Consider the following 56,019-nt stretch of genomic DNA (forward strand, 5'->3'; position numbering starts at 1 on the left):
ATAAGAATAAGAATAAGAATAAGAATAAGAATAAGAATAAGAATAAGAATAAGAATAAATGAGACCATGAGTTTCCTCTTCCATTTCAGCTGAATGAATTGGTAAAGAGCACATGTAAGAGCACATGTTTGCCTCTAAAATTTTCTGATCGTATTACCACGATGTTCTATTTTGTTGACAAGAGAAGATTTTTGCGTCTGTAGGAAAGATTCCTGAATGTGGTAATTTGCTGATTTAAAGAACTGGGAGGTCGATCCTTCAATGGTGTATGGCTTTAGAAGGGAGGAGACCTTGGTCACAGCTCTGGGATATTTACGGCTTCAGTTTCCCCGTCGTTAAGCTGCGGGTGATAATAGATCATTACCTCCTGTAGAGCGGAGACTCGGTTCCTCACTGAAGAAGGCTCTCAAGTTAAGAAAAGTATTTTTTTGCTCTCATACAGCCACGTGGAACTCCGTCATCGCACTAATGTGACAGAGTGACACGTGGCCTTGCAGTACACGGTGGTTCGAGAGTTGTTCTTGAAGTGCATCCTGAGCTTTCTGTCAAAAAAATACAAAACTCTACCGGACAGTTAAATAACTTAGGTATTTTCACTATGTAAGGAAACAGGAAAGCGGCATGGTGAAGGCTTTGTGGTCCGTATATTATTTCTCCCACATAAAATAGTTGCTCTAATAAAGGTATTATCATTACAAATAAGTCTAATAAAGGTATTATCGTGACCAAGAAATCTTGTCTCGCTGACCAACGGACATTTGCTCCCTTGTGGCTTAGAATGAAGCACTGGACAGAAGTGGCCGTTTCAAACCCCAAGTGCTGCTACTCAAAATATCAAAACGGCTAAAAAAAATTTACATTTCTTTTCTGATTTTGACTCTGCGTATGATTGAAGAATTACACACGTATTCACCGTTTTCATTCAATACTGAAAGCAGAGCATTTTTATTTAGCGTGCCACAAGCCTCACAGGTGAGTTTTTATGAATACGCTATTTTCCTTGCAGTGAATCAGTATTTCCCACACCACGTCCAACATCTGGCATCAGAATGGCACATTTCCTTCTGACATATGATAACACAGGTAACAATTTAGATTGCCAGAACTAATGCTGTAATGAGTCAGGCCAGTGCAGACAGGAGCATGAAGATTCCACACCCTCTAAGGAATCTTTACTATTTCATTATTTTCCAGATTTCCTTTTTGTTTCCTCATCCTTCTTTCTCTTCCGTTTGGTCTGGACTTGTCCAGCTGCTTTCCCCTTTGGATCAGTTTTTCTCATTCATCTCCTCTTCCGCTCTTCTAAGAAACTATTCGTATCAGCCTCTTATGTGGAACCTGTATTAGTTGAGCTGGGAAGTAACGTGTAGCTGGGAAGTAGAGCACCCTAGAATTAGAGGCCTCACGTGAAGCCTGTGGAAGGAGGTAAGAGAAGGCTACAAATTAACTTTGTTGAGGTTTTGATCTAAAGACTTATGCAAGGGCTTTTAACGCAGAGTTATTGGTGCTTCCATTCTCATTTCAGAATGCTGACCCGATTCCTTCACAGATGATAACTCACAACCTCTGCGGTGACCACGCTAAGCCTTTTGAATGCAGAAGTCTTCTAGTGACCACTTCTGTTTTTCATGGAACAATTTCTCATGTAATTCTCTGAGAAAGACTCCGAAAGCACATTTCAGCTGGTCCGGCCTGAATGTGATCTCACCCTGGTGCTATGCGCTCGTTGGCACGCTCCCGCAGCAGCGCTTAGTGTGGTGGCCAGTCTTACGTAAACTTGGCATTAGGAACGAGAAGAAGAATGTTGGGACAAGGAGTGGAGAACTCAGACTCTGCGGCTACCTTCCCGTGAAAAAGGGTGGCAGTACATGAACGAGGCTATTTTTCAGGCTCCTAAATAGCCCCGTTGGCAGTGTGGTGTAATCTGCGTTTTCACGTTGTCACCATTTAGTGTCTGTGCGAGCAAGCGTGCGAGGAGCTGTGGCTAATTGTTTTCATTCGCCACACCGATTTACTCAACACCAATATTATCTCATAACTTGGCCTTGGATTTTGGTGGTTTCAGCTCAGTGACAACATCATTACATTCCTCAGAACGTGCGGATGGAAAAGATGCACTGAGATGGTGACTGTCTGAATGAGGACAATTTGTTTCATATTTGTCATTGGCTTTTTATAACCCTGGATCAAGGAAATGCTTCACGAGAGGTTAAAATAATTGTGCAGACACTCGTGTCAAGACGGGCAAAGCTTCCCAGGAAAGACTGACTATAGCAGTGCTATACCATGTTGGAATTCATAACGATGGGCAATTTTTTACTGCAATTGCCAATGGATCACTTTGGGAAATCACAGTGAGGAAGAATTCTCTTTGTTCGATTTGAAAATTCTCATTTGCTGTTATTGAAGAAAACAAACACTCCAAAACAAAACAAAATACGACCAGACACTGTGTTCTGCTTGAAAAGATTTGTCCTTAGGAAAGATTTTTATGTCCCCCCCACCCAAGACGGAGAAGACTGTTTTTAAACATCAGTGAAAATATTGCATACAGGGACAAAACTATTTTTTCAAATCACTTCAAAATGGACTAAAAAGAGAGGAAAGTCTACCTGTGATGCTTTTAACACCTGAACTTTTTTGTGTTTAAAGGGGCTGACCTTTAATTAGGTATCTCCTGTCTGCTGCTACTGCAAGCACGGTATAACTGCCCGGGGAAAGCCCTCTTCACTGATGCCCAGGAACAGAGGACAAAGCAACAGGCCATCACATGCCGAGTCCTCATTCACTGATAAATTAACACTGATAAATGCGCATATTAATCAGATAAATCGTATTAAATTGGGTGGTGGTTCCAGGAACAAGGAAACCCAATTCCAATCAGTGGAAGAAGTTTCTGAAAGCCTATGTTTTCTGCAGTTTACTGGACATGATTAATTCAAGCAGAATTTATGCACCAGTTCTAACATGGTTCTGATAAGCAGAAATGGTGTAATATTTCAAGACGATAGTTACTCTTCCTCGTCACGCTGTGAAGTTTCTAAATCATCCTTCCACAGTGGAAATTATAGTTGCTTTTTTTTCGTGCTGACATTGCTATTCCTGTGGCCAATCTAGGATATGAAATCAGCAGCGTGAGGATCGGAAGATTGACTCAGCATATTTTGTGAAACAAACCGCTCTGTTTTATTGCCTCCTTCGTTTCATTTGGTGTATAGGGGAGATTTCTCCAGCGGCTCGCAAAACGCAAGCCGACAGAGGCCTTATTTTGTATCGTGGAAACGCCGTGACTTTTCAGGGCCTTAGGACAAAAGAGCAGAACAACAGCTGCGTCACGTCTCAGTACAGGTCCATCTGGAACAGTATCCTGACACTCGGAGTGACCAATAATGCTTGTGAAAGCATATGGAAGACACATAAAGATACTTTACACTATTACTTTTCCTCTGTGTTTTTCCAGATGCCAGGAATTTCAAGTTCAGGAGCTTCTTGAGCCAAAGACAGCATCTTTGTGTTGAACTGGCCTTACGGGATTTTCCCTCATTAATTTCGCTACTCACTGCCTGAACCCCTGGAAGCCTTTAATATCCACCGATGGGTGTAGCAAAGAATCCCACAGCTTAAGGATTTGTTGTAAGAAGAATACATTCCTTTAGTTTCTGCTGAACATGCCACCTGCCACTTTCCTTTTTGGCCCTGTTTTTCTTTTAGATTGGAAGCGGTGATCGATCATTCCTTGTTCTTAAGCGTGCCATTTACGGCATTACAGAGTTTTCTCATGTTCCCTCTGTCATCTCTTTTCCAGGCTAAAAAGACCTATTCTGCTTACTTGTTTCTCACCCTATAGCTCTTCTTATCTTTGTTGTTTTCCTCTGAACATTAATCTTGTTCTACTGTACAGATGTCCTTCCCCCTCCCATAGTTACCCCGATAACCTCCCATGTCCTTTGAAACTTGGATACTTCAGAACTATTCGGGTGGTTCGGCTTGCGTGTTTTCTCATGTGTAATACCATACCTGCCTGATGATAAAAGGTACTGCCTCTGCTGAAATCCACTCTTATGTGGGGACAACCGTCTATGGGGCAACTGAACTGCCACGCAAGTCACCGCAACAATCCGTGGTTCTGAAATGAGGTATCACCGTTTCATGATAAGATCAATATTTTGCCTGAAAGATTATTATTTATGTTTGAGAAAGATTAGCTTGAATCAAAGAAGAGAACGACTATGTCAGTGATTAGGAGACTGAAGTATTTATATTCTCCAAAGAGATAAAGGGTTTACGCTGTCAAAGAAGAACCGTAGGGGCTTTTTACAGAGACGTTATTGGGGAAGGAAGAAAAGACCTATTTATGCAGAGTGGCTGCAGTGCAAAAACATCGAGAGAGTTGAATTAATTCTGGGCGAAAGTAGATCGGAAGTTAGAAGAACTTTTGAAGTAATTCAGGAGTAATGTTCCTGCAAAAATTTTTGCAATGGCAGATGTGAGGGCAGGAAGCTTTTAAGACGATGCCCCACCGAGGGGCAGTGACGTTCGGCTAGCAGGGGCATTTTTCTTTCCGAGAGGCTCGGAAGGAGATTCATTTGCTGTTTCTCTGCACCGTATTTATGTTGTATTAATCCTCTGTATCAGTGCAGCCACTGGCTGTTTGCAGAGACAAAAACTGGAATCCGAGATAGCGATTTTGGGTTTAGCATAGAGAGCAAAACTGCGTTTGTCAGACATTTTTCATTATCAGCTCCTACTGTAATGTGCATATGCGCTCCTGGTACCGACTTGGTAGGAGTGTGCTCTTGGCAAAGTAAACGGATCAAAAAGCTACCTTATTTCACTTAAAACTGAAGGAAAGCTTCTTGTAATCCAAACACTGATAAAAAGATCAACAACAGTTTTGTTTCTAATTAATTGACTAGATCAACATCTTTTTCAATATATTTGGAAGAAAAGTCTTCTTGCAGACAATACTTACTCTTTCAGTTATCTGTGAGTGTAAGGTCTTAATGGCAAACCTGGTTTGGTTCGTTCTTTCATTTATTGAGTAGTCAGGTAGTCCTTAAGTAGCCTCTCATGCTACACAGCTGAGACATCATCTCTCAAATGTGTTTGGAGACCTACGGTGTTAGTATTCAGTGGTGATGTCGTGATCACTTGCATACATAAGAACCAAAAATGCGCCTGTGTTCAGATGACGAACGGGCGCTTTTAATTTTGAAAACACCGTAGTATTCAAGTATACTATTTCAAGGGAGAAGGCAATGTATTTTAGCAAAACCGTCGTTACTGAAAATAAATTTAAAATCTAGTTTATTTTCTTGTAAAAACAGACATAGCAATTCAGAATATTACCTACAGTCTTGTTGTACTTCTTGTAAATTTTTATTTACTTTTCAGCCCCTGGTGCACTAAGAATAAACCCTAACAATGGTTTGCAGGTGGCAAACCTCTGAGCATGTTTGAAAACATTAGAGATATTTCGCACGCCTTTTCTTCACGTTTCATTTATGAATAGTTGAACTGATGGCTTCTAAAAACCTTTTTTATGGAAGAGTCCTTGTGACATTGATAGGCATTACTATGACTCGGCTGTTTTAAGGTTAGAGGTGTATTTAATAGGCATAAGACCAAAAAAACCAGTTTTTAAACACAGAAATCTTACAGCATTTGCTTCACTTCCTTGACCGTATTGCCTCTAAGCAAGGTTTTTACCGATATCAAGAAATTCCTTTCTTCCCTTTCTTTTCCTTTTTAATTTTTTTTTCTTTCAGTAAGAATCTCCTTTGGTTAGTATTTCTGTACTTTGAAAACTACAGCCCTCTTAAACGAGACAAAACTGTACTTCATAGTCCCTCGGACGGAAGCTTGGAGATGATTTGGTACAACTACCGGTTCAGCGAATGCCGAATCCTTGGTGTTGCTGAACCCGCGCAGGTGTTTCCAGCTGACCAGCGCGAGACTAGGGTTTGGTTAGGACGCTGCTTTAAATGCCTCTGCAGCTAAGCACCACGTAACATTTTGCCATGCAATACAAGAGCCTGCTAGTGTTGCGACAGCCTGGTGAGCCCAGCCGTTTCCTTTCGCAGATGAACAGTCTGCGCACGGAGAGCAGTGAGGACAGAAAAAGCTAGAGTGAAATTATGAATACCCTGACCCTGGAGACACCTAAAGGCTAATGGCATTTCTACGCAGTTTTATCTTGCTTGCAGAGATGCCTCAGTTTCCTTTACTGACGCCGTTTCTTGGATGAACTGTAAAACAGATATTGTAATGAATTACAGCAGGCACAAAACAGTGAGATTAATTTGCAAACGTCGAAACCAGACAAAACCAGATTCACTTGCAGTGGAAAATAAAAGAATTATTTTCTTTTTTGTTTCTTTTTAGTTGAATGTTCGTTTAATTTGCACTAGAGGGAAGTCACTTGAAACTATTCGAAAATATGTTTGCCCGGATAGCTATTGTGAGTAATTTATCTCCGAGGAGGTGCACCCACCCACAGACACAAGAGAGTAACCCAAACGTTGCCCTTGGCAATGTGGAGCTGAACACAACCCCGAGGAACCCGGGATCAATATCCTTGTTTGAAAAGTACCACACGTAACTGTTTGTTTTAAATTCCTGAGATATGTCAGGTAGGCCTTGTTTCTGCCTTGTCCAAAGATCAACTAAATCTAGTCCTCCTGTATTCCTAGCTCTGCACTACTCAGTGGGTCTCAGAGAAAGAGCGGTGAAGTTTGCACACACGCTGACGTTTATACTGGAGAAAATATGCCCTTTGGTGGAATAATTCCAGTTGCCAGGTAATCCTGGCAGTTACCTGTGTAGAATCCTGTTAATTATCATCTTCACCCATTTGGCCTGGGGATCTAAGCAGATTTGCTGGCTGTTCTTCAGTGTTGCTCTGCAGTGGAAGGAACATTTCACTCTAGTTAATATTGGCACCCGCGGAGGTCAGAGGAGGACGCAGGCAAGGCTGAGGATTATAAGCTTAAGGGCTGCCAACTCTTCAGCGTTCCTAAGCCATAACTTCTCTTGCCTGCTGACTTTACTCACATGATTTCCACAGCGTTGCAGTGCGGGCCCTTAGGAATGATTTCTACGTTGGCCAGGTGCTTCGGCAGCATTAATCCTGTGACAGTCCGGATGCAGTGACACCGCAGCTCCGCGGCCAGCATCATCTCTGTGAGGAAAGGAAGGGGAAGCTTATAATGTCTGCAACTGAATGAAACTGACAGGGAAAATATTAATTAGAGAAAGAGAAGGGATAAAAAGTTCGTGCTTCAAGGTGTAAATGGATTGCAGTTCATGGGTGTAAGGCAGTACCTTCACTGAGCAAGAACAGGGCATTTGAGACCTGCAGACTTTGTACAGGTAACAATGTAGGAGTTCCCATTACTACTACAATTATTTTGGCATCCCGCGACATCAAGTGCAACGAAAGGATACTCAAAGTGTGGGGCTCCTATCTTACGAGAGGAAGCAAAAGCTAGCTGAAGAGGCAGACGGCTGCTCCCCATAAATACAGCCTGGAGGTGAAACCTGTTTGGCCTAAAATTCTGCACTGGAACCTGGTATGAAAAAGCCACGAAAATATTCAGCTTAGAAGCTCAATCACGATGCTAGGAAAGGTGTGGGGGCCTCTGAGGAAGCAACTCTGGCTAAGTCCTAGGAGCAAGAAACCCAGCGAGCTTTGGGATGGAGGTTGATTGACTTATGCCACGCAATGTGCAGCACCCGAGTCCATGGACTGAATTTGCTGTTGCCTGACAGTCCTTCCAGACCCACGTTGCCCTAGTGAAGCAAAAAAAATGTTATCCCAGCTTTAGGGATGGAGCACAGAGCACCGGAGAGGTGACAGAAGTTATCCAAGATCACAAGCTGTGAAGCCCAGGGCTTTCCCAGCTCCACTCACTGCAGACACTGGGTTATCTTCCTGTTTTCAAGTCAGGTATCACAGGTTAAAATGCGCAATCGCAGCTCCCGCATTTGTCCATTTTTCCTACTAAGGCAAGCTGCATCTTCGGCTTGAGGTTCCTGACAGTTGAACTGTGGAATATATTTGAAAGAGGAGATTCAGTACTTCGAGGGCAGCATCGACAAGAAGCAAAGACAAGCTCCGGAGAAATGGATGTGGGGCATGTGGACGCTCTTACTGAGATGCGCAGGGCTGCAGGAGCCGAAATCCCAGTCAGTTCATCAGTCCTCTCTTACTGTGGGTAGTCTCGACATCCCTTAAGGCCAAACGGGAAACCCCTTTACCTCACCCTGCGCTACTTTCCTGTACCTCGACACGATCATCCACCTATTTCCCCTCTTCGCTTATCTTCTGCCCCGCTGGATCTGCCGGCGCTTCTTTTGGCTGACCGACATCTCCCTACCTACCTGACAGAAAGCAGAAACAAACACACCTGAAAGTCGAGCATTGGGAAGCACAGAGCATCGCAGCAGAGCAGCGACATCCCATCCGCAGGCTCGGGAGAAGAAAATGAGGTTCCCAAAGGCTGTGCCAGTGCTTCGCAGCTGTATGTAATGGTACAGGCGTCCTGTTAGCCAGTTGTCCAGCCTGGAGGTTGGCCGCACAGCTCTCTTCTGGCTCAGGAGAGACTGAAGATGTGTGTCATCCCAACGTGAAGCCAGGACGCAGTAAGAGCGAGCATCCAAATGCTGCTGAGGCTTGGAAGTATTCCAGACCCCTGATCTTGGCATACTTTCTGCCCACAAAATACTTTTCGGAGTTTCCCAGCAGAGTCTGGGTTTTTTTTTTACCCTCATGCTTCTCAGGAAAGAGCTCTAGCAGATAGCTGTTGATTAGAAATGGATTGATTCAAACTAAGTTGAATATTGCAAGCTTTCATCTCAGGGCCTGTTATCATAAAAGCAGCATGAAAAGTGATAGCGATGCAATATACCACACAGTTATTGCAGGCTATCACTTCTGAGGCCCTGGTTGTAATCTCATTTTTCTCAGAATATTTAAGGGACAAGTTCACCAATGTCAGTGAATCTCCGCTAGCAGAAGAAGAAGAATAGGAGACAAGAAATAGGCCCACTGTGGCAGTCAGTCTGTGAATATGGTTTTCTTGACCTGCTCCCTCAAAGACAGTGTGAGTATGGAGGTCCTACACACCCTGAAAACATTCTGTTTAGCTAAACCATATTGCAGGAGAATCGTAATACAACAGAAAATAAATGGAATTTTCTTACCAGGAAAGTTGCCCATAAAAGAGAGAATCAGGAGGGAGATTACAGTCTTGCTATCCATGACTGCTCTCTGTGCCTTCTTATGGTGAACTGAAAACAAACTCCGCTGCGTCTTCAGACCCACACGGGACTGCTGACGCTGTTGTACTCCAGGATTTGCTTCTCATGCACGTGGCCATACAAATGGAATTACTCTCGCTCTTGCCTTTTGCCACAAGCAGAACAAGCAGTGGGAAAACCTGAGATGAAACAGCTCGTGCTAGCACAACTGAAACTGAGCCGTAAGTTGGAGCCACTCTGCTTGCTGCGATTCCTTCTTAATTCCAAGAAAACAGTAAAATACTAAGAGAAAATAACATGCTGGTTAAAGCAGCAAGAGAGGTATTAAGCTTCATCGGTTGTCATCATTTATAGCTCAGCACTTGCTTCATTTTCTCTCATGGTTGGCTTGCAGTCAACTTACATGCCATAGAAAAGGTATGCAGGAGACTCCTTTCATTGTTCCTTGATAAATGAGTCTCGGAAAAGCCACCTGCTATTCATGTGTCAGTCGCATGATGGATGTTCCAAGCTCATACGCATCGATGCTCGCTGTGTCGCTCTGCTCCTCTGTGGGTTTTCAGAGAACGGACTGAAACGAGAGGAGTTCATGGCCTGGCCACAGCTCAGGCCTTTGCCTCTTCCGGAGCCTGCGCCAAACCACCGCCAGCCTGGTCGAGGGGTCGAGCGCATCCGTCACAAGGACGCGCTTGTCTATAGGAAGAGACTATAGCTGTATGGGCGAGACGTGCCGTGCCACGTGCTCCGATGTCCAGACAACAGCTCCTGACCTCTTGCATTTATTCATACTGTATAATAATTTAAAAAAAAAAAAAAATTAAGAAGGTTTTTAAGAAGGTTTGAGTCTCTGAATATTAGGCGGTGGTTTAGAAAGCACTTAAAGCGATGCTTTAACTTTGTCATTCCGCCTCCCATTCTTTTAAAAGGGAACTAATAATGCGTGGTTCATGATTTTGTTCAATGAGGATTTGAGTTACTTGTGCAACACCACACACAAAAAAAAAAACAGCTGTGGAAATGCTGGGAACAGCCACCACCACTTCATGCTCCCTGCTGTGCCCTTAGCCCTCTTTGGTTTTACTCTGTTCTTCTCAGTCAAGGACAATTTCATTCCTTCTTGCAAGTCCCTGCAGATTTGCAAGCACAAAGAGGCTGCCTCTTACTACACTCTTGCATTTAACCCTATTGAATAAGTCTCTTTTTTCAGATTTCTTCTTCCCACTTCTTTCTAGCTGTCTCTCCTGAGAGGAAAATTCAGGTCTATACTAGAAAAAATGCATGCATTTGCCACACTGCTGGTCACTGTCTCCCGGCCTGTGACCAGACACGCACGCTGCACACTGCTTTCAGTCCCAGTCCAGCCCTGCCTTCTCTTGTAGTGAATTGCTGATGATTTTGATATACCTAAAATACTGTATGCGGAAAGGATTCCTGAAACCGAGGCACTCAATTCTATCCAGTCGATGACACGGAGCCGCTTTGCGTTGTTATGCAAGTGAGCGGTAGCTCACAAAATGAACAGGTATTTGTGGGTTTGTGTCTGTATTTGCGTATTGTGAAACTGGTCATTTCATGAAATGACTAAAATGTTGGTAATTTTAGAAAATGACTGAAAAAATAGGTTAAAATGTTAAGAAATACCTAATTACAATATTTTGGATTGTTAACTCAAAAGTACAAGTAAGAATGTTTTTTCTAAAGTCTGTATTTGGGAAAGCATTTGCTTTCAAAAACAGTAAAGCTTGCCACTCTACAGGTCTAAGATTATTTTCATAGCTGAGGTTATTTCGTAAAACAATGGAAAACTTTAGGGGTTTTGTGAATAGTTCACAGTGGAAAAGTACCAGCAGTTACTGCAAGGACCGGGATAAAAGACTTGTTCTATGTGTATCTGTATCTATGTCTTTCTGAGAAGTTTCTAACGTTTCCTGCAAAATAACCTTTCAGCTTTGGTCCGTATGTCCGTTTGCATTAGAGTTTGACTTCGGTCCTTCGTAAATAACGTGGAGGCACGTGGTTTTGCATTCTCAGCAGGTGTCACCTGCAGAGCTGCTCTGCTACATCTGAACACTTCTGTGACATTGTAATACTTGCATTTTTGTAATCGCTAGAGGAACCTGCACCTCCTGGTCCGGTATCCGCAGCCCAATGGGCTTGTCACCACCGCCGGAAAATTTATAATCTCAAGCTTGTCCTTAAAGGAGAACAACTAGGGTGCAAGGCAAGGCATAAATTCTGGGACTGGCAAGGGACTTGTGCTCCGAGACCAGCGGAGGAGTATCTTGTGGAATTCCTCAATGAACAGGAAAAGCCTCTGCAAAACCAACAAGGTTGGGCTCTAGGCATAGAGTGACAAACAGCCCAAATGGGATGGGCAGGAGGGTAGACTTGTGGTTTCAGCATAACAATGGGGTCCACTGGAAATGTGGTCCTGTCTTGGAAAGAGGCATCCGCTTCTGTGGTAGAGTCAGGATGACTGAAAAAGAGCTGGCTGCAGGGGTAGGAGGGAAGGGGGAGGGAAGGAGAGCTCAGCCCTGGTTCTGCAGCCCAACACGGCGAGACCAGAGGTGAGACTGAAGAGGGCTGAGGTCCTTTTTGTCATTGTGCTTCCTTTTGGGGAACTTTTTGCTCTGTTCGGAGCAGTGGGAAATCCAGTAGACTTGCTTCAGTGTCTGGATGAGCCTCATCAGAAACTGCCTAGAGCAGTGCGGTCTCATTGTATGGTGGTCTAACAGGTGAGACTGTTCTTCTGCGTGTCTGCAGTAGAGCTGACGTCGCCTGGGTGGAAGAAGTGAGTTGGCTAGCACAGGTCCAGCCACAGAGCTTTGGTAGCCAGCCGCGTTGCGTATGCCCGGGTTTGAAAATGAACTCCTTGAATTCCTGACGGGTGTTTTGAACCGGAGGCGCTAGTCCGTAGAAGGCCAGGAAAAAAGGCAGTCAGGCTCCTGTTTTTCTCTGTCCAGTGTTGCCTAAAATGCCATTTATTAGAGCTATCACTATGTGGAAGAAGAGGGTAATAAAGATAGTCTTCCGTGCCTTCAGCTGCTGGTAACCCTAACTTGCGTGGTATGGGACGGGGCTCCAGTCAGGGCACAGCTTTCTGCGCAGATCCTGACTGCGGAAAGGTTACCCCACTGAGAGTCATTAAAGCTCTTCTGAGGATTTTCTAAAAAGAAAACAGCTCTATTTATCATTTCTACTGTCAGATAAGAATGTTCACATGAGAAGTTGTTGCTGCAGGTTTAGATAAGGGCAAGGACACGTAGCTCATCACCAGCATTGAGTGGGAGCTCCCTGCAGACCCCTCCGTTACAGCGAGCGGGCTAAATTTATCCTGCAGCCGAGGGGTCTGCGCAGCGTGGCGCAGGCCCGACGGCCAAGCCGTACGTGCCGCACGGCGCAGCACAGGCCTGGGCCTACGCCGGTTAACCGAGGTAGGTGGATCACTGACTGCTCCCTGCACAGGATCCTGCGAGGGGACCGCTGGCTTAGGGGCCAAATGGCATGGGGACCTAAACCCATATGAAACAGAACTCCCACAGAGAGGAAGAAGAGCAAAGTTTCTCTTTTTCTCACTAAAAAAATGGGAAATATAGTCTAAAAGAGGGCAAAATGTTGAAAAATGCAAAGAGGAAACAGTCTATTAGCATAAATTTCGAGAAGGAAAATGTTCTCGGGGAAGACAGTAAATAATCACTCCACCTCACTTAGCAGTGTGGACGGTAGGGGAAAACTCTGAATATTTTTGCCTGACAAACAGTACCGCAGTCATTTGGAAGCTGCTGCTTTTCCTTACAGCCAGTTCTCACCCCAAGACTGAACCAGTAATACCTTCAGCTCCCAGGTAGTTCACGTTATGACCCCGTGCAACAGCCAGTTGGGTACAGAGTATCTATCATTTGAGACATTTTGTGACTTCATAATATGCAGGTGGTCCAAGTAGATGTGTGTGTGTGTGTGTGTATACACACACACACATAGTTGTCACATTGTAAAATCCACCCTTTGACAGACATTTTAGTTATTTAATTATATACATATATGTAAGTAACCCCTCCCATTCTCTGTTGCTTTTTGGCACGTAGCTTTGTCCAGCTGACGCTCTCCCCTAATTTCTTCTCTCTTTAATGTTTGCGAAGTTGCATAATTGGATTCGTTGTTTTTCTCAGGTGCAGGACATCTTTATAGCCCTTTGCTACTCTAAATTTCTGCATTTATCTGATGGATAAGTCCGGCAAAATAAACCCTTTTCCCTAGAAAGGTTTTTAATGTAGTAAGACTTTTTCCCTTCAAGAGCAACAGTAGGAAGATGGTATCACTAAAAAAAAATAGTTTCTCCTTTTCTGAGTGATATAACAATTTCTCCCAAGCACAACAGCCTAAATATTGGACTTCAAAATTCTGGCATTACAGAGAGAAAAGCTGTTTTATACATCAAGGAGTTTTCAAAATTCAGTAAGATTTTTCTCTGTGTCCGCAACTCAGAAAAGTAACATCCAGTTACTTGCTAGGTCAAGAGGAAGAAATTCCTTATTTCTTATAACAAGGCCCATCCTTGTTCGTGTGAATTGGCTTTCCAAAGATTTCGCTCAGAGAAAAGCCAGACTGTGTCAGGAGGATGAGCCAGCTTTCTTCAGGTGTGCCAGGAGAACACTATGACTCAGTCGTGTCAACAAGGCCGGGATATGGTTATTCCTTCAGATAAGGTGCTATTGAAGTTCATGAGCAAACAGCGATCGATTTTTCTATCACTAAATAAGTACTATGTACCGAGTGATTGAAGATATCATTTGCACTAGAAATGTGCGCTGAAAAAGAATCCAGATATGGAGAGTCTTTGCTTTAAATGGTGTCAGGGCTCCTTGTTACAGCCGGGACTTGAACCATTTCTTTTTTCTGGAAATAAATTTACTGTTGTAAACTGTCAGGGTCTCTTACCGCAGCAGCCGCTGTTGCTCCTTCCCACCCAGCAAAACATGTTTAACTTTAAACGCAGCCCCACTTTAACTCAAACTGGAACGCAAGTTCCTGCAGATCCTTGCCAGGGCTTGCTTACTTGGATTCAATACATCCATCCTGAGGTTCATCCCTCTTCACATCAGCAGCTCCGAGTGAAGGGTTTAAATAACGTGCCTCTGAATCTAAAAGCACGTTTGCTCCGTACCAAGTGTCCCCGCCACGCCAGAAAGAGCTGGACCGCAGGTGGGCCCGGGAAGCCCTGGGCACGCACACATGTTGCTGCTTCCCTGCTTCCCAGCTAGCCAACCTGACCCGGGTACACAGGTCCATCTTAACATGGGATTCGCCAAAAAAAACCAGTGTATTTTTCAACAAGAAAGTATTTTTATTGCATTATATTTCATTAAAGTATCACTCCATGATAAATCCACCTTTTTACATAAATACATTTCTCCAAAGCAGAATAAGGAAAATTATTCTACATGAATTATGACAGTATGTCATACAAGTAGACATAAAATATCTAAGCCCCTTCAGAACATTTACCGTTCCTTTACATCTTGTGTATAAATACCAAATAATTACATGTAAACTCATTTAAAAACAAACAAAGAAACCCCAATATTATCTTGTTAGAAACCAAAGCAATCTCGGCATGAAACCCCACCATTTCATGGAAATTCTTAAACTGTCCTAAGTATTGAACAGAGTGAGACTTCAGGAGCAAGCTTTCTGTAGTTTCTTTGTGCAGTATCATCTCGTGCAAAAAGATCCTAGGCATTCGACAGTAATTGCTAGTACGTTAGAGCGGGGAAAAAAAGCTGTAGGAAAACCTTCCGAGCCCAAGGCTCGTTTAGGCACCCGAGGCAGCAGACTGAGCATGGCAGCACAGCGCTGCACTCGCGTCAACCAGTTTTCATTCCTGTGTAATCCCGCACGGGCAGGGAAATGCTAAGTGCCAGGCAGCGCTCAGACTTGGCCGTCTTGGTATTCCCAACGGAAGGATCGCCCGCGGACATCAACACTGCCCATTCAAACCTCCGCGTACCAGGCTGTCTGCAGACACTGGCACAGCGGTCTCCACCACGCGCCCATCTTCGTTTCGGATATCAATGCTCTTTATCAGAACTCGTTGGCAAATAGTATTGGGAGAGAAGGAGCTTGCGCAAAGGTGGGGCTACTCAGATTGTGAGAACTGCAGCAAGGTTGCCGAGAGGCGCCTAGCAAAGCCTATGCTGTCGTATCAAACAGATTCAATCGCTTTAGCTCAGTCACTAAATACATACGTAGGAATAGGCAATAATAAATACGAGGGGAGGGGAGGGGAGAAGAGGGGAGAGTCTTAGAGGGACTGAACATAGAACAGCTGGTCCACAAACTCATCAAAACTCGAGAGTCGGGCTGTTATCTTCTTCCAGCATCCATCTCCTGGCACCTCCTGGCAAACACAGGTAGCTTCACTTGGAGATGTTTCTTCCCTCAGAGCTGGTTATGTGAACTGTAACAGGCAGAATTCAAATTATAAAGCCAGTCAGGAAATCTTTCCTTACATCCTCCTGCATGCCCCAGAAAATAAGCGCCATAGGAGATGCGTCTTGTGGAAGAGATGCCCGACGGTGACGGTGGACCACGCTGGCCCGGAACTGCGGCTAGATTTGCGCTGACTCAGGCGTTTGCTGGGGATACTCTACCCGACCCGCGGAGTCTTCTCCTCCCAACAAAGCAGCCACTTCTTGGGCAAGTTTGTGGCATAACTAAACAGATTTCCCCATAGAAATAGATGGCAGAATGTGACTTGTTATCACTGCAGCACCCACGCTGGTTTCAAACCCGGCCGAAAGCCAAGCTTGGCCTCCGAAAAAGCCCGGGTAGCGTGGGCGGCTGCGCGGCCAAAGCAGCGGCCCCCGGCCGCCGGCGGTACCTGTTGAGGATCCTGGTGAGGATGAGCTTGACCCAGGGCGCGGCGGGGTCCAGGCAGACCGTCTGGCCCTGCTTCGTCGTGGCTCTGCGGGGCGAGGCAGGGGGTGAGGCCGGGGCCGGCGCCGGGGCCGGGGCCGGGGCCGGGGCGGGGGCCGGGCACTTACATGACCTCGGGCACGGCGCAGTGCGGCCCCTCGGCGACGAGCTCGACGCGGGCCAGGCGCCGCGGCGGGATCACCTCGGACACGGTCCGCGGGCAGCGGCAGCGCAGCTCCCCGGCCAGCGGCGCACCTGGCGGGCAGAAGGGAGGGAGAGGGGCGCCGGCTGAGCCTCGGCTCCGGGGCCCCGCGGCCCCCCGACCCGCCCCGGCCCCCCGCCGCGCCCCGGGGCGCCGGCAGCGCTCGGCTGCGGGGCCGGCCGCCCCCGGCTCAGCCTGCCGGGCCAGCCCGCAGCCGCTTACCCCGGCAGAGCGCGGCGGCGGCGGCCAGGAGGAGGAGGAGGCGGAGGAGGAGGCGGAGGTGCGGGCTCATGGCGAGCGCTGGCGGCGGCGGCGCTGCGGGAGGCGGCTGTGCGGGCCCCTTGTCCGCCGGTGCTTTTATCTCCCGCCGGCAGCCGTCGGGCAGGAGAAACGTGATTCACACGCCGTCACGCATCTTTCTCTCCTCCCTGCACATCCTCGGGCAGCCGCTGCTCGCCCTCTTCCCTGCCTGCGACCCGCCAGGTTGGCACGGCACGGCACGGCACGGCACGGCACCGCCCGGCAGCCGGCAGCCTGCAGGGTGCACGAACGGGCTGCGGCGTCGGGTTCCGTGCCCCGGCCGCTCTCCCTGCCCCTGGCCGGAGCTGTCTGTTCAGCCGGCTTCACTTAGCGGGGAGCCCAGCAGGGGCAGGGAGCCCGCGGTGGCGCCTCATACAGGAACAGACTGTCGTTTAGACGCCAGAATCTGGAGGTTAAATTTAGCCCAGCCCAAGTGTCCTTGAAGTTCCGAAGCCTGAAAGATGCTGGTGGAAACTGGGACATAAAATCCTTTGTCTTCTGCATCTAAGGATAAGTTCACGCTTAATTTTAGCGCCTGGGTTTCTCTGCCAAGCACACAGTAATTTCATTGCGGATTTAGTTGTTAGCTGAAAAGCAAAAAGCCCTGCATGTTATGCAAAGCCGTGAGTGGTAGGGGCCCTTTCCAGCCGGCTGGAAAGATGTCAAGGCTTAAAGTCTGCCCGAGGATGCAGGGATGCCTCTGAGCAGCAGGTGCAGTCCAGAGGTGCCACAGCCATCCCACCCTTTCTTCCCAGTCTTTGGAGATTGTGCATTGCTTTATTTCAGTCCTCCGGCTTTTCTTTGGGCTGCTGTTGTGCTTTCTGGGGCAGTGAAGGGTAATTAAAACTTTTCCCCTAAGATCTTTTCAAAGATGTAATAATTGTGTTAATTTTTTTGCCTTGGTTTGGGCAGCAAAAGAACCAACTTGATATTAGGCAATGGACACCTCACTTCTTTTAACTCGGGCAGGGGGAGATGACAACACAGACTGATTTATTAGTGCAGTGTCTGCAAGCTTGTAAATCAACTCTCTGCTTAATTGCAAAATATTTGCAGGAAGAGGGAAGCTGACAACAGACATAACTTTGTGTTTGCAATTAGTCCGTCAGATATTTCCCGCACACTGACCAATTTGACTGCCTTGCCATTCATGAGCTGACTTTTCTCCTCTTGGAGCTGGGTGTGAACTCACTGATTTGGGCATTGCCATTGCAGCCTCTGTGGCTCTGGGTCCATCAGATCTGTAAGCCTTGGGGCACCTGACTATTTCTCGCTTTTGCCACCCTGCAGGAAGTTACAGAAGTGCTGAAGTAACCAGGAGGGGAAGGTCTCAGAGCAGTGGGGCTTCGTATTTCTCTCCAAAGTGCCTGCCTCTCACCGTGCTCGGTCTGCCAAAGGGTAGGGAGCAAACACCTAACTCCTACCCGTCTGTCATTCCTTCGGCCTTGCTCATGAGTTTCCTGAAAGAACTACAGGTTTTAGATGAATAGGTAAGCACTGACTATCAAACACTGGCCTGGATGCTCGTCCTTGCTCCACGACACCACAACTCAGCTACAACCCTGCCTATTATTGTGAAATTTCCTTACAAGGTGCCAAGGGAAACATGGCATTTTCGTGCTGAGAATCCTGCTTCTCCAACACAAAAATATTCAAAGTAGAACCTGGAGTGGTATGCTAGGTGTGCCAGATGCAAAGGGATCACAGAGACACAGACTAGCTTGCAAATGTAAGGAATATAGTCTCTGTGAAGTGTTTTCTGGCTTTTTTCTCCACATATTTTGGGTTCCCCCCCTATATAAACTAACGTTTCCTGTTTTGTGGCTGTTTATAAGATACGGCATTATGTGGTGGCTTTTGTTTATTTGGAAAATCTTTCCTATGCTATCAGTTTGTTTTTCTTTTTGTGGCAATGATGTTCTGTGCAAACAGGCTTTCTGCTTTGGAAAGTGCCAGCTCAATAGCAGCCTGGTTCTGAATGCGGTTGTCTTGGATTTCAGGGTAAAGACTTCACTTGTTGCGTGAAGTCCTCGTCGCACTGACGTCAACGGCAACTTAGATGAAGCCGGCTTTTCATGGCTGACTTCAGTTGTCACTTTAAGTAGATAGGGTATAGAAGAACAATTGGGGCTGACCTGCGTTTTACCCCTTTTTTGAGCCATTCATGGAGGGCAGCCGTGGCTGAGCTCTTTCTTACTTAGAAAATTGCTGCGGATGGTACGGTAAGGGCCCGTCCATGGAGGAAAAGGATTTCTCTGTTAGAGAGTGGCCAATGCCTTGCGTCATGTAGAAATCTGCATTAACAGAGCATATTTCATTAGAGTAACTACTTCAGTCTTATCCAAATCTCTCAGCAGGAATTTATGTCCAGGAATAGGCTGAGCTAAATGAAATGTATAGCAACATCGACGATTACGTTAGTTTGGCCGTTAAACATGCAAGTGGTAAAACAGCAGTGACAAACTCCCCGTGCAGTGGGAGACTCCTCAGTGGGCCTTCTGTCCCGTGGGTTTCAAACTATCAACTGCAGCAACAGGATCTTAAATTGCATTCCTTGCCTCTGCCTTCTCAAACATCGGGAAAGCCACTTCCTGGTCTTTCTTGTCCCCAGTGGGAGATCTCATAAGAAATAATCGAGAGGGCCTTAAAAACAACAGGCTACCTTCAAGTAAAGCTATGTTTCTTGTGACTGGAAAAGTTTCCAGCCTTTTAGTAGAACAGTCATGTTCAAAATCCGGAGGACGGGCGTTTGTGGGATTTGGAACTTCATCTGTCAGGGCTCATAAAATCAACTGGGCGACGTGCCCATGTTCTCCTGGGCCTGGCACCGCCTCCCGGTGCCGATACAGCTTTTCAAAGCACTATCTATTTTATTATTCTTCAACTAGGAAAAATTCATTCACGTACATTCATTTGCCACTGACTGCTCTTGATGTGAATTATAACATGATTCAGCATTAATGCAGCAGATAAGCTGCTGAGGTATATTGCTGTTAAAGGGAGGCCTGAGCGTTGAGTGGCTCATAGCAGTGAAATAATGATGTGTCGGGGAAGCAGAAACTCGCTGCAGAAAGAGGCGAAGAACCTCTGAGATTGCTTCACCGTGCCAAAAGGAAATACTCTTCAATCAGCAAATGTGGCTGTTGACAAATGTGTAACATCTGCAGTGCTTATGAAAAAGCTTACTTGCTCAGTCATTTTCCTGTGATGTAATTAACCATTTTGTTTGACGTTCACAAGAACATTTATTGATGGGCTATCATGTCTTCATTCTCTCACATATCAAACTCCTCAACAGCTGGCCTGACCTTTAGCCCAGGCTGGAGTTTTGGGAAAGTCTTGTGCAAATACCCACCATACCAACAGAGCGAGAGGAAATTCGAGATGTGCGAAACCTCGAAAAAATGTCTCATGTGCCCAGGAGCATTGCTCAGTCACTTCCCTTTAAGCTGTGCTAGGCTAACCCTACACATCTGGCGCCGTCAGGGTACGCTCTAAGCAGTACTATCAGGACCATGCTGAAGAAAAAAAGGCAATAAAAAGTGAGATGAGCATCTTTTATTCTGTGAAACAAGAACACCTTGTGCTGTTTGCACTGGTGCTCAGAATATCCTGCAACTGTTCCTTTGTATTGGAGCCAATACAATAATCTTTAATAAGGCTCTGACTAGGAGGCAGATGAAATTATGAGTATGTGATGCATGCTGTCACTTTTAGATGACTCTCAACAAAGTCAAGAGGAAAATAATTCAGGATCATCCCAAAGGAATGAACTCTTTCAAGGATTATGCCCTGGGCAATTAGCTGAATTTTGCAAACGGGATCAGCTCAACCTCCTGGCCAGACTTTTCTGGCTACGGGGAGATTCCACTCCCTTTCCTAATTGACACAGTCAGTCGGTCACACTTGGTCATTAGTTACTGGTGAGAGACAAGAGAGGCTGACTGGTCCACTGCCAGTTAGTGTGATGAAAGGCCGTAGGTATGCTCTCCTCTTGCACTGGTGCCTCCTGGAAGTTGGGATAAGAAAGGGAGGCAGATCAGGTTATTTTCTTATGCCATTGAGTATGAATCAGGGAAGCCCAAGGAGAAGGAGTAACTTTAAAAGCATTTATCTGTGATGAGGTTAGTGTGTCAAGAGGTCTACCTGATGACACAAAGAGAGCAAGAACGCGTGTCGTAACATAAGGAAAATGTGCAATCCGCACAGCTCAGCCTGCCGCTCTGCATGGACGATATTTTTAGGAGACTGAAGGAAGCCCCGGTAACATTAACCTCTCCTTGACACTGACATGGTAGACCTGACCCTTGCTCCCACTAGGTGAGGATTATTGCAATGGATGCTTAAGGTGCTTTGAGCGAACAAGCAGCAGAACTGACAATACTGGTTTTCAATGGACTTGACTTTTGCGATTGGATTCTCTGATGTCTAATTAGGTACACAGTCCAACCAAGGAACTTCCCCCAATTCAGGCACTCGTCTCTTCCTCCAATTAAGGCGCTCATAACTTCTCTTTCTCCCTCTGCCTTAGGTTCTCTGCTGTGTTATGAAAGTCTGTTAGGTGCTTACGGTGCAGTGTTTTCCTCAGTGTGAGCACAACGACAATTTCTACAGCTGCCCGTAGACTTTCAGAAAACATCTAGAAAGTGAGGACCTTCTTTGATCCTAATTAATAGTTCGAAAATGGCCAACACTCAGAAGTTGCCAGGGGAACAATCAAGGCAGCTTCATCACATAATGGAATTTATTTACTAAGAAAGCCAGGCTAGATGCTGCCAAACAGATGTGCAACTGGATTTCAGTACTGTCCCACTCCCAGTACTGTCCCACTTTATTTTATACGAATAAAGTAATCATATTTGCACAATCCCCGCGCAGACAGAAAATCCGCATGTCGCCTGTGGCAGCTACAGACATGTGGCAGGGAGAGCGTGAGAAGGACATCCAGCCATTCCAGACCTGTCTGAGTATGTGTGTACTGAGGAGATGGGGGGCGTGGAGGTGGAAAGAAAGATACTCAGATGAGGACAAAAACGCTGAAATCCTGCTGCCGCTCTCACAGTGAGTTGCGAATCACCGTCGAGCTTGTGCTCTCCCTCAGTTTGTCCTTCGCGGTCTCCTCTGGCCACCTGGAAGTGCCCCGGCAGCCAGAGCATTCCAGAGGTCACAGCGGGAGTACTGGGGCAGCCACATCTCCTCTTTGCTCCGCCAAAGAGCTTTGGAAATCTGCCCACTTTGCTTCTCTGTTGTGAACTTTCTGATCTCCAGCCTTTTTTGACCGATGTAGCTACAAGGAATGGAGGAGCGTGCCTTCCTTCCCTATTGCGGCAGCAGAATTTGCTGGGAGCGATGGCCTTGCAGGCAGATTTGTGTTAAGGCAGTGCGTGCGTGTCCCCGACGGGGCCAGGAGCCTCAGTCCTAGGCACTGTGCAAGCGTGGACCAAAGGGGTCATTCTTCCCCAAAAAAGCCTTCCACAGCTGAGTCACAACAATCCCGGTGAACCGGGAAAGGCAATGTCAGGCACTGCAAGCAACAGATACCGTAGTACATCCGCACACCTCCGACTGCGCATCTGCAGGGCGGATTTGTTACCGGAACAGCTAGGCAATTTGCAAAGCAAGTTCTGTAGACGCTTGAAATTCCACGTTCCCAACGATTTCCCTTTTATTAAGGAGAACGTCCAGCCTGGTCACGTTTTTCACAGGGGCTGGGAATTAACTTTGCGAAGCCATCACAAATGTCAGCATGAGCAGTGTTTCCTTAGGAGGGAGTTTGCCTGAGGAACAAATTAGCAGCAGGCGAATCAGGGCTGAAATAGGGAGTATCGCCCTTGCTTTGCCCACAGCCTACCGCCTCCTGCTCCATTTTCATGGAGAATACGTTACAAAAATGCATCGTGACAATAGCGTTGCTCCTTTGCAGCAGGTGAAATGACAGAAGCGTGTCAGTAGACGGAAAGAAGAGCCTCTTAGGCTCGAGAAACCCGAGACAATCACACAGCGTCATATTTAAACTGGCATCAATCTGCTATCGGCAATGAGCTGCGCTATCCCACCTCCACGCCATCCAGACCGGAGTTTGCTGGCTTCATTCAGCCCGAACCAGCTCAGACTCGCTCCCCGGCCTCGGCCTCCAAGGGGTCTGCCAAAAGGTCTCCCAAGTGGCAGCACTAGCTCATTTCCAGCACAGCAAGAGGATGGAAGGGTAAAACGTTTTCTCGTAACCTCGCTAAGGAAAGCTCTAAGCCGTTTGGCCATACGGAACCTGTCCTCGTCCTCATTTAAAAGGAACCGGCACAAACATCTAGGGGGATGCAGGGGAAAGTTATCGTTTTATTGCTTCGCCGCCTATCATCTCTAGCCCGGTTTTCAACTTCTGGGTGACTGCAGTGAAGTGGAAGGGAGGAAAACGGAGCCCTGGTGCTTTTCGCATCAGCTTTTCAAGCAATTCCCTTTCCCTGCAAATGGGACCACAGAAAAGAGGCTCAGTCCTACTGCTCTCAGTCCAGAACTCCCATTAAGGCAAAGGAATGCCGAGGATTGTAGTTTTGGAATGGTGAAAGCCTACCGATGGGCACCGCTTATACAAGCCATTAACCAAACCAACAAGATTCGATGTTGTAAGATCTGTCTTTTATGTTAACACATGGAAACAGACAGCACGCAAGTGTATCCAAATATTTATTTTTTAAAAAGCAAAACTCTGTAAGTAACAAGGGAAAATTTCTTAATTAGGAAACACAGATAGTAATAAAAACATTAGAAAAAATCTTCTGTTTGATTTACAGAAACTTATTATTCTGGATGTATGATGATACCTCTACACAATAATTATAGAACTATAACCATGAGGGTTTCTTCAACATTTTGGAAAATGAGCAGATGAATAGAAACCATATGGTCTCAGCATGATGACATCTAAATACTAGTATTTAAAAGTGCCTTAGATCCCCCTTCTTTTTAATTTTCTGTTGGACAGAAATACGAAGAGCAGAGGAAACTGCACATACCCAATTCCAAAAGGAATTTGTACTAGAATAAATAAACATCCTTCAACACAACAGCACGTTCACTTACATGTAACTTTATCTAAATTATGACATTATGCCATACAAAAAAAGACATCCTATGTCTAAAGTTGCAAGGAGCAAAACCCACCAGCTCCCTCAGAACGCAAACGCACAAGGTAAGCAGTGCCGCAACCACGGCTTCTGGCAGGCGAAGGCAGCTGGAAGCTGCCGGTGACCTTGCGGTGCGGAGTTAACCTTTGGCTCTGGCACAGCAGGCTGCACGGCTTTCCCACAGCAGCTCGGAAAGCTTTTTTTCCCCGGGACACAGCTGCACGATGTGCAAAACAAAACAAAGTTGTGTTCTGGGAGGCAGCAATTCCCTTCTCTATGCAGAGCTGCTATGTAGAATAAATGTCAGTACGTGAGTTACTCAAGCCCTTACAAAGGCGTGTGGCGCGGTGCTGAAGCCTCAGCAGTGCTTTGCTGCTGCTGGAGCCCAGGCAGATTCTTTCCCATGACAGAATTCGGGATATTCCCTATATCTTTTCTCCTGCACAACACCCCAAAAGCAAGGTTTTCAAGGCAGTAAATTTGTACAGCACTTAGAATTGTGCTTTTCAGACAATGTCCAAATTAAAGATACGTTTTATATAGTACTTGCAATATTTAAATAAATGCAATCGGGTATCATTACATTAAATAAAGTCCTCAATAAATAGGCCGAGCCCAAACGCAGGGCACTTCAGGAGAAGAAAGCCCCCGCAGCCTCAGGCTCAGCGTCGTCTCCCCTCCGCCAGTTTCTTTTCCCCCGTCAGTTTTTCTGCGTCGAGCTGAAAGCAAAAAGCCCAGAAGAGAGCGATCAGCACTGCCGGCCGCCGCCTGCGAGCCTCGGGCTTGCTCGGACGCGGGGCTCGGGGGAGGCGAGGGGGGCTCCCCGCGCTGTGCCCGGCTCTGTGCGGCGGCTGCAGCCGGGGCCCCCCCGCCGGGCGAAGCAGCGGCCCCCGGCCGCCGGCGGTACCTGTTGAGGATCCTGGTGAGGATGAGCTTGACCCAGGGCGCGGCGGGGTCCAGGCAGACCGTCTGGCCCTGCTTCGTCGTGGCTCTGCGGGGCGAGGCAGGGGGTGAGGCCGCGGCCGGGGCCGGGGCCGGGGCCGGGGCCGGGGCCGGGGCGGGGGCCGGGCACTTACATGACCTCGGGCACGGCGCAGTGCGGCCCCTCGGCGACGAGCTCGACGCGGGCCAGGCGCCGCGGCGGGATCACCTCGGACACGGTCCGCGGGCAGCGGCAGCGCAGCTCCCCGGCCAGCGGCGCACCTGGCGGGCAGAAGGGAGGGAGAGGGGCGCCGGCTGAGCCTCGGCTCCGGGGCCCCGCGGCCCCCCGACCCGCCCCGGCCCCCCGCCGCGCCCCGGGGCGCCGGCAGCGCTCGGCTGCGGGGCCGGCCGCCCCCGGCTCAGCCTGCCGGGCCAGCCCGCAGCCGCTTACCCCGGCAGAGCGCGGCGGCGGCGGCCAGGAGGAGGAGGAGGAGGCGGAGGCGGAGGTGCGGGCTCATGGCGAGCGCTGGCGGCGGCGGCGCTGCGGGAGGCGGCTGTGCGGGCCCCTTGTCCGCCGGTGCTTTTATCTCCCGCCGGCAGCCGTCGGGGAATTTCCCGGGCGCGGAGCGGAGCCGGGGGGTGTGCCTGGCTGCGCTCCCCCCTCCTCTGCCTCCGGCCAGGTGGGGCGGCCGGGCCGGGCCGGATTGGAAGCGCCGGTGCCCCCTTTCCACCGCCGGGTGTCGGGTGCTGGAGGAGCGGGGCAGGGAGAGAAGGGGGGCTGCTCCCTGTCCCGGGAGGCCCCCAGCACAGCGACCCTTTCAGGTGCGGGGAAGGGGGAAGCGTGGCACTGCACAGCCCCGAGAACTGCTCAGGGTCTGCGCGGGACCTGGAGGAGACTCGCCCCATTCTCTGGAAGGAGCTGAGGCTCCTTGGGGGGGATCTCCGTTTGCTTTCAGGTAGCCTTGGTGCGGGGTGCTGAGCCGAAGGAGGGTTTGGGCTCTGGAGCTTGCCTTGCTGGCTAACCCCGTTCAAGTACGCACCCTCATGCAGTGGGGGTTGCTCCCCCGAGCACCCCTTTCCTCACCTGCCTTTTGAAAACTGCCAGTGGGGTTTTCCTGCAACTAGGAGACAACTCAAATTTCCATAGCTACGCTCCACTAATACAAGCCTTCTATTCCACTCCTCTGCACAGATAGGTCACTCTCTTGGTCCTCGTGACTGTCGGGGCATTTTGCTAACTTTTGTTATAAAGCAGCAAAAAAGCAGTTTTCTGGGAACTTTCGAAGAAAATGAGACACAATTTTTCTGAGCTTTATTTACACATAGGTTTAGTTCAATTATGGTCAAAGCACTTTCTTTGGTAATTAGTTTCGGTATGAAATATGATTTTGCGCGTCCTTTTTTTGCAGCCGATCCTTTTTCTCTCTTTCACAGGTACTTGTGAACATGAGTGGAGTTCAGCAAACCAAAGTCAGGCTGCCATCTCTCCTGCCCCAACAACTCGAATGCCTTGTGTATCCCTAAGGCTTCTAGGTCAGTTTTTTTGTACCACGTGTCATATTTATGGCTATGGAGGAATTGAAGATTTGCAAGTGGGTTCTTAGATCTCCCTCGCCCTGTAACTTCTGAATGTTTATTTACTTAATAAGTATTTCTTTGCTGTAGCGTATACATCTGAAACTTTAAGTGCTAGTGCAAAATCAACTAAAACGAGTCAGATTTCAGTGAAACATTCCTGGTTTGTGAAGAAGAGATCTGCTCATGAATCATTATTAGAATGACCTGAAACCAAGCATGTTACAGTGACTCTTTTGAACTGGCTTGACTTGATTTTCAGGGGAAAATTGGCATTGTTTCCTTATAAGAAGACTGTCAGCACAGAGGTAGCTTCTTGCAACTAAAGCATGTAGATTATATTTACTCTTTTTTTAGAGACAAGCCAAGTAATCGTTGTATTATAATGACATTATAAAGGACAGGACAGGAATTAACTGTAGGTAAAACTATACTGGCAGGGATGCCAAGAGGGAAAGCAAAATAAGGTGATTTTTGAAATTACAGGGATCACAGTACAGTAATCCCATTAGAAGATTTACTGTCTGAAAACAAAACCAAGTCAGGACTGAAAACAGGTAAGATGTAGCATGTGAATCAGTCCTAGCGAGAGCTTAATCAGGTGGCAGCCTAGTGGTCCGGAGAGACTCTCAGTCCTGAGCCTTGTCATCTGCAGATCCGATAGTTCATACGGCTGCCGGCTTGGTCTCTCGGGAGATCAGCCGTGCGCGAAGATTGTTTGTCATAAGCAAATGGTGATTGCCCCATGTAATCAGGAAATATCTAATGACTAATTTGCACCCCTTTCCAATTGCAGTTTGGTAATAACATCCTTGGAAGCTGTTGGCTTGTGGCTTGGTCTTGAAAGGAAATTACACGATCAAGACGTCTCTCTGTCCTGCTCTGTCATTCCCCCCCTCCCCAGTTTCACCCCTCCGGTAAAGTTTGTATCATTTGGCCAACTTCATAAAGATTCGACGAAGGGCTGTCGAGGGATATCAGCCAAGTTAGTGCAAGTTCGTGGAGCGGCGGTGTTGGATGGAGGGAGAGAGCGGCAGACCAGCGCTGCCGTTGAGGGAAGATCTGCAGCATAAGCTGTGCTCTTTCCACCTTGCCAGCTGGCCAATCCAGATGTTCCTGCTTGCAGCCAGTGCATAGCTTAGGGTTAGCTACCTCCTGCGCTGTCTCTTGTCCAGCTGTTTAGGTATGATTAGAACATGAAAACCGTTGGGGAAATGCGGGGTGGCTTATATGGCCTTGGGGAGAAATGGAGAGGTCACGAGAGTGGGCTGTGGTCTACTGGAGGGCATAGAGGTTGTGCGGGAGCCCAGAGGGTGTTGCACTGAGTAGACTGGAAGAAGCATACGTCTTTAAATCTGCGCCTGTTACCTTCCTGTGAGTCATAGGCCATCTCTTTTTTTTTTTTTTTTTTTGTTGAAACTAATTAATGATTTTTAATGAAAATGAATTCTCCACTGATGATATGAAATTGTGCATAAAGCTGATGCATCATGTAACTTGGGCTTCCGTCTTCAAGACAAACCTTTGTAGCAGAGGTGCTCTCCCAGGCTCTATTTTTGCAGCCTGACTCATCCTTCTGAGTAATAATAGTAATAGTAGGCCCCGGTAAGTAGTGTTGTACATTTTTTTTGAAGCCAGTAGAGTGGTGACTGAAGAGGTTGGAGCCAGGGAGAGGCACGCTTTCCTTGAAAGCTAGAGAGATTCCTTAAGAAAACCATGAGAAACACAGCTGTTAAGAATGGACAATTGCACACAGGCGCTGAGGGGCAACCACTAAGCAGAGAAGGTGGAAACCTCCCCTGGGATCCCTTGAGATGGAGCCACCGTTCCCTCCAGGCTACAGCAGCAGGAGCATTGCACTGTGAGTTCCCGGTACGGCTGCCCCAAGGAAATGCCGTGTTCTTTGCAGGACAGCACTAATGAACGCAGATTTCATTCACATATGGTGTGCATTACTGTGTTGACAGGAACACACACACTTGAGTGATTCCTTAATCTATGGAAATCAGGTGCCTTATTCCACCCTCCTAGACCTCTGTGTGCCCATAACTAGTTTTCTCCTAAATGTCGTCCTCACAAGCTGAACGGCAGAACTGAGGCTCACACTGTATTACCAGGAAGAAGGATTTGTAGCAAACGGAGGCAATAAACAGTTAGGGTGATGCACAGATAATCCAGTGCAGGTCACTGAAACTATCGTTAGCAGATCCAGCTCTGAATAAATGTGGAGAGCAGATCTGTTGAGTAAGAAATTGTCACTCATACACAGCCAGATTACGTGTTATTCTTGGACAGTACACATGAGTAAGGACAGTTTACGTGACAGTGCTCAGTTTTATACTTGGATGACTGTTCACAATATCTGAACTGTCGGACTCATTCCACAGTGGTTACCGCTGAGGAAATTCCAGAAGAAGTCTCTTGGGGTCCGAAGCGTGAGGCTGTTTTGGACGCAGAGCCGCAGTGTGCGAAACTCGGCAGTCAGCTCTCCCGCAGAGGCATGTGCTGAGACGAGCAGCAGTCAGAGAGGCTGCGGACACGCCGAGGTGCAGTGGGCATTACGGAGCTTGATCCCGTGAGTCAGTATTGGCGCAAACAGGCCCGGCACAAGGGAAATGGGGATCTCTGGGGGTATTTCAGGAGGCAAGACCATCTGCCTGAGCAAGGCAGTCCGGATGACAGCAGCAACAAGGCTGGGCTGTAGATGAGCTCTCCTGGATTCTATCCTTCCCTCCGGCTCCCCTCACCACCTTTGGCACATTTCCTTTCGGAAGTAAGGAAAAGACAGGGAACAGACAGCATCACGTCAGCCAGAATTTAGAAAGCTGAGTTCTTCCCTGCCTGCTGCCGTATCTCTTTTTCATTATAGATAAGTCTGCAGGCGGTACAGATGTGCTTGAGTTAAGTTGAAATCAGTTGCCATGAGTGGTGGTGTCAGTATAGCTGTGACAGAACTCACCAAAGTGTTTGCATTTGCCTCGCTGAAGTTACCCTTCAAGTTGCCCACCTCGCTTAGGTTCTGTGGTAGGAGCTGCTGGGAGAAGATACTCTGAGATCCCTCGGTGTCCTTAGAGTGGGCCTCAGGGTTACCGGAGCATAGAAAGCTGTGCCGGCTTAGGCAGGCCCTAAGGAAACGCATACAGAGTATTACTGGCCACCTGACTTAATCTTCTTCACGTTACCCAGCTGTTAATTCATTAAATGCAGGAAGCGATTCCGTTGCTTTGTTGCACGCTCCGGCTGCTTGCCTTTCCACAGCAGGTATTTGGCTTGGCATCTGTAGCGAGAGCGTGCATTCACTGGTGGCAGGCCCAGAAAAGCTAAAAGGCAATTAAACAAGAGACAACGTCTCTTTCATTTCAACAAGCGAGGACTTTTGCTAACTGCACAAAAACGAGTTTGGAGGATACGTCCCAGATACAAGTCTTAGGTCAACTTTTTAACATCGCCTAGAAACCATTTAACGTGGGCAGTCTCTGCAGGGGCGGAGATTGGTAGTGCTAGTGTTTCCCACCAAGTCAGGTATTTCATCCAGTGCTTTGCTTAGGAATGAATTATCTTCTGATTTGTAAGAGAGCTAGGAAAACGTCGGGTCGCTGCTAACTACTAGCATCTGCAGTCAGAGGGTATATACTTCTGATATCCCCTCGTATCTTTATTATTGTGTTACCTTTTTTCCTATACCGATACCGTGTTTCATAGTATTCCCTAGCTATGATAGGGTGCTCTTCCCTAGCACCTATGACTCGTCTTGCCTATCCAGCTCTGTCATGAGGTTCAAACATACAATCATGGCTGCTCTCAGAGAGCCAATACTGTGGCTTTTCAGTCTCTGGGAAGATTTGCTGGAGCCAATTTTGTAGCCAACTTTGTAGCCAAATTTCAATATCATGCTACAATTTTGTGCAAAATACTTTGTATATCTATCAGATGTTTTATTTCCTTGAATTTCCTTGTGTGTTTCTGTAGTTTTGAACTGTTTCCAGTCCATATTCCCTTGTAAATAATACATGAATATGTAAGAAATGTAAGCGTCCCGTTGTTCAACTTGTGTCACGAAGGATCTCAACTCAGTTTTGTCAACTGCGTCGTGGCACACATCACACACTGTGGTGCGCTCGTTTCTTTAATACCTTTTGAGATGTTAACATTTGCATTTCAAATGATGATCTATAGCAAATGATGGTCAGTATTTTCTTACCTGTCTTCCTGGATCTTCACCTAATTTTAACATTCCGGAGCCCTTAGGTCTGTCTTTTTCCCTGCAACAGAGCTGGAGGTCCTCCTTTACTTGTGCTCACTGGTGACAATAAGAGCATGAACAAACACACTGTTAATAGCTGCAAAGGAATGTGTTTGTCTTACTCAAGCATTACATTAGCAAATATAAAGGGTTGGCTTTGACATCAGTTCGTTTGGTAATCATTTCTCCGTTTTTCAGTTTCAAGTGCCAACTTACCTTTTCTGAGATAGCTAATGGGGTTGTAGTTACTGCCACATCGTGACCTTACTTTGCGTGACTCCTGGACATACAACAATTTCAAAAAGCGCATAAATCGACCGGCTGGTGGTGGACTGACTGGTTCTGGTATTTTATACCTAACATATGAGGGCAAGAGGGGCTTCGTGTTGAGGATGGGAGCAAATTGTTCAAGCCATTTGTTCTGACCCCCGCTGAGGGGGAAGAACCCCCAGGCTTTTTAGTGGCAGGCGTGATCCTGGGTAAAGATTACAATTGGGTGACTCCTTCCACCCCTACATAGCTGTTCAGTTGAGAAGCCTTCGAGGTCATCACAGCTCCTGAAAGGCACAAAGAGCTCCTCTTGGCCTCACCAGCAGCTGAAAATGCTCTGCAGCTTATAAACTTCCTGCAGGTTTTTGCCCTTGGATCTGTAAAAACATCAGGAGTAACTCCTTATTCAGTGGATCAGAGTGGATCTCTTGCTGTGGGCTGCTAGGTCCTGCTTGTCTGCCAGGAGCAGGCAGGTTTTCCGATTGCCGGGGCAGATCTTGGTTCTATGGTTTGCACATTAATTCGGGTATAATTATACTGCATACGCAGCTGGCTGCTGCTGCTGCTGCTGCTCGTGTATCTGGCTCTAACATCTGACGGGACCTGTACTTTGCCAGTGCCTTGTACAGGCGTGATACAGCATGTCCTGTACCAGTTGATGGCTGTTCCAGTGGTGGTACCTAAGCGTGGGAGAAAGGATGCGGAGCCAGCAATATGCTGCCATTGTGCTGATACTTTCTAGGTAGCCATATTTTGCAGTGGTGGGTAGAAGTATGTGGGGCTCCCCAGGGAACGTGGTCACAAGACCGATAAAAAAAGTGGGGTTTTTTCAGTTTGAAAACTTAAACCAGCGTTTTCAGTTCAAGCTGAGCGGCTCATGAGCAGCAAAATACATGTTTCTTTTCAGGACATTGTTAACAAAGATGAAGTTTTTCCTTCTCAAGAGGACCCCTCAAAGAAGCTGTGAAAACAGAGTCCTGCCATCCTTATACTTTAAGCCTGATAGCAAAGATTTCCCTCAACTGGGAAACGAGATGTTTCAAAAGAAATACATAAAACTTTGTTATATTTGCAAACAGTTGGAAGTAAAGCAAATATGAGTCTCTTAAAAATGAACTGTTCACTCAATTAAAAAATGAACTATTCACCCAATAAAAAAACCCAACCCAAAACCCCAAAACAACAACAAAAAACCCCAAATCTGGGTTAAGCCAATTTCAATCCAACTAAGTTTTCAGGTTCAGAGGAGCTGAGTAATTTTTGAGGGTGTGCTTTGGATAGTTGTGGTCTTTTGGTTGAAGTGATGACATCAGTTGAGAAAGCAGTGACACGAGACTGGTGACCACATGAAAATGGGAACACTCGCTGGAATCATCACAAAATCTTTGAAGTCTTCTCTTATGACACCCACACGTTAATCCTCTGTGTTACTTTCATTGGTTGTGTTGCAATGAAGGAAAAATTAAGAAGCCATACTTGACTGACTTACACCCTAGAAGATAACAAAGCTGCCATCTCAGGAGTACTTTCTTAAAGCACTTTGAGGGCCATGTGCAGGTTAATTCTTCAGCATATTTGGACTCTGTAGTAAAATCAATTACATTGTTCCTGGCAACAATTTTTTGCCTGCTATTTAGTTGAAAGGAAGGAAAAACTGATATTGCTAAGTTTGCTTAATTCTCAGAGAATTATTCAAAATGCCATACGAAACAGCAAGAGGGACGAGTATTCATTTCGGCTCGTTAAAAGGGGGTGTTTAGAGAAGGAGATGGTTGGCGGAAAAGCATCAATAACATTTTTGATAAATGTGATCACCACTGAGGTTACTGACAATGATTATCTTCCCCATTATCTTGTATTTCTCTCTTTTTTTTTTTTTTTTTTCTCCTTTTTTAAATTTTCAGGTTGCTTGACTTCAGATAGCCTCAACACACACAGGGTACAGGACTGTGAAGGGAGACCGTGCTAAACATTATGCCAACAAACGTGAGCACGCCATTTTTTCTTTCTTAAAATTGCTAGTGAGTGCTGGTGTCAGGCAGAAGTAAGCTAGAGGGATTCTTTAGAAAATCAGCTACTGAAAAAAGCCAACTTCTGATTTGCTTGAAACTCAGCATTTTTACCTTTGGTTTTCTTCTAAATAGTCAAAATTCCCATAAAATTAAATTGATCAGGACATTGACTGAAAAGAATCATTTCACTTATCTGCAAATACTGTTTTGCTGTGAGATCAGAGTAGTTTAATTTAGATAAACGGTTTGCCGCTAGCATTGGAATATATGCTTGAATTTGACAAAATCATTGCTTTCTAATGAAGTTTTTCAGTTCGTTTGAATCATCCTTTTCCTGGTGGAGCACCGTTCCATCAGCACGCTTTCCGTCTGGACGGCCCCGGCTTGTAGTCATGGTACACATCACGTGAAACAAACCGTACTCAGTTCTTCTCTCCGAGAACTCACTTCTGTAGACCTTATTGATCCAGCATTACCCATTTGCTTCTTATTCTCTTTCTTTTAATAGTCATTTTAGTATCGGAAGACATTTGCATGCTCTCCTTCCTCTTTTCCTCCAAGCGGGAATAGTAGTATGAGAATTTTTCAATAAGGCAATTATTCGATAGCATTCGGCCTGCCAACAGGTCAAGCGTGTGCAGATAGATGGACAGCTCTTTCCCATGGTTCTTACTCAATCTAGTCTCCTGCTGACTTCGGGGAAAGATTTGGGTATGCAAAACCCGCTTTTTTTGGTGTTAATCTTAACTAGGGGTGGGTGAAGCTGCAGCGTTCAATATGAACCAGCTACAACAGTGCCTGTTTTCTTTGGCTCTCTTTTTATTAAAATTGTGTTCGCGGTGAGCAGTGCTTACGTAAATTGCTTCTCTTTTGTAGAATAACGGTCTTTGCTGTCAGGAGCGAAGTACCAAACAAAGCAAGGCCAGAGGGGAGCGAGAGAGAAGCAGGAGCTAGTGCAGCCTTGCGTGCTCTGCTTCTCACAATAGGAGCCTCAGGACGTAGGGACTCCACCTATCTTAACTTTCTGGGAAAGGAATTAGCAGAAAGTGAGGAGTTGTTGATAGAATTTTGACAACAGGAATTCAGTGAGTCAGCAAACCCATGTTTTTATTGGCTCGATTACTGTTCTGCTGCTGGCAGCGTCAGCCGTGAACCGGCCCGGATTGCTGTGCATTTGGTTATCGGTTATTGATAATGCAAACATAACGCTTTCAGAGCATCAGATTTCTTGACAAGTCACTCGCTCGTCGTTATTTGTGTTGGGTGAGTAAGTGCCTTTCACACAAAGATCTGACACCTGCATGGACAGCTCTTACTTTTCAGTAAGAGCAACCGAGCTGCATTAAATACGAGTTTGTGCTTTAAGGAAAGACTGTGGACGCCGATGGTCCAGAAGTTCTGGGGGAAGTACAGGCTATAGTTCAGATCCTTTTAATGAAAGGAATAGAGCCTGTGTGTTCACATGGTGGATTGTGCTTGGTTTTAAGCATGCCCTTCTGCTTCCAGTTACACTGTGCTATCCACAAACTTCTCCCAGACCCCACGTGGCACAGTGAGGTGCAAATTAAATTTTGGCTCTGGTGTTCTGCTTGCAGGTACAGTGAACATTTGTTCTGATTTGGCAGGAAGAAGGAAGTAAAAGTGTACAGGGTGTATTCAGATTTTATTTGCACCCATTTTATGCTGTTATCGTTATGTTATGGTGCTGGGTGAAATCCAAACACAAGCTGTCCCTTACTGACTGACGTTCAGTAAATTCTTAAATGGCATATGCTGGTTCCTGCACCTGCGATTCATTCTGCGGGGGCGGGTGCTTCACTCTCCCCAAGAAGTGTTGAGCTTTGCCAGCAGCCGCTCGAAGCATCGACCTGCAGATATGGGATCTATTTTATGAAACTAGAATCCATTAACTCGCTGAAATACTCTTGACACTTGTTTAGCCACCCAGATCGCCAGGTCTGATGAATAATTCCTTTACAGGGCCATCTGCTGCTGTGCCAGGGACATAACTTTTGGGAGGGTCAATGGAGGCCGATTCGTGAAGCAGTTAGCACACCAGTGCTGGTTAGGCAAGGTACTGGCGCTATCATGATTGAGCTTGGATTTGTGAATAATACTGAGATCATAGCATTGCGGTTTGTAACTTGCTGAGAGGTTGTCCCGGGATTTTGATGCAAGACGGTATGATTTATCCTGACCACGAGGGGTTTTTTTCTATGCAAGAAGTAACAAAAAGGTAAAGAACTTACAGAAGCTTCTGCTGGGTGAAATTATTTTCTGGAGGAAACCTTAGACTTGGGCTCTAGGTTGTTCAGTCGCTACTGTTCCTACCTGTAGGCATTAGCATCTACATCTGAGGTGACAGAAATTTGGAAACACAGGCAATTGAAGTCAGGAGCTCTTTTTGTCAGTAAAACTGCTGAGTAAACGTACCGTTGACCACTTTCCTTTTTCACTCAGCTGGTATAACAGTTTGGCAATAAAAGCAATTCCAAAATAAGTCTTGTGTAACAGGATGAGAAACCTATCAAACTGCACTTCTGAACTTCTATGGAGACTTGGCCAATCCTATATAGCTTCAAATTTCTTCATGTAGTGGAAATCCCCTTCTCGCTGATCGTTCTTCTGGGGCAAATGACTTTTTTTTTTTTTTTTTAAATTGTGGTGTCGCTGACCAGCCATTTAGATCTGGTGGTTTCTAGACTAAACAAAAATTTACTGTCCCCCACGGCTTTGAGGGGAAGATCAATTTGCCCATCTCCTCCTTAATTGCTGCTCCTTTCTGAACTGGCAAGTCTGCAGCTAGCTTTTCCCCTGTTCCAAAGCAAATGTTTTCACCTCTGACCGCACACATCTTGCAGTTGTCTTTGGAAGACTTTCAGCCCCTGTTTGAGAACATCGTAGCTTATTTTGAACCTTCTCCATCTCTTGGATTTCATAGTCTCGCTTTCTTTTTATTTTAATTCCTTTCGGCTGTTTTCTTCCAGCCCCCTTCCACACCCACACCGGCTCCTTCACTTATTTCATCTTGTTCCACCAGGAATGCTAGGTGACGGTGTATCTTCTTTGCAAACTGAATCTACTTCTCACACCAGTGTATGAGGGCTATGTGTTGTTTAAGCTTTCTTGTTATTGGTGATTAATCAAAATTTGGGGGTTCGAAGTGCTTTTTCAGTCAGAAGAAAAGATTTGTGGAAGGAATTAGATATTTTTCATGTAACCCCGTGTATTTATTATAATGGACCAAGCATTTCTTCCTTAAGGAGCCAAACACCAGATGTAGTTTCCCCACTTCCAATTCCTTTTGTCCAGCGTCTGGCAAAAGCCCGGTCTCGGTGTTTTTTTCTATCATCGCACTGATGCCACCTGCACTGGGCTCTTCTGTTTGCGAGGTTCCCGCGTGCTTGCCCGCCCGCTATCCCTGCCTGGTTTCTGCACGTGCTCCCGTTCTCCCACTGACGTCCAGCCAGGCAGGGAGCGTTTGTGCAAAGCCAGGCGCTGGGCTGGCTCCCGTGGCCGTTGCCCACAAAGCCGGGTTCAGCCAGCGGGGCTACCGCAGCCTGTCCTAGCTGGGGCACGGTGGAGCGGCCTGCAGAGTCCCCTTGCGCAACTTCAGCAAAACACTGGCAAGACTCTTGCTGTGTCACAGGAGGATTGTACGGGCCTAAAATAACTGGTTTTTTTTTTTCATTTTAATGCTCTGACCTTAATCTAAACCACAGAACAGGGCTTGGAGGCCTGTATTTCAGCCTTTCCTTTTGGTGGTATTTTCTGAGTGTTTCTGTGTCCTATATGTGGATTACAACATGTGAGAGACAGTAACCACCCGATGACCTGCACAATGACACCTTGAGCCCTGTACGGGCTGGAGGTGTTAGCGTTTCCCACCCTGAGCCTGGAGGTGTGACTGTTGAACTCCAGTCGGTTTGCCTCTGGGGGAGGATGTTCAACGTCTTGCTGTCACCATCTACTGCTGGCTCTTGTCCGTGCATTTTCGTTAATAGGCATGAGTTTCCTGAGAGTGGGGAAAAAACCAATTAAAGCGAACCAAATCCCCTGCACGTCTCTAACCAAACATTTGTTTGTCAACACCCTGCATTTGGGTGGGCAAGCTCTGAGAGGTTTCCTGCATTGCATCAGAGAAACAGTGATGACAAAGCTGCTGGGGCGCAGAGGGATTCGCAGAGCGTTCAGCGCGAAGGGCGGAGCGGTAAGCTGCAGGGTGGAAGGGCTGCCTGTTGTGTAAGCTGCGGTGGCAGATTGTCACGCGTTCTACAGGTTGTCCTCTCATCAGTCGTACAGTTCATTTTCCACTATGCATGGAGTTTGACAACACCAACTGTTTGTTCTAGGCAGTCTTTCTTGCATAATTATTCAGAGAAAGGTAACTAAATGCTAGTGACGGCTCTTCCCTGTGTCTTGTGTCACTTTTGCTTACTCTTTCTCTTTTTCACCTGTATTTTACTTGAAAGTCAGATTCCGTCTTTTCCCTGGATGACACAGGGGGACTTTGAGAATTAACTTCCAAATATGAAATGTTTTCCAGATTTCATTTCTTGGGGACATGCTAATAAACATAGGGAAAATAAAAAGCTGCCCGCCTCTGCAGAAGTGAGAGCAAGAAGTGGTCAGCTTCCCTGCTTAGTCGATTCCAGTGGGAGGAATGGCCCAGAAACTTCAACTTCTTAGCTGCAAAATCTTCACAGTTTTTCTTACTGCATACTGGGTAGATCCTGAGGCACCTGTGAAGGCTGAAGCGCACAGATGTATTCCCCCAAATGTGTATCTCTAAGGTACAGTCAGCTTCCAGTAAACTCTGGCTTGCTGGGAAGAGTTCAGCTCTGCCCTCATTTATGAGCAGCTGAGTTCATAGCTGGAAAAGCGAGTGCTACTTAAACAAATAATGGATGCGCACAAACAAACATAGCTGCCAGACCCTCAGCAGCACAGCATCTGCAGCAGTATCCTGAAGACAAGTTACAAGAAATCATATGGCGCTCATGGTATTTCAGAAGGACAGTGACAACTGCAGCTAATTGCATTTTCTAACTAGATGAACGCCTGTTATGTTCCTGTCTCAGTAGATAAAAATTAGATGCAGATGGTATTCAACGTGGACTGAAAGCTCTCTGCTGTGTTGCAGAGTACTAAAAAAAATTGGCTCTTCCCTCTTCCAGATGCAAAACGCAACTGAGTGCACTCGTGAGATCTTTAGCGATCTCAAATATTCCACTTTTAAATAAGTGTGTACTTTACACAGAATGTTTATTTCCTTGTATCATGTTTGATCTCTAGCAATGCTGCCAGGTATGTTTAACTTAAAATCTTTTCACCCCATAGGACCTCAGAAAAACAAAAGATCAGTTTTTAAAAAGTTTTTTTACGTTTTCAAGATGCCTTCCTTCTGGAATCCTAAACTTACATGGTTACTTATAAAACAACTGCTGTAATGTTTGTTTGTTTGTTTGTTTGTTTGTTTACGAAGTAGATGGGCCAGATGTGAGAGGTTTCTAGGGGTCAGATCTAAAAGCAGGATTTTCACAATGATGTCCCAGATTTTAGGCCTTATTTTGAGCTGCCCAGTTGTCCCCTTTCCCAGACGCTGAGTCCACGTGCTCAGGCTTCTGGCTGGCTTCTGGTTTCCAGGGCCAAGTGAACAATTGTAGGAATGGCCATTGAGGGTCAGAGTAAATGTCCGTCAAAGTTGGTATTTTATTCCTGAGCTGGGCATGCCTCAGAAAAAAGAGCAGATACCTTGGAAGAGAGGAAAAGAAGAGGACAAGCATTTGGGGCTACTTGTCCAGAATATTCTCGCACTCTAGCCGATTTTAGAGCAGGGATTTCCCGACCTGGATGACATTTCTGCGCATCTCGGTGTCCTCAGTGGATTTTCTTCTATGTTCTTGTTGAATCTTGTCTTCAGTCTCTGTACACTTTTGAAATACACAAAATCCTGTGGCGACAATTTCCCCGGGACAAGTATTTGTTGCATGAAGAACTGCCTCTTATTATATGTCTGAACTTTGCTTCCTGTAGCTTTATATGATGGCCCTAGTTCTCATATTAGAAGAATATGACATAGTGACAAAACTTGAATAAAGGATTGCCTCTGATCCTTGTTCTAAACTGCCTAAATAAATATTCAAAAATTTTAAAAATCTAAAGGTTTGTTTTCAAGCACCTGGTTGGTTATATCATATTAAATATGCATTAATGCCTTTCCAAATATTTATTTGATATTGCTTTGAAGCGTGTATATAGATGCTTCTTCCGTTTGTACAATCCTTTTTCATATAGAATAATTGTTATAGGGGAAAAAGAAATGCAAACCAAATTCTGTGGCTCTGTTGTACAAAGTTAAGAAAAATGAGTATTGCATAAAGGAAAATATTATCTGAGCCAGAATGAGGTCAGACAAGTAGAAAATAGGACACACATAATTTTCTAATGCGAGTGGACTGTTTCTTTAAATATATGCCAGGAGCACAGAGTAAGTACTGAGGAGGGTAGGTAGCTTTCTCAATCGTAGAATCACAGAATCGTAAAATCATTAAGGTTGGAAAAGACCCTTAAGATCATCGAGTCCAACCGTTAACCCAGCACTGCCAAGTCCACCACTAAACCACGTCCTCGAGCATGAGTGTAGCCTGTTGGAACTGAAAACAATTTCTCATTTTTTTTGTCACTGCGTCTGCGTACAAACGCACGCTCAGAGTTTAACAGGTAGGTCGCTGGGTATTTTTGGAAAGCTGCTCTGGTTTTAGTCATAAGGACTGGAAAATGCGCTCACTTTCGGACCCAGCTCCTGATGCCAGGAAGAGCCAGGGCAGCAGCCTTGCCGTTCATGATGAGAGAAGAGATTCCGATCGGTGCAGGTGTCGCTTGTCCCAGAGCGTTACGGACATCTGGGAAGAGTGTAATTCGTCCTCTTTATATATCGCACCCTCAGAATTTGTTTCATGTTCGGTGGTTGGTTATGTCATAAAAAATTCCTAGATGTTGCAAAAGGCAAAATTTTCCTGCCAGTGGCATGTCACCCTGGACTGTAGCGAACTTGCTGTTCACACTAGAAACCTTGCTAAGCAGACAGAAGATAGATAGGCAGAAATTTACAGAAAAAAATCCATTTATATTGTATCAGCAGTGTAGTTTCACTTCGTGATTTCTGTAGCTTATTTTCTTGGGTGCTCTATTTCCATATCCTTGCTGGCCATTTTGTATTCTCAGCATGTTAACGGTTAACATGTTTTAAGACTTCACCTCTTGGCTTTTTGTGGAACATGTAATTTTAGTGGAAATGCCAAAACTATATTTCAAACCCAGAGTTGTAGATTTGAACATGAAGCCAATTTCTACTTTTTCTTTCTACCTGTGACAAAAAGCAACTGCAGCGGGCCACTTTTTGTTTTCAAGCACCTTGCAAGGGAAGAGTGCCCTGCCTAAACCAACCGAGAAATGAGTCCTCTCTCTGTTTTGACTGCTTTCTCTTCCTGATCAAGAATAATTTCTTGTCAGCCCAGGAGATTTGAATGAAGATCAGCGTCTCAGACGTCGCTGCTTGCAAATGGATTTTGGCTGTTCTTTTTAAAACTGCCTCAGAATTTAGATGCCTTGTTGTCCCAATGAGTTTTGGGGTTTTTTTAGTTTTAAGTCACATAAATTCGGGGTAGTTTCAGTTGATGGAAAAACCTAAGCTGAACATCAGCGGAGGCTGAAATCTGAAATGCTGTAGCCACTGCGGAGGATTTCACCCCGGGTGTCTCTGTGTGGGCAGCAATACTGCAACAGTTCTGTCCACGTCCGCAGCTGGGTGGTGGCGGGTGGTGTTCCAAGTTCTGCTCTTTGGCCCTTTCCTGTGCTTGATATATATCACTTCTCCTTTACTTCTGTGAAAACCTGACCAAAAGGAGAACGTAAGGCGCTCATCCGCTGCGTGTGTACTCATTAACTCCTGCTAGAGCAGGTGGCAGCGCTTTCCTGAGTACCAGTAAACAGGTACTGGTAAACAGGTACTGGTAAACAGGTACTGGCTTTCAGTTAGAAGACCGTTCCTTTTGACCGTGGCATTAATTGTTTCCTTGATGCTTGTGCTTTGCCCCCACGCAGTGGCTCATTCTCCTGCAGTCTTATTCCTTCTAGAAGTTCTGCATCAAGTAATAGGAAGCACATGGGATCCAGGCTTTCCCTAGCACGTCCAGCCTTACCATTCGTGAAATCTGCCACTCGGGGCAGAATGTCTTCTGTTAGTGCTTTGGTGTTATCGATGCTTCACAGCCGTCAACAGAGATTTCTTCAAGTGGATGGAAGAGGACAAAGTTTGTTTTCACAAAATGTATGTGTTCCTTCTTATCCGGATTTTAAAAAGTCACTACAAAGAGAGACATAAAAAGTTCTGTCAGAAGGTAGCAGTAATCACAGCTGAAACTTGCTATAGTTTGAATATACGCTAGCAGACTTCTAGGAGAGGTGGTAATGTAGAGGACAGGCAAATATGTGCCTCATATATGTGTCCTATGCTTGATAAATCTGGAAAGAAGGGAACAATACACTGCAAATAGTTAAAAAAAAAAGTCTTAATTTCTCAGATTTAAGGCTTGTCTTCCTATCATCTGGCTATGTTTCAGTTTCTCTTAAGTCATTCGTTATTTCCCGGAGGCAAATTCTCCCTGGCACTGCCCCATTCTTTTAATTTGCTCAGCGTCCTGTGATAGTAAGACAGTAGAAGTGAGGCTTGAGCACAACCCCAAAGGCCAAGCACCCCTCAGCCCTATTACAGGGAGCATCCTCAAGTCAATGCCCCGAAACTCTGGGCTTGCATCCCCGGTGGAGCAAACGCAGCCTTCTGCTCTTGTCTCATCGAGGTAATCTGACCAGGCTGTCGCAGACACAAGCGGAGTTCAGAGGGCCGAGGGGTGAGCCGCAGCCCAGCGGCCTGGCGCTTTTCTTTAAGCCTGGCAATGCTCGTAGTTCATTCAAGATCCTCTCAGCATTTTCACACTCATGTCTTGATCCCACTTTCACAGCAAGACAAAACTGTCAAGAAAGAACAGGTATGAATGCAAGGACCATAAAGACACTCGTGGCCCTGACTTGGTGGCAGAGAAAAAGATGAAATCTGTATCCATCCCCCTGGATATGAGAGAAGGCTCCCTTCTCCATGATATCCTTACATATTAAAACGGTCAACAAATGCGATACAAACATTTACAGAGGAGTTCCCTAAAGGTAAATGGAAGCGGTGAGTATTTCAAGCTTTTACAATTTTATTGACGTTTTGGTTTTAGCATGGACAGTTGAATTCTGATTCTCTTCTCTGCTTGCAATCTTGAAAAAAACCTGACCTCAAAAAAAGAGGAGGAAAAAAAGAATTATCAGTATTTTTGCAGTCTCATTATTTCTGTGGAAGCCTGTAATATTTATCTTTAATAAAAAAGCCAGGCTAAGAGCGTGGACTTATTCATTTGGTCCTCTTATGAGCTATGGAGCTTTCATCATTCTGGAAAATAGTTGCAAGGAAAAGCTAGGAATCATTCATCTCAGGAGCTCGGTGTGAGTGTTGCTTCAGCGCTTAAAAATTGGTCTTGGCATCCCGGCATTTTGTATTAGCTGAGTCAGAAAAGCTGCTTAACTCTTGTCTTTCCGCTGCCTTCTCAAAAACTGAAGCCTCATTTGGAGGTAAGGTGATTAACTGGGTCCAAAGGTGCCTGAAAACAAGCTAGTTGTCCAATGACCTCTTATTTCCACAGATTTTTATAAGGTGTATGTGTGTGAAAAATAGTGCTCTGCAAAAGAAAAAAATACGAGATCTTCCCCAGTTTACCTGTCTTCCAGTAAGGAATGGGAGAAATTGATAGACTGATACTGGAGTTGCCAGTGCGCCTTACTTCACATATCCGCTAGCGGCACTGGCTGCGTCCGTGGAGATACAGGCAAGTGGGATCTGATCAACCTAGTACAGCGTTTTTTTCAAAAAAAATTGATCATGGTCCTCGTGAGTTTTAACTTTCATGGAATAAGATAGTTGGACCTGTCAGAGCTTGATAGTTGTTTAAAATAAATGATATTTGTTAATGATGCAAAATTACTGAGCACGGCTGTGTTGAAACGTGCCTGCAGAAAGTTGCAGAAGATGTCACAGTGCTGCCTGTTTCATGAAAGGGCAGGTGAAACTCAGTATCAGTGAGCCTAGCTGTACCTGTAACCTAATGTATATGCGCAGGAGGAATTGTCAATCAGCTGTCGTCACCGAGAAAATAGATCTGAGTGTCGCAGGTTTGATGGTTTTGTAGAACTGTGTACAACGTCTTTCGGCAGTCAAAAAGGTGTCTGGAGTTTTAGGAAGCATTTAGAAAGAAATTATGGGGGGAGGGAAGGAGAAAATACGAGAAAATCGTATTGCTTTCAACGTGTCATGTTGAAAGCAACCAAATGCGAGTCCTTCTTCAGTGTGTGGTTAGACGGTAGAAGTCATTGTCACAAGATGCTGAGCCGGCCAAAAGTATGATGGGTTTGAAGAAAATGCATTGTAAGTACTGTAGATAAGCAGCTGTAGTAGTACAGAGTTTGCACTTGAACTCTTGCTAAGCATTAGATCTGACTAAAGGCGAACGGCTTATTCCTTTTGCAGTTTCCGAATTGCGCTTAGATTCTCAGCCTTCCTTCCAGATTCTTCCACACGGATTATCTTCCTCTCTAGAAATCCACAGAAATTGTGAAGTCATCTGGGCACTGACTGGCACTAACAGTTATTATTAAAAATAATTAACTGCAGGTGATATTAAAAATAAATTTTCACCATAGTTTTCAACAACAGAGATCTCAGGTTTATTTTTATAGGTGGCAAAATTCTTGTTTCACTTTTGCACAGAGAAACGAAATGCCTGTTTGCTGACCCAGAACTTTCCATGGCAGTCTGTATAATTTCCAAAGGATCCATTTCCTGTAGAGTCGCTCCTAATATCCTGTTATAAACAAGAACAAATGCAACACTTGGTACAAGTCTGCAATATCAAGCCGGCGCTGTGTGGAATTTTCCTGGGATTTTCCCAGGCTATGTGATAACAGCATGAGAAATGCAGTTGTTTCCAGAATGGGAAGCAATCCATAAACAAAAGCAAGTAAAGGATGGATAGTGTGTCTGTCACCTGATACATAACCGGGATGTTTGGGTTAGTCAATATTCAACGCAGAGAGGTGGAGGCCAGCAAACCAGTGTTTGTATTCTCTATTCTTCTAAGGAAGAATTAGAAGTATTTTTCAGGGACTTTCCAGTATTTCTTTCAATGACTTCCTCTACGGTTTGCAGCATTGATACATTAGAGAGACGTATACTTTCGGTGTTAGAAGAACAATAACCTAGAAACTCAAGGGAACAAACTATAGTTTGTGATTGAAAAGGCTCTGGATACAAGAGTGGACCTACAGCAGCCAGGCGTGGGAGGGGGAGTTTGAGGATAAGGAAATGACACGAGGTTGTTGCTCGGTGGTCTGGTTGTTGCTTGGGGGGGGTTCACCTTGGCTGGACACCAGGTGCCACTGAGCCGCTCTGTCACTCCCCTCCCCAGCTGGACAGGAGAGAGAAAATATAACGAAAGGCTGGTGGGTCAAGATAAGGACAGGGAGAGATCATTCACCAATTACCGTCACAGGCAAAACAGACTCGACTTTGGGAAATTAGCTTAATTTATTACCAATCCAATCAGAGTAAGGTAATGAGAATATAAAAAGTAAATACCTTCCCCCCCACCCCTGCCTTCTTCCCGGGCTTAACTTCCCTCCCGATTTCTCTACCTCCTTCCCCCCAGAGGTGCAGGGGGACGGGGAATGGGGGTTGCGGTCAGTCCATCACACGCTGTCTCTGCCGCTCCTTCCTCCTCAGGGGAGGACTCCTCACACTCTGCCCCTGCTCCAGCCTGGGGTCCCTCCCGCGGCAGACAGTCCTTCACAAACTTCTCCATCATGAGCCCCTCCCACAGGCTGCAGTTCTTCACCAGCTCCTCCAGCATGGGTCCCTCACGGGGACACAAGCCCTGCCAGCAAACCTGCTCCAGCCTGGGCTCCTCTCTCCACAGGACCACAGGTCCTGCCAGGAGCCTGCTCCAGCACAGGCTTCCCACAGGGTCACAGCCTCCTTCGGGCATCCCCCTGCTCCACCGTGGACCTCCATGGGCTGCAGGGGACAGCCTGCCTCACCATGCTCTTCCCCACGGGCTGCAGGGAGTCTCTGCTCCGGCGCCTGGAGCACCTCCTCCCCTCCTTCCTCACTGACCTTGGCATCTGCAGGGTTGTTCCTCTCACATATTCTCACTCTTTTTTTTGCGCAGGTTTTTTTCCCCCCCTTCTTAAATATGTTCTGCCAGAGGCACTACCGCAACTGCTGATGGGCTCAGCCTTGGCCAGCGGCGGGTCCGTCTTGGAGCCGGTGGCATTGGCTCTATCGGACAGAAGGGAAGCTTCTGGCAGCTTCTCACAGAAGCCGCCCCTGTAGCCCCCTGCTACCAAAACCTTGCCACACAAACCCAGTACGTTGCTACTGTCCTCTTGCCCCCAGACTGAAATTGCTGGTGAAAGAAGGAAGCGGAAGTGGTTTGGAAGGAAGATGAAGTAAGGGACCAAGAACATAGCTGAGGACAGAAAGGACATGTAAACATCTCTGCTACATTTACTTGCAAGGAGGGGAGTAGAGAAATGAACGGAGGGTGATGAATACACATGGCGGCTGTACCACGGAATGGCCGCCTGACAGGGTTGTAGATGCTAAATGAAGTGGCCAAGGGGAGCAGAAGCTTACATGAGACTGGGAAAAGGAGAAGACGGACAAGCACGTGCCGTTAGCTGCAGCGAAATCTCAGGGTCCTTCCTTTCATTGTGGTGCAAATGTCCCGACTTTTACTCACCGCCTGGTCAGCTTTCTGGTACGTTACACAGACAGGCACGTGCGTGCATGCACACAAAGACCCCTACTAAATAGTCTGCCTGTCTTCTCCTGTGGCTTCTGCCCGGCCCGATAACTGGAGGGCCACAGGGCACGTTGTTTAGACTTCAAGTGGTTGAACGCCTCAAACTGATGCCAAAATAATACGGGTCGAGGAGAGGACTGGCACCGATCTTACTGAGAAGGGTCTTCAAGAAGAAGCAAGCCAAAGACAGCTCTCTTATTTTATGATTTTCTGCCAGAATCCTTCACCAGTGTTCACATGCGGTATGGGTGCTTCTCTCCCAAAGGGGCCGAGCGTCAGTGGCTGTGCATGATGGGGAGGAACAGCCGGGCCTTTTAACAGAGGCAGGCATCGTGTACTCAGCACTCTGCATTTCAGGAATCAGAATAGAAGCAGTTGTTACACAAGGGCAAATGCTTGATATTTGGGTACCAAAGTAAAGGTCACAAATTCCCATTTTGATAGTCAAATAGTGGCCTTTTGATGTAGTAAAGATTTACAGCTCTGGGGCTGATCTGAACACTGCCAGTGTTAGGCACCCGAGGGTAAAATTCGCTTGGCTGCAAGGTACTAAAATCGGGAGCCTTGCCCTGCAGCCTGCCAGCCCCCAGGGACTGGGAATAGCCTGAAGAGAGGAGAGTTAGCCTACCTTCAGAGTTCGTTATTGCATTCAGTAATGTCAGAGTACCATAACAGAGTGAGTTATGGTACCAAGTACTGAAAATTTTCATTTCAGTTCCAGAAATCAGGCTGAGGTGGCAAAAATGAAGCAGACTGTTTCCCAATAAAGCAAATGAAAATGTAAAAGACCAAACAGATACCAAACAGATTTTTTGTAGAAAACATTTAATAATACATTGTTAGGAACACTTACACTCTCACAAGCAAATTCTGTGTATGTAAGATACAGTTTTTTCCATTAGCTGACTGAGGAGCTAACTAGACATACAACCAAGTCCTTGTACAGAGCAATGCGACTGTGAATATTTCTTAAGAAATGAACAGTAGGCATGGAAAATCCAGTAGAAATTAAATACATCATCATCATTTTCTCTCTTGTAGAGAAGCTACTCAATAAATACATTTACAAATACCATGTAAGTCACAATAAATAAATACCAAACCCACTGTCTTACAGATTCTGTAGGCTAGATTTTTAAAGTCAGAAATCACAGTTCACCGTCTAGCCACAGGCTAGTTCAGGCAACTGCTGTTGACACAACATACTAGTGCACTCCAGGGGAGCAGGAGGAATTATCAGTTTGCTGGTGTAATAGCAAAATAGTAAGGCTTAGTGTAAATAAGCTGTGCTGTAAGTGCATTGCACTTTACTAGCTGTGTTTGTTTGGCTGAAGTGGCTGCCAAGGGTTCTTCATTTCCTTTAGCAAATCACTTTTCCTACTCGGCGTCTTCAGCGTCAATGAACAGCGTGTCCTGCAGACAACACTGACCATTCTGAAAGACTTTCTTAAATAGATGCAGTTAAATAAATAAATAAATAAATACATTTTAAAAACCATCCCTATTTAACATAACAACATTGATGCAGGAGGTGGAAGGTGGTACGCTGCCCGAATGATGCTTTTTCCAAACGTTTCTCTCTGAGAGGAGCGGGAGCAGTTCCCAGGTGTTTTCTGTCTCGGTGCTTCTTAGAGTGGCGAGTCAGAATTGAGCTGAGCCCTGTTAAGAGGCGAGGGAAGAGGACAATTTAAAAGGAGGGTCGAGACCGGTTACCATTGCTTAGCATTGCACAAACAGGTAAGGATGAGCGGTCTGTTTCCGTCTCTCTGTGCTCTCTTGAGGCACAGAGGGATTAAAGGTGATGTTTCGAAAGCAATTACTGAAATCCCTGTGTGCGCGTATCTGGCGCCCAGCTAGGGAACTTCTGCAGCCCGAGCTTCTGCATTTACTCGCATCAAGAAACTCATGAACTCGGACATATGAATTATTAGCATATGCTACTGTAGATCAGGGGATGATTAATTTTTCAAAGCCTCGTTTTTCAAAGGGAGCCAAACACTTCTGTGTTCCTTTCCCTGCAAACGGAGCTGCCGGTACTGAGAGGTTTAGTTGTGACCTATCGGCTTGAACAAGGACCCTGCAGCAGAGTGAGGAAGACTAAGACTAATTCTATAATTAAGCGTCGAGTTTCCTTGTTCTTTAAATCTGATTAAGAGAAAATGGCAAGTATCACTAAGAAATCCTACAACTTGGCTTTTTTGGGGAGGTTTACCACTCAGCTGCCCAGATTGAGAGGGAATGGGACTTACTTGGCCAAAATTGTCTTTATGATCAGCTGCACCCAGGGAGCAGTGGGCTCCAAGCACACCTCTCTGCCGTCCTTCAGAGTAGCTCTGCAAAAGAGGGAAAAAGGAGAAGTCAGGAAACTGCTGCGTGGATTTGTTTTTGTCACAGAATGTAATATGGCATTTTTAGATTAGGTAGTATAAATTCATCCCAGCTGCTCTAGGTTAGACTTGGCCATTTTGTTACACGTGTTCCGCAACCGAGGAGACTAAAACCGTCCAGAAGTGGTGGGAGTCTGTGTGCCTGCTCTCCAAGCAGTCCCACGTTCCCAAAAATCTTTCTCAAGAAAGAGTGTGGGTACTTGGTTTGAATTTGTTTAGATCAGGAAAGCTTTCTTACAGCAACTGAAACCTCCAGTGCTGAAAAGGTGGTTCAGGAGTATAAGGATTTCAACATTTTACTCCCTCCTCCACACTATTCAAGACCAGATTAGTTCCATTGTTTCCCTAAATCTGCGTGCGGGCACTTAATTTTTCTCTCCGAGGCTGACGCAGACCGTTTTAATGGGAGTTTTGCCTGCGTAGTAAATGCAGGATATAAACTATATGTTATTACCTCGTGTATGAAGAACTGACCAGTCCTTGAAATTCATGTTCTACCACCAGAAATATCTAATATGTGCCATGACTGATAAATAATGATCAGTTCAGGAATACGTAAGGTCATAGAGACGACGAAAGACGTGGTGTGTTCCTTAAAACCATCTCCCTCAAAAGAATAACCGAACCCGACTACGTGATGTCGGCCTGCTAACTGTCGTACTTGGCACGCGGCGTAAAAGCCCCTGCGGCGGCGAGGCGTAGCTGGAGGAGAGGGAGGCTCTCGCAGAGCTACTTACATGACTTCAACGTTCTTGCAGTGGGGGCCGCTCTGCGTCAGCTTCACATCTTGAATGGATTTGGGAGGGATGAACTTCGAATGAGTGGCTATGCACTGGCACCGGAGCTCCGTTCCCATCCTCGCCACGGCCCTGCCTGTCCGCAGAAAAGGAAGATCGTGGTTAGAGAGGCGGTCTTACCATCCCCGTATCAGACATAAAGCACGACTGCTCTATTTTAACAACATCCTCCATTAAAATGCTGCATTTGTCCAAGCTGCCTAAGTCCTCACGGTATAAAGATCAGTTGCTTGTTTGGTTCAGAGGAGCTGATGCCCAAGTGCATTTAAAACTAAATTAACGTATCTTTTTGAAATAAAAGCACGCATTTCGCGGTTACTTGTACTGACCGCGCTGTACGGTTAGTTGCATCGTTTTAATATCTGGATCGACAAACTGGCAACTATGCAGAAGACAGAGCCCTAGAGTTTTTCACAAATTGCAGGCTCATCCACGCTTCTACGCTCATATGGTTTGTTCTCTGTCCCCAGCTGTGTATTGCTTGGTTGAGGCAGTATTAAGTAACGAATATGAGATCATAAACTGTTCTTTGCGTGGGAAGGGAGAGAAACATTCCAGCACTTCAGAAGAGGAGCCTGTCTCTAGCTGCATACACTTGCAGTGAAACATAGAAACAAAGCAAATTTAAGTTGTAGCCTTAAAATTTTTCCCACAAGATGTCAGTAACTCTTCAGTACAAGGGCGACGGGGTAAGTTTCTGACTGAAGAGAAGCTGCTGAAAATCTCTCGAAAGAAACTAATTTGCTGAAACAAATATAAAGCTACCTGTCTGCAAGGACAGGCACCTCGGGAGATGCCTAGCCAGTCCTACAGCCGTGGGGTTCGCGGGAGGGATCTCCTTACCTTGAGACATAGCCGCTGACAGCAGGAAAAGAGCCAGGACAGCCACAAGTTTGCCGTTCATGATGAGACAGGAGGTTTTGGCTGGGATCGTTTAGCTCTGGTTCTGTGGAGCGGTGACCTCTCTTGTCCCGGAGGCTGGCTGATGCCTGGTCTGGGCGATCCATCTTGCTTATATACCGTTTTGTGGCCGGCGTGTGTGCTCTGCTGGCTTGTAGATTGCGTTAGAGGAATTTCCCAGATGTAGTAAAAGTGAGTCACATGACTGTTGCGAAACTCCTTTCTACATGACGAGGAATTACTCTGCTGAGATGAATATAATGTATTAATTTATTAAAATCTGTAAATAATGGCCGTGCATGCCAGGTACTGCTGTAGGCTTTTGTAAATTTTGTTCTCGTTTTAATGCGTAACCTGATGTAGTAATATAACTCTACGATGGTTTCAGTTAGTTACATTTTTGTTGTAACTTTTTATTATTTTCTTCAGGGTAATAACTGCTCTTCGTAGGGGTGCCAGATCTACACTTGAGATATTTAACTTCTTATCTCCTTTTATGGTGATAGCTTCTACTTATCTGATTTTAAGCTGCTGGAGTGGAAATCGGGCAGTGCTGAAATCACTGAAAAACTTTTTCACCGGGGTCAGGATTTTACCTCAGCATTGTTTTGGTGTTAATGATTTTAATTTTTGTTCTTTTCTTTTTTTCTGTTCAACTGGCATCTTACAGAGTAAGTTCATCTCTAACACTACCTGTTCAGTGAAGGAACTGAGGCTGCAGTATTCAAAGCCTCCTGTGGGAAGCAGACATTAAATTCTGAACGGCTTTGAAAATCACACCTGCGTTTTTCATGTCACACATGTTAATGAATGGTAAACAGGGGAAGCTTTGTATACAAACAGAACAGCGTGACCTGCTGATCGCAACGGCTTTGGTTTCCTTTGTAAGTCTGGATATTTTTAATAAGTCTTTTCTGCAATCTTTTTTGGTGACCGTAACCCTAGGTCTTAGCAAAGGGAAATAACATGAAGTATTATGGCACTGCTATAGACATGTCCGTTCAAGAACCTTGGTGCGTGAATGCTGCGTGTCTATTTGCTGCGGCTGGTAGAGATACTACTGCCTTGCGAGGGAGACAATTTCAAGGGAAGACTTGGGCTCAAATGCTGATCTGTTGCTTAAATGAAGATTTGGTTTTTTAACCTATCATCTGGAGCGCACGTGATTAGGAGAAGCCGTTCTGTTTCGGTGCCATATAAATGTTGTCCTTTTGACCATGATGACTTTTGCTGCTTATCATCTCCAGCCTCAAAGCTTTGCGTTTCTGTGATCTGTGGATTTACAGAGATACTTCTCCCCAGCTCCGAGGAGTTTGTAAAAACTCAATCATCTTTAGCATGTAAAGCATTAGAATTTATTTATAGTAATAATTTAATAGTCTGCCCATCATTTATTATGGTTTACTATGTACCATTTGTCATTAACTTATTTTGATAAAAGGAACTTTGTGATGAAAATTCATCTGTTTCCCATCACTATGTCAGCTGGCCCAAGAAACGAGATCCCCGAGTTTGCCTCTCCTACCTCTTGGTGAGTGTGGAGGCAACAAAAGATACTGATTCTGACTCCTAACGGTGCTTCCCCTTGGCTGTGTGTCCTAGGGAGCTTTGCTGGAAAATACATTTAGTTCTCTGAAGGCGTGAAAAAGGGGAGGATTTCAGCAGGTACCGAGGGTTATATTTTATTGCTTATCTTGCGTTACGTTGTATGTTATGTTAAATTAACAGGGTGGTTTCGCTGGCATCACTCTGTAGATGTTGTGCCTTAACCAGTTTACGCGGAACGAGGTTTTGCTGATTCTTTTCTTTTGGGTTCTCTCTCTTTCTCTCTGTGTCTCTACATATGTATGCACACACAGAGGGTAATAAAAAATTGATTAGGGACTTTTCTTAGTTACTCTTTGCAGCTTTATTATCTAATTTTGGTGTGCGCTGAAATGTCATTAATGTCCGAGGCAAAAAAAGGAAATTCCCCCTCAAATCCCCAAGTAAAACCAATGACTACTTGTCCTCCTTACCACTAGACTCAGCTATTTCCTGAGTGTGGCAGTACGAGATCTGCAGAAATCCCCAGGTCAAAAGTGAAGCCGAGAGCCTACTCCGCCTATATGATTAACCCTGCCCCTGAGCTAAGAGTATCTATCTGTCTAAAAGAGCAGGATGTTTGTAATGGAATAAAAATCCACTATGTTTTCTGAGAGCTAAAGCATCACCTCTACCTCCCCCTTTTCTCTGATGTGACACGGTTTCGTTGGCGCTGTGGGAAGGGGGCATAATAGAGACGATAGTGGCATAAAACAGTTGAGACGTGAGATCAAGCCCAAAGGCCAAGAACTGCAAACCTGGATTCCTGGGAGTGCCGTGCTGCGCCCAAGTTCTCCATACATCCCTTCAACACTTTGCCCGGGATCTCGTCCCAGCCCTTCCCTATGGGAACTCCAAATCCATTATCTGATTTTGGCAGCGTGCGTTTTCCCGCCAGCCATGAGAGGTGACTTGTGCAAATGGAATTGCTGGTGCTTTCGGAGGATAACGTCACTGAGTGAGCTGATACAGCTGCAAGCAGAGACCTTCCATGCTTAACCATGTTAAAAGCACGCTTGTAACGAACAAAACAGCAGTTATGCAATAGTCCGGTTACCAAAAGATTGCTGAAAAGGGAAGTAAATACCTCCCTTGCCTGTGTTTTAAGGCAGGGTATAGGATATGTTCTCTGTGCTGCCGGATGGGAACTAGTGGTTTTTCATGACTCATTGCCTTGTCTTATGTACAGGAAAGTCAAAAAAGAGAATCTGATGGGACTTTGACTGGGATCATTTAGAGTCTTTGCATGTAGCAAAGGACACCCAAACACATCGGGGGACAGTACTCTGGTGACCAAGACCATCGTGAGGGATGGGCTCCAGACCCTTACTGTCTTGAGTCGCCCCATTTCCAGACGAATGCTCCAGCCTCTGGGCTGATAGAGTTACTCTCTCTAAGAAAATTAAGAATCCGTCTTGTTTTAGGCAAATTCAAACCTCCCAAAGGCCCAGGAGACAAAGCTTTCGCTGGAACGAGGGTTCAGCCTGCGCTAGGGGAATTCTGTCAGCTCCTGTCTCCTGGGCGTCCTCTCTACCGGCCTGCTCTTGTTCCCCAGGGAAAGAATCCCACTCGGTCTTCTGAAGCCACCTCCTTTTCCCCACAAAGGGCTTGGCGTTCGCCTGCCATTCCGCTTGACTCGCGGAGAGCAGAAGGGGCAAATACAGGGGCTGGGAAAGAATCGCTTCCGCTGCTCAGAAACCGGGCACGATGTCGTGCAAACACTTGTGGAAGTTTGCGTGGGGAGCAGACACATAAAAAGCAGCGTGTGTCCTAAACATCTGGTTGTTGGCTTGCCATACGAGGAAGTGATAGCAAGGAAGGAGAAAAGCTTAGGTCAGTTTGTGATTTTTTTTCAAAATTAAGTGTCTAAATATAGATGGTTACGTACCCTCAGTCAGCTCATGGCAAGTGCTGGGCTTTCCTGAATCCCTCTGGGATCACAAAATAGCAGTACAGCTTTTTAGTTGATTTGCCTTTTAATTTATGTGTTTATAAATATAATAGTATAAGTAGGTATTTATGTGACTGCATATTTATTTATGATCTATGTTTCAGCTCTGCTTGAAAAGAGTCGATTCTATATTGTAGCTTTCGGTTAAAAAATTGTTGTGGGTTAAATGAAATGTTTCATTTGATCCAATTCAATATGAAAAGTCATTGACAATATAAATGTAAGGTATCCAGTAATACTAGAAAATGATACATTAATATTTATTATAATATTAACATACACTATTAGCAAATATTAACAAATATTCATATTAAAAATAAATTTGATCTACCTGATAATAACAGAGGCGATACTAAGTCCAACTAGAGAATTGTTGGGGACCAGCAGCTGGGGGTTTAGCTGCTCTACGGGGGCTGCGTTTATGGCTTTAGTTGCATTTCCCTTTCACGAGTTTGGCAGGAAGCATTTTCGGACTGTGGAAATAAGATATGGAAGTGGCGGGAGGAAACACATGCTAAGTTTTAAGAAGTTTGTGTCAGGAACTTTTGATTAAATTAGAAGTGGTCAGTAGACATAATACACGTCACGCGTTCCTCTCTGACTCTTAAAATGTCATTCGCTGTCATCTTACTCTCTGCTTAAACCACAGCCGATGCAGCCTGGCGGACGCTCGCCTGAACGCTTCCTGGCAGCGCCGTCGCGGCAGGGTATGCACAGAGGCGGAGAGGTTCTCTGTAGCGCTCGGGTGAACGCAGGTAGATAGCCTGCCTGTGAAAGAAGTGCAAAAATGTAAACGTCCCAATCTTGACTAAAAATATGCCGTTCAGTATTATAAATGAGATCTGTTTTGCATAAAAGGTGTTCTGTATAAACTTGCTGATCCGTTGGATCTCAAGCCGCTGGATAGGTCAAATCTTGCTGTTTACCAGAACTTGGGGGGCAGCAGTGGGAAGGAGGAATCGATGTATTCAGTCAGCAAACGAATTCCGATTTGAACCCAGAGTTGCTCTGGTCGGGGGTTCCGGTGGGGGTCAGTCCCTATCAAGAGCGAGACTGTCCCGAGCGTTTCCTACATGGCTCTCTGCAGGCCGATGTTCTGTCTAGCCTGCGGCGATCCCCCAAACCTGGGGCTCAGCAGACCAGAGTCCACAGGGCCGTCATGGTGCTTTTGCCTGCCGTCCTCCATTCCTCTGGCCACATATCTCTGCTCCGGTGATGGCTGCTAGAATCTGCACTTTAGCGCTTTCTGTCCTCAGAAACTAGGTTTGTATTGCCAGGCATAAACAACGTGTAGCAAATCATGAAGAGAAAACATCTTTAACGCCCTTTTTGACTGTAGAACGAAATTAACAATAAATGCCATTGGAATTCACGCGCTAAACCGATGTTTAGTCTTATAAGCAGTCTCCTGGACCCTTGAGCAGTAACATTTTACATAATAAATATGTAAGCTGCAAAATCCTTTCGCAAAGCAAAAAACGTCGTCTGTTATAGTATCAGGTAGAACTAACGTGAGAGAGAAACAAATGGAAAGTATTTCCTGTTATATTAAAATAAATAATGTGTTCTCTTCTTCAGGAATATGACTTCTAAACTTCTCTTTGTATATGCGTGTCTCTCTGCCTGCATCTTCCTATCTGTAAGAGGAAACTACAGCCCAATAAATAGCACTTCAGAAATAACACAGGTAATTTACTGTCTCTAATTTTAGCTGCTTCCTTCTGAAAGCCATTGACTCATAGTCATTAGGCTACCCCGAGGCTGGCAGTGTCTGTAGAACTGTTGATGAGCCATAGCGAGGCACCTCACAGGAGGCGGTTTAGGTGTCCGTCCTCGCTTACTTGCTTGCAGCTGTGCTGCAGGTACACCCAAATACTGTTTAGCTAAAGTCGCTTGCAAACACTCTTCATTTCCCTCAGTTAGTCACATTTTAATCAGCATTCCCCGTTCCAGTGAGTGGTACGTCTCACAGATCATTTTAAAGATATGCCGCCAAAAAAAGTATATTTTCTGGGTACTCATAGAAAATGAAGTAAATCTGTGGTCTTTGTAGAACGCATTGCTACAGGTGTCAGGAGCGGCTGGTGGAGGGTCTCTGCCGCTTTCTCAAAGATGGTTCTTTCACGGAGAAATGGGTATGAATTCACTTCTCTCGTGGCCGCCCAGAGGTATCTCACTTTTGAAAGAAAGAGATCTGGTTTGCTTCATCACTTCTTGCATGGAGCATTTGTTCATCTTTGTTGCACTGCCTTCAGCCTTTCCCAACTCTGCTCTGTCTTCTTGAAGATGGGAGCCAGGGGCTGCGCAGCGCTGCGTGGGTGGACGTGGGTGAATCTCGCCGTTACACAGCGGCGTAACAAACTTCAGTAGTTAGTTCTTATTCGTGCCCTAGTAACTCCTAACATTACGTTTGGATGAGTTGGGTTTCTGGGGTTTGTTTGGTTTGGTTCTGAACTTCTTTTCACGGCTGAGCCCTGATCTGATATTCCTATCGTACAATTTGGCATAATCCCAAGATCTCTCTCCTGTGTGCTGAAGGTCAGTCTAGAATGCCTCATTTTTACATGAGCTCTGTAATTTTTTCCTCTGTCAATCACTTTGGCTATTTCCTGCAGTGAATT

General features: G+C 45.8%; 3 protein-coding genes across 3 annotated transcripts; all 3 read right to left on the reverse strand.

Annotated features, from left to right (window-relative positions):
* Positions 1–11,789: 11,789 nt before the first annotated feature.
* On the reverse strand, positions 11,790–16,881 carry LOC309592002 (growth-regulated alpha protein-like; the record flags this gene model as incomplete). The annotated part of the gene is made up of 4 exons (XM_082315026.1): positions 16,601–16,881; positions 16,305–16,431; positions 16,142–16,225; positions 11,790–12,039 (listed from the first exon to the last, which is right to left on the reverse strand). Exons 1-4 carry the CDS (start codon positions 16,668–16,670, stop codon positions 11,790–11,792), a joined length of 531 nt encoding a protein of 176 aa, XP_082171152.1. The 5' UTR covers positions 16,671–16,881.
* A 7,618-nt stretch (positions 16,882–24,499) lies between these two features.
* On the reverse strand, positions 24,500–25,238 carry LOC309592003 (alveolar macrophage chemotactic factor-like; the record flags this gene model as incomplete). The annotated part of the gene is made up of 4 exons (XM_082315027.1): positions 24,500–24,518; positions 24,707–24,790; positions 24,876–25,002; positions 25,172–25,238. 4 exons carry the CDS (start codon positions 25,236–25,238, stop codon positions 24,500–24,502), a joined length of 297 nt encoding a protein of 98 aa, XP_082171153.1.
* Positions 25,239–46,721: 21,483 nt separating this feature from the next.
* Positions 46,722–49,952, reverse strand: LOC309592139 (interleukin-8). The gene is made up of 4 exons (XM_082315265.1): positions 49,807–49,952; positions 48,904–49,039; positions 48,029–48,112; positions 46,722–47,438 (listed from the first exon to the last, which is right to left on the reverse strand). Exons 1-4 carry the CDS (start codon positions 49,865–49,867, stop codon positions 47,408–47,410), a joined length of 312 nt encoding a protein of 103 aa, XP_082171391.1. The 5' UTR covers positions 49,868–49,952; the 3' UTR covers positions 46,722–47,407.
* Between the last annotated feature and the right edge of the window lie 6,067 nt (positions 49,953–56,019).

Source organism: Platalea leucorodia (genome assembly GCF_965183815.1).
Source record: "Platalea leucorodia genome assembly, chromosome: 6".
NCBI classification, from domain to species: domain Eukaryota; kingdom Metazoa; phylum Chordata; class Aves; order Pelecaniformes; family Threskiornithidae; genus Platalea; species Platalea leucorodia.

Excerpts from the sequence above, each read along its gene's own strand:
- LOC309592139 (XM_082315265.1), bottom strand. The coding sequence starts at position 49,867 with ATGAACGGCAAACTTGTGGCTGTCCTGGCTCTTTTCCTGCTGTCAGCG. Across the intron at positions 48,113-48,903 it reads TGCAAGAACGTTGAAGTCAT|AGCTACTCTGAAGGACGGCA; the intron begins GTAAGTAGCTCT and ends CCTCTTTTGCAG. Across the intron at positions 47,439-48,028 it reads ATAAAGACAATTTTGGCCAA|GGCTCAGCTCAATTCTGACT; the intron begins GTAAGTCCCATT and ends GCCTCTTAACAG.